Raw genomic sequence first — 72,089 nt, forward strand, 5'->3', positions numbered from 1 at the left:
CTCAAATTTAGTGATTATTTCACAGTGTATATATGCATTAGATGTTGATTGTAATTTTATATGTAAATGATATTGAAAGAAAGATGATTTTAAAAATAAACAAACCAGCTTGATCTGGTGGTACAAGCCTCTAATTCCGGCAGCAGGAGGTAGAGACAGGCAGGTCTCTGTGAATTCAGGGGCAGCTTGGTCGGCATAGTGAGTTCCAGACAAGCCAAAGCTGCAGAGTGAGAAACTGTCCAAAAATCAAACAAATCAACCTGAGGCTAAAGAGCTGGGTCAGTAGTTAAGCTAACTTGCTATACTTGCAGAGGGCTCAAGCTTGGCTCCTAACATGCACATGGCAATCTACAACTCTCTGTAACTCTAGTTCTACAGAACTAACTCCTCCTCCTCCATGGGCTACTGCACATGTGTGGTACACACACACGAACACACATACACGCACATACTAAAATAAACAAATATGCTTTAACTCATTTTGAAAAAGAAACAACAAACAAAGCAAGGGAGCATGTTGTTGGCATGGGTGTTCATATGCTGACAGTACATTCTGCTCTAGTTGAACAGAAAGGCTCTGGCTACAGGCAGCTCCCTGGAAACCCTATTGCAACATCATTCTTTTATTTTAGGAAAAAAATTGATGCACATGAGTAACTTATGGAATGAACTCCAAGTCCACTATACCTTTGCAGTTTTTTATATCCATGGTTATTTCTAAAGTAGCTATTATTACTATTCTATTTCTCACCCTTTGAAATCACTGTACTATCAATTAGAAAAATTGTCATCAAATCTGTTGTGGATTACTTCTGTACTGAAAAAAATTAATCAAGAATTAATATTAAGTGATTATTTCACAATATGTACATATTTCAAAACTTTGCTAGTTTATATGTTAATGATATCTCAAGAAGGATTTGTCTAATGGAAAAGAACAAAAGAGAAGGAAGACACACAGAGAGAAAGACAGACACAGAGAGAGACAGAGAAACAGAAGAAATAAATCAACTTTTGCTATGGGTTCCATCCTCCAGTTATATATAAAAATCTATTGTCTAGTACATCAAAACATAACTGTATTTGGAAACAAGGCCTAGAAAGTGTTCGCTAAGGTGATATGAGGTCATATGGGTAGACTCCAATCCTTCTTTTTCTTAAAAGAGAGACAGAAAGAGAGAGGGGGAGACTTAGCATGTGCCAAGGAAAGAGCACATGGACACATGGATACGGCAGGGAGAAGCTAAGTTCAAGTCCAGAAACCAGCAATGCCAATACCTTGATCTCAATCAGAGCTGCAAGGAAATAGATGCCTACTGTGCTCCCAGACCAGGGGACCATCCTAGTCACAGCTGTCCTGAAAACGGACATAACCATTGGATCCAAATGACAAATTAGGCCTTTGTGTACTTTGGCTCGGTTGCCTTAATGATTTAGTTAAATGATTTTTTTTCTCTCTCTTGGTCTAAATGATCTCTTCTGTAAAATTTGATGAGGTTTGGTCTCTGAGTTGCTTAAACCAAAACAACTTCATTTCTGTTAATATTTTATGTGACATTTTTACATTAAGATTCCACTTGAAAAAGGTAACTTCAGTTGCTAGAGATGATTTTTTAAAACCATTGAACTAAGAATCCTTAAAACTGTAGCCAAATCCTACGATTCTACTTGCCAACCATCTGCTCCAGTTCCCTTGTCAGAGGATATCTGTCCATCATCTGCTTTGAGGCAGGCAATGCAGACTATGTGAATGTAGGACATCCTAGTTTAAAGCTGCCTTGCCTACTTGAGTCTTATACCTGCTTATCACTTAATTTTAGGTCTGTTAAGCGATGTTTTGTATGAGTAAACGAATGGATGCTGGATTTTATAAAAGTTCTTATTCTCATGATTAATTCAAGATGAATCTATACGTGACTCTCTTGGGTGTGCTTTTTACAGTCAAAATATAAAATAGATAAGGCAAACTAAACAGAAAGCTGTATGTTTGTGAATATGTGTTAAGGTTTTGTGTGTTCTGAGAGTCAGTTCCCCCCAACCCAGTAATCTCTCTGAAGTCTTAGGCTGTGAAAAAAAATTAAATAAGGTTGCTGATGCATTTTTGAATCTTCTGAGCCAGTAAGTTGACGTGTGGGTTTTGTAACTGTTAACTGTTTTTAATGCATTTACCAAGTGGCTCTCATGGAATAAGTTGTGGGGATGAGCTCTGATGATTGTAGGGAGAGAGCAGGGAGATAGGGGTGGATTAGCTCTGTGGAGAAGATGGACGAATGAACAGGACAGTACCTATGGGTGGTGGGAACAGTGGGCTGTGGAGAAGATGCAATGGGGAGGAAAATTAAAATGACTTTTGGGCAACTGACTTTGGCATCGCAATACAAGTTTCTCAACTATAAAAGCCCACACTTAAGAACTGGTTGATCTTCTTATCAAAATAAAAAAATAAATTAGATCAAAGAGATGTGTCAACAAGTAAAGATTCTTTCCATAGAGCCTGGTTTCTATCCCTGTGACCCACACAGTGGAAGGAGGGAGCTGGCTCCTGCATGTTGTCTTCCAGCCTCTATGCATGGTCCCAGGACAGGTGCCGTCTGATAGCAGGGAATCTTTTAACCATCCTCCATTCAGGCTCTTTCATTTCAAATAAGTCTGTGTTCTCACAAGGTGAGGGCTGCGATGGGGAGGGTCTCTCACTCAGAGCACATTTGCCGTGTCCCAGCACAGATTAGGATTTTTCTGTTTAGCCTTTACACTTCACATCTCAGTTGCAAATTTTATTTAGCCTGCTTGTGCTCTTTTCCTTGGCCAAACTCTCATTTTAATATTGTTGTCTTCACGTTGTGCGGTTTCTCACCTGGAAGGGAACAAACAGAAGTCGGGCCACAGCCTGGATGCTCCCTTGCCTTGAAATTCCCTCTGCCAAAGAAATTGGACCGTCACTCAAATTCTGAGGACAAGAGCAGAGTATGTCCCAATCTTTGCCAAGACATCGGCAAATGGCCCCAGTCCAGTTCCTGATAGAGTCCTTATTGCCTTGTAAACTCTTGTAAGCTGAGCCTTCACTGTCCACATTTTTTTTGGCATTCTTATCTTCCAAACCTCCAGCAGAATGGTCGCTGAGATCTGCTTTTGACATTCAAGAGATTTTCAAGCCCAGAGTGCCAAACTTTCATGTTGTTCCCATAAACCGGTTTGAAAGGTCTACACTAACATAGTCCAGTCAGGTCTACCACAGAAATGTTACACTCCTCATGACCACTAGCGGTCCTCAGTTGCTTGCCCTGTGGTCATGATAAGATGCCCCAAGAAGACATTCCTGGCCAGCAAGGGGCAGTGATCTTCTAGCAGACATCCATTGGAGGAGGGGTGAGTGTTCCTGGCCTGAGGCACAGGCCGGGCAAGGAGGAATTCAGACTTTCCCCGACCCCCTTGACTTCCTGATCACCCTGCAGTGGTAGCTACACCCTGCTGAGCTCTCCCGACTCCCATTCAAGCTTTCATCCAGGTACACCTTCCTCTCTTCCCCCCTTCCCCCAGGGGTCATAAGATCTCCCCAGCGCAGCTGCCTTGTGCGCTGGGCCTGGGCTGTGGGCGCAACCTGGCAGAGGCAGTTCCTGTGTTTTGATAGCCTGCCTGAGGACAGCCAGGCCTTGTGTCAGCTCAGCCACATTCCTGGCCAGCAAGGAGCAGTAATCTTCTAGCAGACATCCATCAGAAGAGGGGATTTCCCCAGCTCAGTTGCCTTGAGCACTGGACCTGCGCTGTGAGTGCAACCCGGCAAGAGGGAGTGCCTGTGTTTCAATAGCCTGCCTGAGGAAAGGTAGGCCTTCTGTCAGTGAAGTCCCTGCCCAACAAGGGAACCTGACCTGGTATCAGAAGATCCAATAGAGAGCATTTGAAGGAAGAGATGGGCAGACGCCAAGGCAAGAACTCCTCCAACAATCTGAAAAACAACATGAAAACACCAGATCCCAACGACCCTACAATAGAAGGACTTGAACCTCTTAATCCAGAAGAAGTGGAAAAAGTGCCATTATGAAAGCAATAGAGTCCCTTAAACAGGATATGAATAACTCCCTTAAAGAATTGAATGAGAAGTACAACAAAAAGATTGAAGAAATGAGTAAAGAAATGGATGAGAAGTATAACAAAAAGTTTGAAGAAATGAGTAAATCCGTGAATGATACACTGGGAAACCAAGAAAAAACAATCAAATAGGTAATGGAAACAGTTCAAGAATTGAAAACTGAAATGGAGGCAATGAAGAAAACACAAAACGAGGGCCGACTGGATATGGAAAATCTAGATAAACGAACAGAGACTACAGAATCAAGCATAACCAATAGGATACAAGAGATGGAAGAACAAATCTCAGATTCTGAAGGTACCATAGAGAAAATAAATGCTCTGATCAAAGAAAACAGCAAATCCAACAAATTCTCATCACAAAACATTCAAGAAATCTGGGACACAATAAAAAAAACCAAATCTAAGAATAGTAGGGATTGAAGAAGGAGAACTGCAGATCAAAGGCCCAGAAAATATATTCAACAAAATTATAGAAGAAAACTTTCCCAACCTAAAGAATGATATTCCTATGAAGGTTCAAAAAGCATACAGAATACCAAATAGACTTGATCAAAAAAAAACATCCTCCTCGCCATATAATAATCAAAACACAAAACATACAGATTAAAGAAAGAATATTAAGAGCTGCAAAGGAAAAAAGTCAAGTAACTTATAAAGGTAAACCTATCAGACTTACACCGGACTTCTCTATGGAAACCATGAAAGGCAGAAGGTCCTGGATAGAGGTACTGCAGAAACTAAGAGACCATGGTTGCAAATCCAGACTACTATACCCAACCAAGCTATCATTCACTATCAATGGAGAAAACAAAATATTCAAGGATTAAAAACAAATTTAAACAATTTGTAGCCATAAACCCAGCCTTACAGAAAGTAATAGAAGAAAAATCGCAACTCAAGGAATAAAACATTGCCAACACTGCCTACAATAACTCAGACATCTAATGACCCTTCACAAGCTCAACTCAAATAAGGGACACATACAAACTCTATTAAACAAACAAACAAACAAAATAACCGGAGTCAACAACCACTGGTCATTAATATCACTTAATATTAATGGACTCAATTCACCTATAAAAAGGCACAGACTAAGAGATTGGATACGAAAACAGGATCCAACATTCTGCTGTTTACAAGAAACTCACCTCAACCACAAAGACAGACATCTACTCAGAGTAAAGAGTTGGGAAACGGTTTTTCAAGCAAACAGACCTAAGAACCAAGCGGGTGTGGCCATTCTAGTTTCCGACACAACTGACTTCAAACTAAAATCAATCAGAAGAGATGGAGACAGACATTTTATACTCATAACAGGAACAATTCATCAGGAGGAAGTCTCAAATCTGAATATCTATGGCCCTAATATAAAGCCACCCACTTGAGTCCCTTTGTTCTAAAAGCCTGCCTGCAGCAAGGTAAGACTGCAGGCAGGGAGACTTCTGACCAGCGAGTGGCTATGATCCTGTAGCAGAAGATACAATGGAGGGGTAAGTGTGTTCCTGACCATCACACAAGTCTGGAAAGGGAACACACAATCTTCCTGCCATCCTCATCTCCCTGGATACTCCAAAGGGGCAGCTTCCCCCAGCTAAACCCTCTCTCCTCATATGCCATCCCGGCTTTCTGCGTGGAACCCCTAACCTTCCTCTCTCCCATTTTCGGGGCTTAAATTCCTCCAACTCAGCCTGGGTGGGCACCGCGGCCCAAACGGGCAGTGAGTGCAAACGGGAGGGAGTTCCTTTGTTTTAATAGCCTGCCTGCAGCAAGGTAGAACTGCAGACAAAGTGATACCTGGATAGCAAGGGGCACTAATCTGGTATCAGAAGACCCAGCGGAGGGAAGAGCCATTGGAGAGCATCTGAAGGAAGAGATGGGCAGGCACCAAGGCAAGAATTCCTCCAACAATCTGAAAAACAACATAAAAACACCAGATCCCAGCAATCTTATGACAGAAGGACTTGAACACCCTATTCCGGAAGAAGTGGAAAACAGTGTCATTATGAAAGCAATAGAGTCTCTTAAACAGGGTATGAATAACTCACTTAAAGAAATAGACGAGAAATATAACAAAAAAAATGGAAGAAATGAGTAAAGAAATGGAAGAGAAATTTAACAAAAAGTTTGAAGAAATGAGTAAATTCATAAATGATACCCTGGGAAACCAAGAAAAAATAATCAAACAGGTAATGGAATCAGTTCAAGAATTGAAAACTGAAATGGAGGCAGTGAAGAAAACACAAACCGAGGGCCGGCTGGATATGGAAAATCTAGGTAAACAAACAGAGACTTCAGGAACAAGCATAACCAATAGAATACAAGAGATAGAAGAATGAATCTTAGATTATGAAGACACCATAGAGACAATAAACGCTCTGACCAAAGGAAACAGCAAATCCAACAAATTCTCATCACAAAACATTCAGGAAATATGGGACATAATAAAAAAAAAACCAAATCTAAGAATAATAGGAGTAGAAGAAGGAGAAGAATTGCAGATCAAAGGTCCAGAAAATATAGTCAACAAAATTATAGAAGAAAACTTTCCCATCCTAAAAAACGATATTCCTTTGAAGGTTCAAGAAGCATACAGAACACCAAACAGACCGGATCAGAAAAAAACATCCCCTTGCCATATAATAATCAAAACACAAAGCATCCAGATTAAAGAAAGGATATTAAGAGCTGCAAAGGAAAAAGGTCAAGTAACTTATAAAGGTAAACGTATCAGACTTACACCAGGCTTCTCTATGGAAACCATGAAAGCCAGAAGGTCCTGGATAGAGGTACTGCAGAAACTAAGAGACCATGGATGCAAGGCCAGACTACTATATCCAGCCAAGCTATTGTTCACTATCAACGGAGAAAACAAAATATTCCAGGATAAAAACAAATTTAAAAAATACATAGCTACTAATCCAGCCTTACAGAGAATATTAGAAGGAAAATCACAACCCAAGAAATCCAACATTCCCAACACTGCCTACAATAACTCAAACATCTACCGACCCTTCACAACCACAGCTCAAAGAAGGAAAACACATACACTCTACTATCCAAAAAAAATGACCGGAGTCAACAACCACTGCTCATTAATATCACTTAATATCAATGGACTCAATTCACCTATAAAGAGGCACAGACTTAGAGATTGGATACGAAAACAGGATCCAACATTCTGCTGTTCACAAGAAACACACCTCATCCACAAAGACAGACACCTACTCAGAGTAAAGGGTTGGGAAAAGGTTTTCCAAACAAATGGACCTAAGAAACAAGCGGTGTGGCCATTCTAATATCTAACAAAATTGACTTCAAACTAAAATCAATCTGAAGAGATGGAGATGGACATTTCATATTCATAACTAGAACAATTCATCAGGAAGAAGTCTCAATCCTGAATATCTATGCCCCTAATATAAAGGCAGCCACATATGTAAAAGAAACTCTTCTAGAACTCAAGGCAGTCATCAAACCACACACACTAATAGTATGAGACTTCAACACTCCTCTCTCACCAATGGACAGGTCAATCAGACAGAAACCCAACAGAGAAATGAGAAATTTATTGGAGGTAATGAATCAAATGGACTTAACAGACATCTATAGAACACTCCACCCAAATAGGAAAGAATATACCTTCTTTTCTGCAGCTCATGGAACCTTCTGGAAAATTGACCATATACTCGGTAACAAAGCAAACTTCCACAGATACAAAAAAATATTAGTAACCACATGTGTCTTGTCAGACCACCGTGGATTAAAGTTAGAATTCAACAACAATGCTTCCCCCAGGAAGCCAAAAACCTCATGGAAGTAGAACAGTCAACTAGGAAATCACCCCTGGGTCAAGGAAGCAATAAAGAAAGAAATTAAAGTCTTCCTTGAATTTAATGAAAATAAAGACACAACATACTCAAACCTATGGGACACTATGAAAGCAGTGCTAAGAGGAAAGTTCATAGAACTAAGTGCCCAATTAAAGAAAACGGAGGAAGCACACATTGGACACTTAACAGAACACTTGAAAGCTCTTGGGAAAAAAGAAGCTGATTCGCCCAGGAGGTTTAGAAGATTGGAAATAATCAAACTGAGGGCTGAAATCAACAAAATAGAAACACAGAAAACAATCCAAAGAATCAATGAAACCAAAAGCTGGTTCTTGGAGAAAATCAACAAGATTGACAAACCCCTATCCAAATTAATCAAATGGCAGAGAGAGAACATGCAAATTAATAAGATCAGAAATGAAAAGGGGGACATAACCACAGACACAGAGGAAATTCAGAGAATCATTAGATCTTACTATGAAAGTTTATATGCCACACAGTTGGAAAATGTAAAAGAAATGGACATTTTTTTAGATAAGTACCATATACCAAAGTTGAACCAAGAACAGGTGAACAATCTAAATTGACCTGTTAATCACGAAGAATTAGAAGCTGTTATCAAAAATCTCCCTACCAAAAAAAGCCCAGGACCAGATGGTTTCAATGCAGAATTCTACCAGAACTTCCAGGAAGAGCTAATACCTACACTCCTTAATGTATTCCACAATATAGAAACAGAAGAGTCATTGCCAAACTCCTTTTATGAAGCTACAGTTACCCTAATACCAAAACCACACAAAGACACAACCAAGAAAGAGAATTACAGGCCAATCTTACTCATGAACATCGACGCGAAAATTCTCAATAAAATACTGGCAAACCATATCCAAGAACACATTAGAAAAATTATCCATTATGATCAAGTAGGCTTCATCCCAGAGATGCAGGGCTGGTTCAACATACGCAAATCTATCAATGTAATCCATCATATATATAAACTGAAAGAAAAAAACCATATGATCATTTCATTGGATGCTGAAAAAGCATTTGACAAAATTCAACACCCATTTATGATAAAGGTGTTGGAGAGACTGGGGATACAAGGATCATACCTAAATATAATAAAAGCAATATACAGCAAGCCCACAGCTAACATCAAATTGAATGTAGAGAAACTCAAAGCCATTCCACTAAAATCAGGAACACGACAAGGCTGTCCACTCTCTCCATGTCTCTTCAATATAGTGCTTGAAGTTGTAGCAATAGCAATAAGACAACATAAGTGGATCAAAGGGATTCAAATTGGAAAGGATGAAGTTAAACTTTCGTTACTTGCAGACGATAAGATAGTGTCCATAAGCAACCCCAAAACTCTACCAAAGGACTCCTACAGTTGATAAAACCCTTTAGTAATGTGGCAGGATACAAGATCAACTCCAAAAAATCTGTTGCCCTCCTATACACAAAGGATAAAGAAGCAGAGAGGGAAATCAGAGAAACATCACCTTTCATGATAGCCACAAATAGCATAAAATATCTTGGGGTAACTCTAACCAAGGAAGTGAAAGACCTATTTGACAAGAACTTTAAGTCTTGAAGAAAGAAAGTGAGGAGGATACCAGAAAATGGAAAGTCCTCCCCTGCTCTTGGATTGGGAGAATCAACATAGTAAAAATGGCAATTGGTCCAAAAGCAATCTATAGATTCAATGCAATCCCCATCAAAATCCCATCAATCTTCTTCACAGACCTTTGAGAACAATAATCAAGTTTATATGAAAAAAAACAAAAAACCCAAGATGGCCAAAACAATATTAAACAATAAGGGAACGTCTGGAGGTATTACCATCCCTGACTTCAAACTCTATTACAGAGCGACAGTATTGAAAACAGCTTGGTATTGGCATAAGAACAGATAAATCGACCTACGGAATCCAATAGAAGACCCAGGTATTAACCCACAAACTTATGAACACCTGATTTTTGACAAGTGTAACATGTGGGACTGGCTTGTTGGGGTTTCTGTCCTGCCCAGTACCCCACAGCCAGCAATTCCCAAAGAAAATAGCACAGAGTCTACATTAGGTTATAAACTGATTGGCCCATTAGGTCAGGCTACTTATTAGTTCTTATGATTTATCTTAACCCATTTTTCTAATCTATGTTAGCCATACAGCTCAGTACCTTTCTCAGCTGGGCAAGTTACATGCTGCCTCTTTGGTGGTCTGCGCAGGAGTGGCAGAGGGAGCTTCCTAGAATACCCCCAGTCTCTTTTCTCCACCTCTACTTCCTGTCTGGCTTTCCTGCCTATACTGCCTGCCTGGCCAATCAGCGTTTTATTAAAATATTATTGACAGAATACAGATAATTCTTCTGCACCATTTCCCTTTTTTTAAAAAAAAAACAACAAAGGAAAATACCCATAATCCATTTGTTGGGAATGTGGACATAGTATTTCAGGCTACTTCCTGCTGGTTGGGGACGCTGATAATCTTATGGAGACCTAAAGAAAATTTAGAGTTATAATCAAGTCCTGACTGGAGTATCCTATGAGTCTCAATCATTTCAGGCAGCAGTCTTGAACCTGTTCTGGTTGAAGAACTCAGACATCTGGGCCATCTGTTCCTGTTGGAGATTTCTCATGTGGTCTCCCTTGATCAAAGCTGATTTTTTTTAACTCAGAATGAATCCATAGCCTCTCATTTTCTGTGGGAACAAAAGCAAAATCTCTTCTCCAAAGTAACATACATTTTGACTTCAGTTTTGAAGCCAAAGTATTTTCAAAATGCCTATCTTGGGTTAGTTCAGCAGCATTTATAAACAAAAGTCTTTTAGCAGCTGTTGTTCCTTCCTCAGCATTCAAACAATTTAAAGAGAGCATAATAGCATACAGTATCAAGATTCTCTGTGTATTTTCCATCTTTATGTGGCTTTATTTCAACCTCTATTTCTTTTATTTTTACCTTTACTTTTTGAGACAGGTTCTCTGTATATCTTTGTCCTGGAATAACTCTGTAGACCAGGCTGTCCTTAAACTCACAGAGTTCCACTGTCTCTGCCTCCCCAGTGTTGGGATTAAAGGCGTGTGCTACCACACCTTGAACTCACAGAGATCAATATACCTCTGCCCCTTGATGTTACAGAGGTCAATGTACCTCTGCCTCCCAGGCATTCAGATTAAAAGTGTGTACCACCACACCCAACTACTTTCTTTCTTTCTTTTTTTATTTTGACTTTAAGAACTTCTCTAACTTTTAGCCTGCATATATTTTTAACACACTGTAAAATATTTAGAGGTTTTCTTTGTCTTTGAATCTCTCTTTATTGTATCTCTCTCTCTTTTTCTGACCACATGAGTCTAAAACCATGGCTTTGACAGTTAGATCCAGCCCATTCCTTAGCTTTCCAGGCTCATGGCTATGGCGGTTCAAGGTCCATGCTAGCAAGCAAGCCGCAGCATTCTGCTCACAGACCACACTCAGTCGGACTGCCTGCCTGAAAGAGTCAGAGATTGCCCTGGCAAGACAGCCCAGAAAGCCGGCATTTTAAAACAGCGGAGCTTTTTTCCTGCTACGACTGAAAACCGAAAAGCATGCGTTCATCTTTTCATCAACACCGTTTAAGTGTTTCGTGGCAGGGCCTCTTAATGAGCTACAAAGATTTGCAGCTAAAGCTGAGTCAGGAAGCCTCTCTTAGATGAGAGCATTTGCTTGCCTCTAGCAAGCAGAGCAGATGCGAGAAATTGCTGCTACCAACAAAACATGCTTTACTCTATTCTTTCCCAAGCTTTCTCAGGCTTTCTATGGATTCAGTTATCCATGTCTGGGCGCCATATGTAACATGAGGGGCTGGCTTGTTGGGATTTCTGTCCTGCCCAGTACCCCACATCCAGCAATTCCCAAAGAAAATAGCACAGAGTCTACATTAGGTTATAAACTGATTAACCCATTAGGTCAGGCTACTTACTAGTTCTTCTGACTTATCTTAACCCATTTTTCTAATCTTTGTTAGCCATACGGCTCAGTACCTTTCTCAGCTGGGCAAGTTACATGCTGCCTCTTTGGTGGTCTGCACAGGAGTGGCAGAGGGAGCTTCCTAGAATATTCCCAGTCTCTTTTCTCCACCTCTACTTCCTTTCTGGCTTTCCTGCCTATACTGCCTGCCTGGCCAATCAGCGTTTTATTAAAATATGATTGAAGGAATACAGATAATTCTCCTGCACCAGACAAGGGAGCTAAAGATATACAATGGAAGAAGGAAAGCATCTTTAGCAAATGGTGCTGGCATAACTGGATGTCAACCTGTAGAAGAATGAAAGTAGATCCATATCTATCACCATGCACAAAACTCAGGTCCAAATGGATTAAAGACATCAACATTAATCCGACCACTTTGAACCTGATAGAAGAGAAAGTGGGAAGTAGTCTATAAGATATAGGCACAGGAGACCACTTCCTAAACAGAACCCCAGTAGCACAGACATTAAGAGAATCAATGAATAAATGGGACCTACTGAAACTGAGAAGCTCTGTAAAGCAAAGGACACTGTCAGTAAGACAAAAAGGATACCTTCCGACTGGGAGAAGATCTTCTCCAACCCCTCATCAGACAAAGGTCTGATCTCCAAAATATACAAAGAACTCAAGAAACTAGAAACTAAAACTCTAATTAACCCAATTAAAAAATGGGGTACTGAACTGAACAGAGAATTCACAACAGATGAACTTCGAATGGCCAAAAGGCACTTAAGGTCATGCTCAACCTCCTTAGCGATCAGGGAAATGCAAATCAAAACAACTTTGAGATACCATCTTACACCCTTCAGAACAGTCAAACTCAAAAACACCAATGATAGTGTATGCTGGAGAGGATGTGGAGTGAGGGGAACACTCATCCATTGTTGGTGGGAATGCAAACTTTTGCAGCCATTGTGGAAATTAGTGTGGCGGTTTCTCAGGAAACTGGGAGTCAACCTCCCTCAGGACCCAGAAATTCCACTCTTGGGAATATACCCAAGAGATGCCCTATCATACTACAATAGCATTTGTTCAACTATGTTCATAGCAGCACTATTTGTAATAGCCAGAACCTGGAAACAGCCTAGGTGCCCCTCAATAGAAGAATGGTTAAAAGAGGTGTGGAACATACATACATTAGAGTTTTACTCAGCGGTAAAAAACAATGACATCCTGAATTTTGCATGCAAATGGATGGAAATAGAAAACGCTTTACTGAGTGAGGTAAGACAGACCCAAAAAGAGGAATATGGTAGGTACTCACTCATAAGTGGATTCTAGCCATAGTTAAAGGTCTTTGAGCCTATAATTCATGATCCTAGAGAAGCTAAATAAGAAGGTGAACATGAAGAAAATTATATAGTTATCCTCTTGGATATTGGAAGTAGACAAGATTGCCAGGCAAACTTGGGTGCATGGGGGGTGGGATGGTGGGGGTGGAAGTAAGGGGAGATGGTTAGAGAGAAGGGAGATGGGGAGGATTGGGGATGGCTTGGGGGCATGGGATGGGAAGGGAGGGAGGATGGATATGGGACTAGGGAAGAATATATCTCAACTAAGGGAGCCATTTTAGGGTTTGCAAGAGTCTTGATTCTGGAGGGGTTCCCAGGCCCATGGAGAGGTCCCCAGATTGTTCCCTGGGCAGCAGAGAAGAGCGTGCCTGAACTGGCCTTAGCCCATAACCATACTGATGAATATTTTATATATCACCATAGAACCTTCATCTGGCAATGGATGGTGTTAGAGTCAGAGACACACATTGGAACACTGGACTTAACTCCCTAGGTTCAAATGAGAAGCAGATAGAGGGAGAACGTGAGCAAGAAAGGCAGGACTAGAGGGAACCCTCATCTGACGATAGATGGAGATAGAGACGGAGACCCACATTGGAGCACTGGACTGAGCTCCCAAGGTTCAAATGAGGATCCGAAGGAGAGAGAACATGAAAAAGGAAATCAGGACCATGTGGAGGGCGTTCACCCTCTGATACAAGGGGACTGATCTAATAAGAGTTCTCCAAGGCCAGCTGGACTGGGACTGAATGAGCATGTGATCAAACCGGAGTCTCTAAATGTGACTGACATGGGGGTGACTGAGAAGCCATTGACAATGGCAATGGATCTTGTTTTGTCTGCATGTACTGGCTTTCTGGGATCCTAGTCTGTTTGGATGCTCACCTTCCTAGACCTGGAGGGAGAGGGGAGGAACTTGAACTTCCCACAAGGCAAGAAACCCTGACGGCTCTTAGGACTGGAGAGGGAGGAGGTGAGGGAGTGGGGGGAATGGGAGGGTATGGGGAGGAGCGGAGGAAGTGGAAATTTTTATAAAGAAATAAATTAATTAATTTAAAAAAACGAAAAAAAAATGATGCCCCAAGAAAAGACACTGACAGGAGAAAGAAAATGGCACTGCTCACTTTTAAGATGGTGCTTCCTCACAAAGACACTCTCTTCCAGGCATTCCCCAATGTTTGCCTACTAAGTGATTCCAGATCCTATCAAGCTGATAATCAGTATTAACAGCGGCCTATGCCCATATTAAACTTCCCCCAGAACAATTAATACCTAGTTTCAAGTAGAAGTTCACAGACAAAAGCTACTTTGCAAAATCTTCCTTGGTGTACACACCCCCTCACAGAAAAGGATGACTCTGAGCAATTTGAAGAAGCAGGGTGAGCTGTCAAAAACTGCTAAGACCCAGATTTTTCTAATAATGACTCAAGAGATATTTCTGAAGCACAATTAGTAAAAACTCAGAAACTTGGGGTTCAAGCTAAAGGCCAAAAAAAAGCAATACAGCCTGCCCCTGGCTCTTACCTTAACCTCAGTCCGAAAATGGTGATCCTGCCTCCAGGAATCTCAGAATGGCACTGTGTCTGAGAGCTGTCTCCTCCCATTTTAAAATCCCCTCTAGAGCTGGGATAAAGGGCTTGCACCACTACCACCTGGTTTCTATGGCAAACTAGTATGGCTACTGAGATTAAAGATGTATCTCGTTGCTGCCTGGTCTGTAAGGCTGGGGCTGTTTTACTTCCCCATCCCCAGGTAAGTTTATTTATTAAAATACAAATGACATGCCACTACATCTTTCCTTTGTATTTCTATTTCTTTAAAATTTCCCCATATCTTTCCAAATGCTAGAGAACAGGCAACCTCAATATGAATCAAAAATTCTTTCAGAAGGAGGCAGCAGTTACCGATAGTTTGTGTCAAAAAACAAAACAAAACAAAAACGTATCCCCTTTCCAACAAACACTCATATAGACCGTTGCACATGGAACCCTGAGTCTCATGACACTTCCTGTGTAGCACTACAAACATTCCTCTGGTACCTGGGTCAGCTTCGTGACTAAAGTTTATCCCCATCATTATATGGGATACAAAGTACATGAGAAAAGCAAGGCATGAAGATTTTTTTCTCCTCTTTACTTAAAAGTCAAGTCCGATCACCATCAAGTGCAAATATTTCCGTTTCTCTCAGTTGTGTTCTTTTAGATTTTCTCGTCCATAAGCATACTCTTCTACTGCCTTGGCTTGGAAGCTAAGCTGATAAATAAAGCTGCTTCTGTGGGGTCTTGTGGTTTAGAATAAACTTTGGGGTTATCCTAAAAGTTGCACCATTTATCCCATCCAAAGTCCTTCACAACCAACTTTTGTGACAATGAATGTGGGAAGCGGTTCTCACAGCCACCACCATGTCCGTGATCTGCTCTCGAAGCCAGTCTTTGAGTTAATAGAAAATGATAAATCTCTGGAGAGATAGATTAGTTCCCAACAAGTAGTCACAGTGAAAGGGAATTCTAATATTTCTTTCCCATAGTACAAGAGTAATCTTTATGAGAGAAGACTCTTCTGTAACCGGTTTTAAACTCCAGATCAGGGTTCTGATGGTTTGCAAACTAGTGTCTGCGTCATCTATACACCGTGACATCTGTTCTTATGTAAACAATTACTTATGTACCAGTACTTATATGAATGGCCAAGATGTGATATTCCTGCCAGACTCTAAGAGAGCTGTGACTGCCTCACACTAGAACCAGTGGAAGTATGAATGGGCTGCCAATCCTTGTTTTCTCGTCATTGGCTTCTTCTTTCTCTTGGGCCAAGCTTTAAAACTCTGTATGTTCAGTTGCATTTAACTTAGTATTCTTTCTAATCCTTACTATTTCCAGATAGAAGAGTGGGTCATACTGCTCTGTCAGACCATGTTTGGAAGTAAGAGACCGTCAGCGCTGAGAATACGCCTGTAACACTGCGCTTTAGGATAACCTTTTAATTATTCAATTCCCTCTTCAGAACAGTGAGCTCGACTTTGAAGTCTGCTCAATGAACACATTGGCAGTTCAATGAGAATGTGGGTCAGTGGTTGCTTTGTATCCATAGCCTCTGGGTTTTTGAAATTTATTTTTATTTATGTATATGTGTGTATGTGGGGTGTGTGTGTGTGTGTGTGTGTGTGTGTGTGTGTGTGTGTGTGTATGCCCTAGGAGGCCAGAGGAGAGCCTCAGATCATCACAACTTCTAGAATTGGAATTTCAGGTGTTTGGGAGCACTTGATGTGGGTTTTGGAAACTGAGCCCACGTCCTCTGGAAGAGCAGCAAGCACTCTTAACTGCCAGTCTTCCCCTGTACTCCATATTTTAATCTGTAATTCAGACTGACTCCTCTAATATTTAGCTATTTTAAGTATTACAAATAAACTAAACACATGTAGAAGAAGGTATTTTGAGATGAATTACAGGCTCTCTGTAGACTTCATTTTACTTGTATCCAAGCACCCATGATCCCATTTAATGACAAACATATTCAATATAATTATCAATGTCATAGTTTTTTATATATTAGGAAAGTCATCAGTAGCTCAGAATATTGAACATTAAATTGAGCATATGTTATTTCAGTAAATGAAATCTTGAAACATTTTTTGATATTTAATTGTAAAGAGAGTAGATAGTTCAATATTTGCCGTCACATGGTCAACACACTTATTTAACCATTCCCTGAATGTTTTTCCATGATTTTGGCTGTGCCTTGGGAGTGTCAAGTAAATTGTATTTTGAGCTATGCTCAGTAACCCATTCCTGGAACATCAGTATTTTGGAGATAGAGGTAAGAAAATCAGGTATTTGAGGCCAGTCTCAGATCTAAAGAGAACTCAAAGCCATGACAAGATACACTATCAGACCCTGTCTCAAAGAAGAAAATAGCATTTTAAATAGCAGGTATCTGTGAAGCCAAATGTGTCGACAACCTATTAGTATAAACTTTGTTGTTTAAAGTTAAGATGTTAGAAGTAGTGAAATATATTTCATTAAATGTATTCATTAATCTGTGTTTGTCCCTTACAGACTATTGTCAGCATTCTAAATCAGCTTGATTTGATCATAGTTACAAATCAAGAAGAATTCACATAGTAAGTAGGCTTGGAGCCAAAGAATATTGTTCTGAAGTTAACCTTTCAAAAATAGCATATAGATTCTGAGCTGCAAAGTTCTTTTGTACATTTGTTTATTTATACACCTAGCAAATATTTAATATTTCCACTGTGTGTATATTATGCTAATTTCTGGAAGTCTGCACAGAAAAACAATGCATAAATATCCCAATAAATCATATCATAATTTAGTAGGTTAAAAACACTCTTCTTTCATTTAAAAAATTTTTAATTTTACATATTAGTTCCAGTTCCCCTTCTCCCACTCCCTCACCTCCCCAATCCCAACCCCATCCACTTGGACGAGGAAGACCTCTCTTGAGGAGTCAGCAAAGTCTGGCATGCCAAGCTGAAGCAGGACCAAGACGCTCCCCACTGTATCAAGGCTGAACAAGGTATCCCATAACAGGTAATGGGCTCCAAAAAGCCCGTTCATGCCCTTAGGATAAGTCCTGGTTCAACTTCCAGGGCCCTCCGCTCAACAGATTAAGCCACATAACTATCATCCACATTCAGGGGACTTAGTTCAGTCCCATGCAGGATCCCTAGCTGTCAGTCCAGAGTCAGTGAACTCCCACTAGCTTGGGTTAGCTGTCTCTGTGGTTTTCCCAATCATGATCTTGACCCTTTTGGCTCATATGATCCCTTCTTCTTCTCTTCAACTATGCTCCAGGAGCTCAGCCTGTAGATCACTGCATCTTCTTCCATCAGTTACTGGATGTAGGTTCTATGACAACAATTAGGGTAGCCACTAATATAATAATATATTATAATAATATAATAATAGCCACTCCTATAATGCTTATAGGAGAAGGTTAGTTCAGGCCCCCTCTCCGCTATTGCCAGGAGTCTTAGCTGGGGTCATCCTTGTGGATTCCTGGGAATTTCCCTGGCACCTGGTTTCTCTCTAACCCCATAATGGCTTCCTCTCTCAAGATATCTTTCATTGCTCTCCCTCTCTGCCCCTCTCCCAACTGGACCATCTTGAGCCCTCATGTCGCCACCTCCTATCCCCCCCCACCCTGTCTACTCCCCTTCCCAGTTTACTCAGGAGATCTTTACTATTTCCTTTCCTGGGGTCCTCCATGTGTGTCCCTTTTAGGGTCCTTCTTTCTCCTTGCTTCTCTGGGATTGAGGATTGTAGCCTGGTTATCCTTTGCTTTATGTCTAACAGCCACTTATGAATGAGTACATACCATATTTGTCTTTCTGGGTCTGGGTTACCTTACCCAGGGTGGCTTTTTTCTAGTTCCATTCATTTGCCTGCAGATTTCAAGATGCCATTGTTTTAACCACTGAGTAATGCTCCATTGTGTAAATGTACGAGATTTTCTTTATCCATTCTTCGTTGTGGGGAATCTAGATTGCTTCCAGATTTTGACTATTACAAATAATGATGCAATGAACATAACTGAGCAACTGTATTTGTGGTATGTTTGTGCATCCTTTGGGTATATGTACAGGAGTGGTATTGTTGGGTCTTGAGGTAGATCGTTTCCCAGTTTTCTGAGAAGCCATCATATTGATTTCCAAAATGGCTATACAAGTTTGCATTCCTACCAGCAGGGGAGAAGTGCTCCCCTTACTCCACATCTTCTTCAGCATAAGCTGTCATCAGTGTTTTTGATCTTAGCCATTCTGACAGGTGTAAGATGCTACCTCATATTTGTTTTGATTTGCATTTTCCTGATGACTAAGGACTTTGATCAATTCCTTAAATGTCTTTTGGCCATTTGAGATTCTTCTGTTGAGAATTTTCTGTTTAGGATCTGTACCCCATTTTTAAGTTGGATTATTTTGTATTTTGATATCTAGTTTCTTGGGGTCTTTATGTATTTTGGAGATCTACCCTCTGTCAGATGTGGGGTTAGTGAAGATCTTTTCCCATTATGTAGGCTGCCATTTTGTCTTATTAACAGTATCCTTTGCTTTATAAAAACTTTGCCTTACAGAAGTTTTAGGAGATAACATTTATTAATTGCTGCTGTCAATGTCTATGCTACTGGTGTTATATTAGGAAGTGATCTCCTGTGCCCATGAATCCAAGGCTACTTCCCACTTTTTCTTCTATCAGGTCTAGTGGAAACTGAATTTATGTTGAGGTCTTTGATCCATTTGGACTTGAATTTTGTGCATGGGGATAAATATGGATTCATTTGCATTCTTCTGCATGTCGACATCCAGTTATGCCAGCACCATTTGTTGAAAATGCTTTCTTTTTTCCCCCGTTGTACAATTTTTTCCTCTTTTTCAAAAATCAGGTGTTCATAGGTGGAGACAATTTCTTAAGATATTACATTAGTCAGTCAGTCTTTGTATGAACTTGGATGAGCTCTTCGCATAGGGTCTGAGAAGAACATGAAGACAGATTTTGAGGTTTTGCCTGAAGTGGAACCTCCAGTCCACACAAGAAAATGCAGAGACAAAAAAAAAAACAACAAAAAAAACAAAAAAAAAAAAACAAAACTCTAGACAGTCATCAACAAACTGAGAGGAAAACCTCCATGGCAAAAAAAAAAAAAGTAAATGATTCAGCCAATTCACAAGGAGAGGTGCGGGGAATGCATAAAGGAGATTAGGGAAAGGGGGTACAGGGTGTAACATGTCAATGCAAGGTGTTTAGCTATACTGACTTGTAATCAATCAGACACAAACTCCATCCTTGCTTCCAGAAATGTAGCCTTGCACATCAAAAGTGGTTATGCTTCATTAATGACTATAGTTTTGTTCTGGATCATAGTCCTCTGCCACACTCTTTTGTCCCATTTCCTCGTAGCAGCAGACTACTTACTTGGCTCACCTTGTCCATAGCTAACTCTAACTTTGCATTGCTTACACAGAACACCCCTCTTATCTCTTGCTCCCCACTTTAGTTGTTCTCATGTTTGTCTGTTCATTAGCCTGTGATTGTTTGATTGAGAATGACTCCCATAAGTCCTGGCATTTCCGTGCTTGGTTTCCATGAGGGGTGCTGGTTGAGGAGGTTCAGTGGGTATGGCCTTGCTGGAGGATGTACAACACTGAGGGCTGACTTTGAGAGTTTGAGGATTCTAGACATATGTTCTCCTTGCTTCCTATTTGTAGCTCCAGATATAAGTACTTAGCTCTCAACTTCCAGTTCTAGTTGTGGTGCCTGTCTATTGCCATCCTTGTCCCTCCTGACACTGACATGAGACCCACCTCTCTGGACTCCAAAGCCCTAAATAAAATTGCTTCGGTCAGAGTGTTTAATCATAGCAATAGAAAATCATAGCCCTCCATAGTAAACTCCTAGTCTCTCTAGGCATTGCCTCCTTAAAAGTCTATCTGAAATATGCTCCAATATGATACAGTAATTAAAATACTTGTTGCATTTATCAAGGATTACAAACTTCTAAAATACAAAAAGGAAAGAGGTTTATACCACTGTCCTGCCGAATTTTAATACAACTTCACTGCCATGATCAGTGGAACACCCAATGGATGAAAACTATGCAAGTACGGCTGGGTTTAGATAAGCATGACATGGAGGGGCGGCCTGAGACAGAGGGTAAAGGACTCACTAAGCGTTCAGGGACAATTCTCCAGCTTTGTTTAGACGAATGTGAGTCTGCGCCACAGAAACCTTAGCGTCTGGAGAATTATTCCAAACCATTATGTAGTTCCTCCTTCCAGGGACAGCAAAAGTTATCAATAAAAAAATTAAGCAAAATAGTCAGGTCCAAGTAGAGATCTAGACAACTTAGTATCCAACTTTGACTGCCTCAGAGCCCAAGAGCCCTGAGTGAACAGGAACGTGTGTGCTCTGTGAACTCCCCTGACCATGCTATTCTTTATTGCCTGTGCCAGGAACCTGGGAAAGCGATTAACTTACAAGTGATTGATCCAGAAGTGCGGCAGTGGGCCGGCTCTCCAAAAACACCAGGTGAAATAGCAGACTTCCAGACACACACAGCTGGACGTGTTTCACGTCTGGATCAACCAAGTCTACTGCAGGCCTTTCCAGCAGCTGAGGGTGGACTGGAGATAATCCAGTAGGAAGGAGAGCCGAACTGTGCCGGCTGCTGACTGTGGAACGTGCTTCGTTGGCCTCCCAGTCCGTCCCCTTCTCAGATCTTTGTGGTTTGTTTGCCTTTTCAGCTGTGTTAGTGGTTAATATGCTGATGGGAAAATAATGTGTCCAGCATGGGCAAATCTTTCAGACTTGTAAGTCTACTGAGGGCTAATCCGCTGGTGCCCAAATATTAGCGGCTTGAATATCTCTGTCATCACTGCATACACTGGGATTTGCAACTGTGGGAGATATTTGCAAGGTCTTTCTTCTCTCTTTTAATTCTTTTCTACATACTCAGAAAGGCTAAATTTAGAAGTGTTCTACTGTCTACTTCACTTATTTAAATAACTACAGCTACCAGGTGACCCATAAAATAAAGGCTTATAAAAGTGGGATTTTTTTATATCAAACTAACTTAAAGATATATCAGAAATGCAAGCATCTTAAGTGTTCTCATTGAGATGACATCAAGGCTATAACTGAAAGAAATCTGTTCTCTCTGCAACTGGCCAGGACTAGGGTTATGAAAAGGAATCTACTTGCTTTCAGTTCCTCCCTTACAGTATCAATCCATTTTACTAAATATTTTATTTCTTTTTATAGTTTAATTATCTAACCATTTTTGTCCTCGTACTTGCTCGCCCTCCCTAACATCACTAAGACTTTCCGATGCTGTCTCTTTCTGATCTCTGCACCCAGGCTTCCAGCACCCCATGAAAGCTTGGTTCTAATTTTGAAACTGAAGCTCAAGTGGCTGTCCTGCTGCTGGGAAACGAACAGTTATAGAAACCAAGCAGGGATCATTCAGTTTGAACGGTGACCTTGCTGCGCGCTGGGAGCCAACTATAAAGCCTTTCAGGATTGTTTCTTTCATTTGCATAGGGTCAAAATGATCTGAAATCTAACAGTTCTCCATCTCCAGAGATGCGGAGTGCATTTCCATATTGGAAACTTCCTATGTATGTATTTTCTAATTTTGTATACATATAAATATATATTTAACAAAAACTTTATATATAAAATAAACTGTGTGTATGTATATAAAGTTAGAAAATTATATCTAATTGGTACACAAATAAATAAAAAGCAAACATAAAAAATATACAATTTGCAGACTTTAGCAATACCACCACAAGTCTAGAGATGTAGGTGACTTATGAGGGTGAGACCTGAGTCAATGGCTGTTCCCTCATGTCTCGGTTTGGGTTTTGCTTTCCATTGATCCGTTTGTCTTTTTCTGGATCCTTCTGTTCTTTTTTTTAACTTCTATTCTTATATTGGCCCATGCTAAATCCTGATTGACTGTTTATATTCTTAGAAACTATAAAATCTTTAAGGAGAATAACTCTGCTGCTCAGCCTCTCTCACTTTATACTCTTATTGTTTCTGACACCCACATAACGTATATTTAATGAGTCTAGCAAATTTTAAACATTCCAATAATGCATTGCACAACACACCTTTAAGACAAAGTAGCTTAGAACTTCTATAGGGTAGAAAATATAGAATAATTACATGAACATTTGGTTTCTGTTTGTTCCTCAGTCAAACCCCAGATCATCCACAGGTTTTAATTGCTGTGGTTCTCACCTTAAATGCTATGTACAAAATTAAATATCATCTGCATTTCAATGTTTTATTATCATTCTACTTACATCTCTTTTGGGAAAGAATAAATCTTTGTAGTCCAATTTTATGTATTACACACCCCATATAGTTATATATTTTCCTTTCTTATCATTGTAGAGCTGTGTAAGACTCACTCACTCACTCACTCACTCACTCACTCACTCACTCACTCACTGTGTAAGACGAGCAAGCATTAGTCCATTAAACTGCATTTCCTGTGCCCCTCCTCTGGTTTCTGTTTGTATTTGACCCAGAGTCTTATTATGTAGCTCAGGCTGTCCTTGAACTTATCCTCCTGAGTCTCCTGCTCCACTACATATATACTTTTGATTAGCTTTTGTGTCTTCTGTTCCATAATAAAATGTCTTTGATAGATTTATAGTGAACTAAGGAGAACAGCAAATACATTTGAATAACTATTTAGAATTTCACTAGCCAAACTATTTATGTTTTGTCCCATTTAAATGCATATTATTCTTGTTATGAACATTCATGAAAATGATTTGGTGACTAAGAAGGAAATGAATATGAAGTAAATACATTAGGATAAAACAGATGATTGTTTATAAATTAAATTCTCTAATGAAAATAATTTTGTTGACCCTCTGTTTTCCCTAAATCTGACTCAAGGAAAGTAATTTTTAGAATTCCTATATTACAGTAAGGTCATACGCACTGGAAGGAGAATTTTTTCCTGAAAATCAGAAATGCATTCCAGGCGAAAGCAAATGAAAAATGACAGTGTGGATCCTTAGTGCTCCCCAAGGAAATTCATATTTCATGGGCTCAGTGTTTTAAGCTAAACTTAAGAATTAAGGACAAAGGAGGAGAACTTTAAGGGTTAATGCGCCAAAGAGGAAGTGTATGTGTGAATGTGTGTGTGTGTGTCTGTGTGTGTGTCTGTATCTGTGTGTGTCTCTGTGTGTGTGTCTGTATCTGTGTCTGTGTGTGTGTCTGTGTGTGTGTGTCTGTGTGTGTGTGTCTGTGTGTGTGTCTGTGTATGTGTGAGTGTGTGTGTCTGTGTGTGTGTGTCTGGGTGTGTGTCTGTTTATGTGTGAGTGTGTGTGTGTCTGTGTGTGTGTCTGTGTGTCTGTGTATGTGTGAGTGTGTGTGTGTCTGTATCTGTGTGTGTCTGTGTGTGTGTGTGTCTGTATCTGTGTCTGTGTGTGTGTCTGTGTGTGTGTGTCTGTGTGTGTGTGTCTGTGTGTGTCTGTGTATGTGTGAGTGTGTGTGTGTCTGTGTGTGTGTCTGTGTATGTGTGAGTGTGTGTGTGTCTGTGTGTGTGTCTGTGTATGTGTGTGTGTGTCTGTGTGTGTATGTGGGTGGGTGGGTGTAAGGGGTTCTTAGTGCCCTAAACTCATCTGAGTAGTTTCTTGTTGCCCATGAGTAATGATGGATTTGTTAGACTACTCCATCCTGACAAAGGACAATCAAAATTTTGAAAGCCCCTGGAGCAAATCCCACACATCTTTTAAATCCACCAATGTTAACTGGACACATCACAAACCTTCAATTAAGCTATAGGATTACTTAATTATTTCTGCCTGTTGAGACAATGCTAGGGAGAGAAAAGGTTATGTTTTTCTGCCTCAAAAGATTTTCCTCAGAATTTAGAGCTCCATTTTTATTCTTTAACTGAAAGGAAAAAAAAATCAAAGGCTAGAGATGGAGGAGCCAGCCGCAAAAATTCTTAAGGTTTCTTTGAACTGTTTTATCAGTTCAGCAGTAAATTGGAGTAGCCCCCCACTGTGATCTATCCATAACCTCAGCATTGACTCATCTTGGGATCCTCACAGCTCTGCTAACTTGCAGTGTCAGAGAACCCAGATCAAGGACGTTTAAAAGCCTCTCCATCAAATGTGAAGAGGGTAACTACCTTAGAGACTCTGGCTTTGATTTTGACAGTGAAGAAATTATTTTTGGCTTCAGTTTCAAGGAAAACTAAAAAGTTAAAAGTGACAGAGAGGGTGATAGGATATAAACATTTAAAAACATTTAGAAGTTACAAAATTGCCGCTTGGCAGGGCTGTCTTCCCTTTTACAATAGTGGGAGACATTCTGTAGGATGCCAAGTGGGCTCTGAAACAATGTATTCTTACGATTAACGTGTCATCCTGGAATGTCGGCTCTGACGCACCCCACATTGATTCTTCTTGTTGACCCAGGCTTCCATGCCTGCAAAGCAATCTAACATGCACAGCAAGGCAAGCATCGGGAACAAGATTTTCAGATATTCTATCCAAGATGGAAAAAAGAAAAGTCTCCCAAGACAAGAGTGAAAAACAGCAGCAGCCTGGCGCTTCTCTACTCAACTCCCTCAAACAGCAGAAGGGAGGCCATCCGGGAGCAACAGGAGCCAAGAGGGCGCAAAGGACTTGAGAGACTGAGGCAAACGCCAGGAAAAATAGAAGCTCAGGATACTGCTTTGTGTTTTATAGGGTCATAAAAAGCTTTATACTGGAAAGTTCAAAGCCTTTAACAGACATTTCATTAGTCCTCCCTTGGTCCCCTGAGGTAGACAGGTGGCAAGGATAATTCTTGTCATTTTTATGAATGGGGAAAATATGAGACATGGAAGATTAAGCAACACGTTCAAAAGTCTATGTAATCACATGCACCAAAGATGCTGCTCGGCCCCCTCCCTGTGGCTTCCTTAGATGCCTTATGACCTTTTGTTGATCTTCTACCACGCTTTTCTTCAAAGCAACAGCCTGCAAGAATCTTGTTCGTGCTTAGGATATGATGTTTCTGAGACATCACTAAAGAGCAGACAGGAGCTAAGAAACAAAACAAAACAAGGTCCTGGCGTGGGGTCCACACAACCAAATCATTCCTTTAATGCTACCTACATAAACCTCTATCAAATTTGTTCTATTTTTCAAAAATTGCTCAGTTGGCTTTCTTAGTGGCATACTTCCTCTAAAGGTCTTCTTGAGTTCTCATCACGCGGGCACCCATAATCTATAGGTTGAAGCGGAATCCCCACAATACTGCTAAATGTCTTCAGAAAGATGAGTCACATGACTCTGTGCAGCGCCAGAAAAGGTCTGACATCCCCTTCCCCTGACAGCTGCCAGGCCACCACCACGCAGGGATGCTGGAACTGCTTGCTGGCACAGCACCTCTCTGTCCTGAAAAGACATCTCTGCTTGGCATCTCTTCCCGTTGAAACATTTAAAAAAAATTATAAAAACAAAAGGCCAAATGGTAATAGCAAGCAAATGGGGAAAAAAAGCTGAAAAATACTAGAGAAGGGAAAAGTTTTCAACTTCTAAGAAGATATTAGAAAGTGGAAACATTACAAAATCTGGTTTTTGCCAATGGTGTTGTCCAAAGACCCACTGAATTTCTTATAGAAATAATAATCAGCTAATCTGTGCATGAGTCAATGATGACATAAGACTATGAACCAAAGTAAGCATCGCTAAGAGTTCTTGACTATTTTTACTTTATGGTAGGCTTTCCACTACATGGCCTTGTGTAATTCTACGCTCACTTGGTATATTCAGTTGTGAGTCTTATATGACTTGATTTGTTATTGTGAAACTAAAATGAAACATACCACTTTTCCGTGCCTCTTCCTTGTATAAGCATGAAGTTCAATGAATAGCCAATTTGAATATAAGAAGAGTGCTGAGAATTAAAAAAAAAAAACTTTTGAGACGTTTGTGAAGTACATTAGGAGAACAATAGCATGTAGCCAAATGCCTACCTCTATAAGTGCTAAAATTTCAGAGCTAAAACCCAAATGCTTGGTCCCATCATGTGTATAACTTAGTGGAGTTTTCACTATCCAGGAATATGGAGTTCATTTCCTTATCTTGCAATGAAATGCACAGAATGGAAGACATTACACAGAAGGCTTGCTTTCAGTTTCTTCCCATATGTTATTAGTTGCTCTCATATCAACATATAACCATAGTTTTGTGTGTAAAAGCCAGATTCTTCCTTTGTCTTTTGATAGGGCAAAATAAATGCAGATTTCTACACTCAAGCTTTAAAGCTGGTTTTCGTCTATTAGAATGGCTGTAGAATATGATATTGATTTATTAGTAATTTCCACATGCTAAAAAAATCCTTCACATCTTTCAACTGTTACAACTAATTGTTGGATTGAAATATGTTTTGACCATTGATGGCCTAATTTCTCTGAATAAGAACATGCTCACATTTTACGGCTTGAGAATTCACGGTGCTTTCGAGTTCCCGTTTTCTTCAAGAAAATGTATTTCCCCTGTGGGAGAGAAATTCAGTACTTATACACAAAGCAGCAATGAAATAAATGGAAAATTCTACTGTAAAAAGATGTATTAAAATCGAGTTTTCAGGTCTGATAGTGAATAACACCCACTTCTCTGCTTCATAACCTCCCCTAGGACTTTCTTTTTTCTAACCAACTGCCTGTCAGTGTTCTTACGCACTATGGAACAGCATATTATCAGTTTTAACACGCAATTCATAGCATTATGTGTGTGTTAGATTTGTACCACCCCTTCTATTATTTATGATAAACGAGGTTTATTTCATGAATGACTCAACTGAGAAACATCACAGAAGGATGACAGAGACGTTTCATTTTTAAGTCAAGCAAATATTGTGAAGGCGGCATTTTTATTTTCTTTCTGTGCTTTCCTTTCTTTCTGATCTTGCAAACCACGCAGCCTTGGAAGTCATTACTGACTCCCCATGGGATCTCTCTTTATAAGAAAGGCTACTTTTTGTAATGTTATCCACCACGGAACTCGTCGTCAACGCCAGCAGGCTCAGTTGTTTAGTGTGCTTCTCCTGAGTCCTACCCTGCTCCTACCACAGGTTTGCTTTGCTCTTTAATTCCAGTGCTAACTTTGAGCCAAAACTAAAAATGACCCAAACAGAATGGGAAATATGTCATTTTTATTATATGTTATTGGCAAAATAATCCCTATAAAACTTTGTTGGGAAAATCATGAAGAATTTAAATGTCTGTGGAAAATCAGCCAAAAGTTGAAGGAAATGGAAGAGACAGATATTCAATGTCTTCGTCTACATCAGTGCTTCTCAACCTGTGGATTTTATGCCCTTTGGGGATCAAAGGACCCTTTCACAGGGGTCAACTAAGACCATCAGAAAACACAGATATTGATATTACAATTCGTAACAGTAACAAAATTACAGTTATGAGTAGCAACAAAAATAATTTTATGGTTGGGATCACCACAGCCCAAGGAACTACATTAAAGGGTGACAGCCTTAGGAAGGTTGACAACCACTGACCTAAATGTATTTCCACTTCTTGGTTCAGAAGTGACATTCAGAAATATCAGTATCACAAGTGCATTACTAGGTTTCAGAGTCCATGCTGGTGTGGCTTGATTCTATTGTTTCCCATGAACTGGGAAGGTAGCACAAGTACATAAAAGTACTTACTTACTGTCAATCCCAAAGATCTGAGTTCTATCCCTGGAGCCCACTTGGTAGAAAGAGCGAATCAACTCTCAAAAGTTGTGTCTTCACTTCCACAAACGCTCCATAGCATATCAGGGCCACATTCCCATAATCAATAAGTAAATATAATATTGGTAAGGTGATGTCAAAGCTCAGCAGAAGGTGAATGTGCCATCGTATGCAGAACCGCAACAGAATTCAACTTTCCCAGATCAAGCTAGTTCGCAGCAGCATTATCTGCTGAGTCAGAGTCTTTGTCTCTGTTCGGTAACTTTTAGCTCTACATAACTTCTAAGGAAATATATGGATCACTACTCAATATGAACAAATTTTAGGATAAAATTTCAATTCCACTTCTGTACATTTCCAACACATATTTTAGGCTTCACGACAAGCATGACACACCAGCACATGCATGTCATAAGCAGCTCTTCTAGGCCACCGAATGTTTACACTGGTGTGCCCTGTTTTCATTTGTACCTTGTGTGGGGGTGATAAATATTAATTATGTAATGCCATGGGGTCCCAGCACTGAAAGGGGGAAATAAACACTGAGACTCACCCTTAGCCAAGATGCTATTTGCAATTGATTCCTCTTGGCAAAGAAAAATTGTTGTTTTCCAAAAGAGTGGGACTGGGCATATCAGTTCCACTCCAGTGCAGGCCCCAGGCCTGGGAGGAGTCAGTCAACACAAAACAAACTCAGTGGTTTGCTGTGGCTTTGTTAGGCTCCATGCTTGTTTGCTTTGATTTCCATTTTTGTGTTTTGTTTTGTTTTAAGAGAGAAAGATCACTCAGAGTTGGGTGGGCAAGGAGGTAAGGAAGGTTCTGGGAGAAGTTGGAATACAGGAAAACACAGTCAAAATATAGTGCATGAAAAAAATGAATTAAAAAACATTAAAATTATATTTAATAATGTCATTTCTGTCAGGCTCAAAGGAAATTCCATTGCCCCCGAATTCTGGCAATTAGACTAAAGCCAGCTTTCCTCAAGAAGTTATGAAGCAAGTTAATTCTCCTCTATCAAAGGAGCCTTTTCCCCCTTATCACTGAGAGAAGGGATAAATGGCTGCCTGTGGTGTCCATTAGCACACCACAGTCCCTGTTGGCCTCTAGGCTCCCTCAGTGGCACAAGCCTGTTCCTAGGTTTAGGAGTCCATGCTGTGTGGCTCTACTCGATCTGCCTTTACCCTAAACATCTCCAGCTCAAGGGCTTCCCCCTGTCCAGCTAAACATTTCTTCTCAAAACCTTTGTTTCTTAGCTAAGCTCCCTCTCTTTTGTCTTCCTCTTCGTCCTCTCTCTTGCCCTCTCATGGTTTCCTTTGCCTGGATTCTCTTTGTCTTCGTTTCTTGCTCTGCCTCTCTCTCTTCTCTCATGGCCAAGCCCAGTCGCCCAGTCTGCTGGCCATGTTCGGTCTACTATTCTCTCTCTCTCTCTCTGCTCTGGACTCTTTCAGGTGCCGCTGGTAGTTTTTGCCCTCATACCTTCCCCTCAACCATTCCCTGGAGTGCTCGTGCCATCAGTTTAGACAATCTCAACATTTTTTTTTAAGAGAGCAGTAAGTTTCAGAATGACACCCACTGATTTCTATGATGAAACTCTTTGAAAAATAAGTTCCCCGCTACTTTAAAAATTTTAAAGGGTATAGTCTTTTCTATCAAGTGACAGACAGTTTTATATGGTCTGCTTGCAGGGGAGAGGAACTTCATTTTTGATTTGATATTGAGAAGTACATATGTCAGCTGAGTGGGTTTTTTTTTTCCTTTTGACTGTATTACTAAAGGGTGCTGAGAAGGGCTTTCAAGTGGGTCCTGTGTGCCTGATGTAGAACAGATTTGGATATAAAATCAGGATTTGGTATCTGGATATCTTTGATCTAAGATTATCCAAAGGAATAATAATTGTGCTCATAAACAAGTGGCAGCTTAAAGATGGGCAAACCAAAACAAAAAATAATTCCTGCCGTCAAGTATCCAAGTCAGTTCCTAAAACGACATACATTATTTAAGTGTGAAAATATTCCACTTTTTCTCTTGTGCCTGTGTTTTTCTCACATCTGTCAGCACTAGAATCTTTAGCATACTAAAAAATTCTATTGTGTCAGTCTGAAATCCCACAGGAAAGAATGCAGGGGCCCTAATGGGCACTAAACTTATAACAGTAGATGTGTGGATTTTGATACGCATTCAAACATTTTGTTGATTGACCACATCAACTCAGAGCTGTGAGTTTGGCCAATTGCTAATGAGTTCAAACAACTTGCATGAGATCATTGTATGCATATCTCGGGGGGGGGGGGGTTAGGTCTTAACCCTAGAGGTAAAGCCCTTTTTGGCTGGATCTCTGGTGAATTTTCTGTAATCATGGGCAAGGCTCTGGGATTCTGTCCAGCAGCTCTCCAAAAAGAGAATCAGATGCATTTTGCTTTGCGGCCAGCACTGCAGTTACCTTGGATCTGAAGTCAGTGGGTTCATGTTTATATAAAACACCTGTAGACTCTGAACCGCTTCTTCCTCCACCATGAAGTGTTGGTCCTGAGGCTGCACAGTAAAAGGTTGGTGAGGATATGGGCCCTCAGAGGAATGTCTCCTGGGAACTGCATTTATAGGCATGAGAGCTAAGCATGCCTGAAGGATAGAAATGCCTCAATCAGCTGTGAACAATTAGGGGTCTTGGATCTGAAGGTTGTCAACGTTCTATAATTCCAGGCTTCAGGGATCTTGTAAAACTGTACTCCTAAGTGCTGCAAGCTCACACCTTCATCATCAATTAGTTGGCAATCTCCAGAGGAAAACTCATGGAACCCTCAATGCAAAGTTCTAATTTGTTCGTGCAATGTTTCTTGGGTAAAACACAAAGATGCTTGTTCTAGCTTTTAATCCTAATACAAGCCCATAAAGATGAGGTGGTTACAAATATAAGGTGACCTGGCTCTCCTTTTATGCAGAGATCTCTCTGTAAGTTAGGGAGCAGGTTTCTTGTGGCCAGTGTGCTTACTCTGTGTTGGAACTAATGACCAACACACAAGCGCAGTTGTTCATCAGGAACCATTGCAGCAGATTCTCTGATAACTTTGTATAACACTGAATTTTGCCTGCCTAAAATCAAGGAAGAAATTGGTATGGAAGAAGTAATGAATGTAGCAAATTTTAATGATGGTTTGGATTAACCTACAGTGTTCTTGAGGAATTAGTTCTTAATGAAGTGGAGATCAGGAATCTGGGTGATCAGGCCTCTAACTGTGACTCACTCTGAGTTCCAGAAGAAAGGCTAAAGAAAGCACGCTTTAGTGTCACAGATGGTCATTAACCCAGGACTTTTCAAAACGTCAAGATGCTTCTAAAGAAAGCAGGGCTCACTGGCAGTACCCTTCATTTCTCTGGGGTTAAAAGAAATTACATGGTCTCCAGCTAAAGAGTGTCCCGGCCTGAGGAAGCAGTCTGGCTGCAAGAACATGAAAATCCCCCGCCCCACCCAGATATCTGGAAAGGCATAAATGTTTGGGGAACATTTTCATCAGAAATAAATCCCTGACTATCATAAAAATATCATGAGCTCAGTCAAGCCAGGATCAATAGCGGCTGCCTAGGGCCAAATAGATTAATCAAAACCACAGAGCCTTCCTCCTCCACATCAGGAGTGAGCAGCTTCCATTTCGGTAGAATTTAAACAATTAGCCTGAACTGTGAAGACATCGACATGGTAGTTTTGTTTTTTTTTAATACTGAAAAATAGTCTTTCTTTTTAATCCTTTCAAGAGATGACCCACTTGTTTCGGCTTGATTTTGCCCGCCTGCTTACTGTTATTTTAATCCATGTATTACCTCTCTCTGCTGTTCTTCAACTGAATTATTTAGTGGATGCACCGAGCTGAGCCTTTGTTTGCTCTCTAATGCTTTTCTGATGGGCTTTCTCTCCACAGACGACTTTTTAAAAGCCGTATTTTTGTGTGTGTGCACCTCTTTTAGATAGATCCTGATACAAGCAGGTGCGTGTACAGCAGGAGTCAGCTGGAGACATTCCCTGCTCACCTGCAGAAGAACCAACTTCAGTATTAACTCCAAACTCCTCAGTGTACATGCCTGTGCTTCAGTGACAGCGGTATTGACGGCAATGATGTCTGTGATCCTTCTCCCCTGTCCCTTCTCTTTAATTAACTTTATAGAAAGTTGCTCAATGGGAGGCAAAACCCATAGTGGGCCAAGAGATGCAGGAGACATCTTTGTGTGGCTCTTCTGGGTTCCCAGAAGCTCCTCTGCTGAGGGCCACTACACACTTGCAGCCATTGCTTGGGTGCAGATAACAATTCTCAGGCCAGTAACAGTGATTATGAAAGAGGACACCACCACTAGGGGGGGCGCTCCTATTCCAGGAACTTGGTAGTTCCGGGAATCTGATCTTCGCCACACCCATACTCAACAACTGTAAAAACAATTTGATTTTACCACTCCACCCGAAAACTGTATTCTAGGATCCCATCCAATCAAAGATCCACAGATCTGTCACTGAAATCCACAAGTCGTGCTTTCCTTGAACTGTCTACCTGACATCCTGTTCTGTACTATGGAAAGCTGAATGATAGATGACTGTACATCTCAAATGCGTGCTGTCCTTTCGATGGTTCACTCCACTGCTCTCCAATGGAAGAGCTAAACTTCTAGCTGTACCTGCTTAGGATTCTGGGAACTCTAGAGCCCTATTGATGTCTCAGACGTGGCTCCTTTAACCTACGCTATCAGATCGTGGAATTGCTTTTTTTTTTTTTTCAGGTTTACAGTCATAAGTTTTGCTGTGGGTAATCTTGATCTTGTCTTGTCATTGGCTGTGGAATATAAATGCTGAGACTGTCCTCAGGAAACTGTTCACAGAACAGTGAGTGGTGTTCTTGGCAGGGTCGAGTCTCTGGCTTCCTTGTGGTGAGTTGTTGGTGTTTATTACAGAGTCAGGCAATGCGATTTCCTGCTCTTCCGTTTGTTGCTCTCTGGGTTGTAGTTTTAAGATTATCTGTGCTCTGTTACTTTGGGATTTTACAATGTAACTGTAACCATTTTTATTTAAGACACCTGGCATAAATTAAAATCACCTTTTAAAATACTGCCATTGTAGTAGAAAGGGAAAGGATATACAATCTACAGTGGGTTTCATGTGCCTTGTCTCCTCCACGGCCACTTGATGGTTTTCTAATCCTCAGAACTTCACATAACGTATTTTGGAATACTTACTTACAGGAATGCTAAAGAGAGCCTAAGATTTATGGCAAGCACATTCTTCTGGATGTCTTTGTTAGCCTAGTCATGAGTCTTCAAAACAACTGAGAAAATAAGTAGTATGTGATATTCATAGAACCACTATCCATCAGTCAAATAACATACTGATTGAGATCTTTTGATAAGTCAGACCAATACTGGGTGCTGAGGAGACTACAGACCTGGGCTGGTACAGGTAGACTCATCTGCCTGAAGAGTGGAAGGTTCCCTGGAATAAGACAAACCAGTTGAATCAGAGAAATGAAAGGTGTGAGAGGGAGAGAGCTATGGAGAAAGGAAGAAAGTCTAGTCAGAGGAGGAAATGGAGAATCTCAGTGAGATGAATGAGCATAGCCTGCCTCGGAATGAACAAACTGCAATGGAAATTCTATTTATTGATGGCTTATTACGGTCCAGGCCCTTCTATAATCACATTGACATTGATATTCAATCACTTAAAATTCAGAATGCTGGTAATAGATGATACATGTAGAGAGAGATGTTGATAGACTATTCATATACTTCATGAAATGCTATTACAATTATCTCATTTCACAAGTAATAAGGCTTGGAACTAAAGATCCTAAGAATGATGCCTAGACCCACCTCACAGTTTGTGTGCATTTTCTTTTAACCTGAATCATATTCCTAACTCATCTGAAGGGAAAGGAACAGAGTTTCTTCAGAGGCAGTCGCTCTAACTCAAAATTCCTCGCTGTCCTCAGAGTGACTAAGATGAAACACGGTCCATAGCAAAAAAAAAAAAAAAAAAAAAAAGCACATGATCCAACCAGATTCTCTGAATGTGGCTGGCCCAGAGTCTTTTTGAAAAGCCATTGACAATGACACTGGGTCTTGTTTCCTCTGCATATACTGGATTTTTGGGATCCAGTCTGTTTGGATACTCACCTTCCTGGACCTGGAGGGAGGGGGAGGAACTTGAACTTCCCACAGGGCAGGAAACCCTGACTGCTCTTAGGGATGGAGAGGGAGGAGGAGAGGGAGTGGGGGGAGTGGGAGGGTGTTGGGAGGAGGGGCGGAAATGGAAACTCTTATAATTTAATAAATTTCAGACAGTTGAAAAAAAACTCAAAAAATAATAGCTTTTTCATGTATAACTTTTGGGTCTGGCTTGAAGCAAGTTAATCCTTAACTGAAGTAGGACTTTCCAAGTATGTTAAGCTTTGTTCGGCCAAGGGCCTCTTCCACATACAGCCTGTACACATAAACACCAAGGTCCACAGCTTTCATGGCACGCACTGCATGGATGGAAAAGATAAAAATAATTATAGTGACAATAAAGAATAGGGAAACATGGTAAGTGAGTTTCCTAGGCTGACTTAGGAGATCGGGAGCTGACATGATGGAGAATACCTGAAATTCCAGGCTACGGAGGGAGACACTGTATCAAAAACAATCAAAAAGGAACGACAAAACTTTATGTTTCATAGTGGGTGAATTTTGAGATAGCTGGCATCCCTTATAGTCTGTCTCTTTTCTAGTTTACTGGGCCTGTTTTATAAGAACAAAATGTATGGAACTTGTTCTAAAACAAATGAAGAACACCTTTACTGCTGAGTTTCTCATTTCTTATACTTCCGTGAGAGTTTCATTTTAAATATATATTGTACCATTTATGTAGAACAAAAGTTCTGAGGCCATCCTTAACTTCCCCTCTTTGTCCTACATCTGTAACAATTATTCTGTGACTAAGTCTGGATTTCTCCACTCTTCCTTTCCCTCTCTGGGCTGGTACTGCCGTGACTGCCTGATGACTGTTGATGACTGTTGCAAACTCTCGTCTTGCAGACCCGTGTCTGTGGCCTGCCCTCTGCACAGTTCCTCAGCATGTAGGCCCCCTCTGTCCGCTGCTCTCAAACCTTCAGACTAATCAGATAGTGGATATCGTTCCTACATTATGTCCTAAGCTTCCATCCTACCTACCCGGTCTCCTCTGTGACAATGACCTCATTACATTCTTCTTTCTCATTGAGAAGAATATTCCATGTGGACTTGCTCACTTGTTCCTCCTAATCTCCGACATGATCAAACCTCCGGGCTTCTGAGATTCCTCTTCTTGATGCTCAGTGCTTTCTCTAAGAGATCCCATAACTGACTTCATTGCTTTTCCATAAATCTCCCCATGTCAGAGATATCTTCCTGACTTCATTGTCAGAGATATCTTCCTGACTTCATCTTTCATCTAATGGACTCTTATTCGCTGATTTTGTTCTATCACCTTTTCCTATTGGTTTTTTTCTTTAAAATTCTCATCACTACCATCACCTTATTTCATATTTATTTATGCTCTGCCTCCCCTCAAGGGGATGCTCTCCATGAGGAGAGAATTTCAGACCTTTCATTGTTTGATGTTTGCTTTCAACAATGCCCACAATGGACTTTAATGGGATATTTAATGTTATATTAAATACGATATTTAATGTTAGTTGATTGTGTAAATTGTAGGTTTAACTTACAAATGCTTAATCTACAAAAGAGACCAAATGTTTTGTAGTCATTAGAAAACGTGAGCCTAAAGAAAATGTGTATAATATCTTACATGAACTGATATGAATGTGTAAGATAATACTGAAATATAAGATGGAAAAATGAAAATTGTTCTTTCAGAATGGCACAAGTGATGGGGAAGCTTTATTAACCAATTATCTTCAAGAGGTGGTGTATGGCTTTCTGGGACCTGGAGAAAAACCAGCACACAGCCCAGGTGCGCTCTCCCTCTCTCTCTTTCTCGTGTGTGTGTGTGTGTGTGTGTGTGTGTGTGTGTGTGTGTGTGTTTTCCTTGCAGCACGCTGAGCATGGACATCTCGTTCCTGTTGCTTGAGTTTTTTCCCCTTATAATAAATGCATATGTAATTGTTTATCTTTTAGTTAGCTTGGTTGTTTCCCGAATCAAGCTAACTTCTACAGTTGGCACCCAGAATCGTGGGGCTCAGGACTCATGTGGCTCTAGCCAGCTGCTGTCAGGCTCCACGCCATTCATTTGAGTATAGAATTTCTGCACAGCATCCCTGAGTAGCCATTAGCTGCAATCCTTCATGTTTTCTCCTTAAATGTCTCAGAGAGCCTTGGCCACCCGTGACTGTGTGGCTAGTTTCTGGGTCCAGTATGGTACGCTGGCTTCCCAGCATTCTTGCTTTCTTTGTGCTCATGTGACTGTGGACCAATCAGGAACTTCTGCAGAGTCCACAGTCTATAATTTATACTAAATAACTGTTTTTTATCTGAGCATATCTTTCAGCATTTAATGCTAAAATCACATTCAACCAGACCACAAAGCTACAAGTGTACCATAACACCTATTGGCAGGTAACGGTTATTGCAACTACTTCAGCTCAAACTCAACCACAAGTAAGATTTATAATTTAAAATATAGATTATAAATTAGTAATTTTTAAGGGCATGATGATAGACAATTTAAGAATCCAGGAGTTCAGAAGCTTTTTTACATTTACCATGTACAATGTTATGCAAAGTTTATATAATTTTTCTTCCTACAACCCACTATTTGATTCTTGGGATTAGTTTTGTCCTTCATATTTTCTTCTTCAAAACATGGTTTTATAATAGAGCCAAGAATGAGGCAATTGTAGAAATGATACAGTCTTTACAGACTGATAATGATCAACTAAAAGGGAAATTCAGCACTCTGGAGAGGATAAAACCAATCTGACAAACAAAATCCAGTCAGTGACAGAGGGCGCTAAGACATTGTCTGAGAAAATTAGTACTGTTGAATGTATTCATTGGACTCTGTCAAAAGGTTATGATAGATTGACTGGTATATCTCTCCAGGAAGGTAATATGCATGCTATAAAATTATGTCCAAGGATGAGACATTACCTATACTGGACAGACTTTACACCTTAGAATCTTCAATAAGGGCATTAGAACACAACACTGGACAAAAGATGCAGACTTTACAAAAGGCAGTGGTAAAAAGATTTGCAAAGATTGAGGAATTTATTGATTTTGATGACCAGGGACAAAAAGTACAAAGACAAATTGTAACCTTATCAGTATGCATCAAACTCCAAAATAACTTATCCAGAGTTCTACCTGCCTTTCCGGTGATATCATGAGAAAGAGCAACTGGCACCAAATATCCTAAGGTAGTCAAAAAATATACATGGGAGCCCATGCATATTGCTGATGTAAAGGAAATTAAACAAATAATTGTATCTTATGGAATACATTCGTCCTTCTAGGGAAATGGTCAAAACATGGGCTTTAAGCAACAAAGCAATTCCACAAGATTAGACTCAGTTAATCTCAGTGGTCCTAGAAAATGGACCCCAGTTGCTTTGGAACTGTTACTAGAGAGAAGTGAAAATTTTAGAGCAACAGAGAAAAGCAAAATGACTTGAGATTTCCCAAGATCAAATTCTGGGTGAGAGACTTTACTCTGATTCTCAGGATCAGGCTCTTTACAATGAGTACATCTTGTCCTTATGTAGCACACAGCAGCTTTAAATGCTTGGGACGGGGTTCAGGAATTAGGAAATAGAATTGAATCATATATTATGGTTAAACAGGGTCAGAGAGAACCATTTAGTGACTTTTTACAAAGATTTACTGAGGCTGTACAGATAGGAGTAACAGACCCAGAAGCTAGATGTGTAGAAATTGAATCTTTGGGTTTTGAGAATGCTAACTTAGAATGCAAAAGTATTCTTGGACTTTTAAAGGTCAGATCAGCTCTAAATGGATGAATGGCTCTTGCATACAATGAATGTTGAGACAATAGACTATAGTACTGAAGCTTGAATAGGAGAAATAATTTCCAATGGTATGAGGAAACATCAAAATACCAAATGTTTAATTGTGGTAGAATAGGACATCTGAGAAGCGATTGTAAACAAGGAATTCCTAGAAATAATGTCTCCTCTGGGAATGGCAAGAATAGGAGGACTCAGACTTCAGGTATATAGAGGAGGTGTGGCAAAGGCTGACATTGGACCAATAAATGTAGGTCAACAAAAGATAGGCAAGGCAACCCAGTACCATTGGCAAAATCCTTGGGGAGGCCTCTCGCAGGCCCCCATGATGAACATGATCCAATCATTCCCAGTTACTGTAGAGAATATCGCTCACCAAAAAAATTACAAAATGCAGTGCTTACTGTAAAAAACCATACTGGTCTGGATGATGGAATAGATGTGGAGGATGGATCAAACACTCCAGTAGGACATAGGAAACATATATTCTGGCAGACTTCTATGAATGATCAAAGACTAAAGCTAAGAGTGTGTATTAATGGCATATTTATTGAAGGCAAACCAGACATAGGTGCGGATGTAGGTATCATTACCCCCATATCTTGGCAACTGAATTGGCCTCTTCAAGAGGTAGATGGTCAGTTCCTAGGAATCATAGCCCTATCTCAAGTGAAACAGAGCATGAGATGGGTCAAATATATAGGGCCTGACGGACAGAGAGGGAGGCTGAGACCATATATAGCTAATATTGCACTAAATTTGTAGGGTCATGACCTATTGCAGCAATAGAATACCCAGATTAACATTCCTGCAGCTGCCAAAGCTTACATTTCTGGGGAAGATATTAGAAGATATTATAGACAAAGGTCACCAGTCATTCAAGCTGTACAAGAACACAAAGCAACTGACAAACCTTCAGAGGTACTAAGAGCCCTGCCTTTAAAATGGTTAACTGAAAAACAAATATGGGTTAAATAGTAGCCTCTAACAGAAGAAAAGCTGCAGGCTTTTGAACAGCTGCTACAAGAGCACCTAGATGCTCACCATATTGAAGAATCTACCAGCCCTTGGAATTCTCCTGTATTTGTTGTTAAAATGAAATCTGGAAAATGAAAAATGGCGGCAGATTTTAGAGCTATCAACAAGGTTATTCAACCTATGGTATCTCTACAGTCTTGAATTTCTCTGAGTTTTTTGTTACCAAAGGGATGGCCTCTCATAATTATTGATTTAAAGGATTGTTTCTTCACTATACCTTTACAATAAAAGGATAGAGAAAAATTTGCCTTCACAGTGCCTACTTATAATAATTATCAGCCTACTAGGAAGTATCAATGGACCATCCCTGAACCAATACTTTATCAGTTAGCCATTGGAAATCATATGTAAACAATTTTCTAAGTCTATAATCTACCTTTACATGGATACCATTTTGTTATTTTATTTAAATGCAGATACTTTAGAAAAAATGTTTGAAGAAGTAAAGAACGTTTTGCCTAAATGGGGATTACAAATTGCTGCTGAAAAGATTTAAAGGGGAGATTCTGTTAATTACCTAGGTTACAGAATAGGTTTACAGAAAATTAGAACATAAAAGGCACAAAATAGGAGACACCAATTGTGGACTCTTAATGAGTTTCAAATATTGTTAGGAGCTATTTCCAGTCTACAACCAGCTGTTAGGCTTACATCTGGTCTCACAATTCATTTAAACAAAACCTTAGATGGTGATAAAGACTTGAATAGTTCCAGAGAAATAAAAGCTGAAGTGGGAAAGGAATTGACAATTGTTGAGGTGAAATTACAAGAGGTACATGTGAATACAGTAAATTCAAATCTTAATTATATTCTTGTCATATTGCCTTCCAGAATTTCTCTAACAGGAATTTTAATGTAGATGGATGATGTTATCTTAGAATGGTTTGTTTTTAACCACATAAACCAAGTAAAACATTAAAAACTTATGTGAGAAAAGTCTCTGAATTAATTATAAAGGATAAACTGAGCTTTGTCAATTAGCAGGTTTAAACCCAGCAGACATTATAGTACCTTTTACTACTGATGAAATAAAAAAAGTTATAGGAAGACAATAAACCATGGCAAAGAGCTTGTGCTAATTTTTTGGTAAAAATTAATAGTAATTATCCCAAAAACAATAGACTTAACCTTATAAAGAGAACTTCTTGGATTCTTCCCTGAATTGTGCATGATGCACCAATAGCTGGAGCCAATACATTTTATACTGATGCAAATAAATTAGGGGAGGCAGGTTACAAATCAGAAGAATTAAGTAAGGTGGAAGAAAGTTCTTATAATTCTGTTCACAAGACAGAATTATATGCTATTCTTATAGTACTACGAGATTTTACAGAACTTCTTAATATAGTTACTGATTCACAATATGCAGAAAGAGTTGTCTTTCATATTGAAACCACTGAATTTATGCCAGGTGGTACAAAATTTACTTCATTATTCATTCATGTGCAAGACATAATCAGGAAAAGGCTTTGTCCTATTTACACAACACACATTCAATCCCATATGGGTCTGCCAGGTCCTCTAGCACAAGGTAATTAAGAAATTGATCGAATAATGATTGAGAGTGTGTTGGAAGGTCTCAGAATTTCATAATAAACATCATATCAATAGCAAAGGCTTAAAGAAAGAATTTTCTACTACATGGCAAGAAGCTAAGGAGATTATAAAGAGATGCCCTACTTGTTTTTTCTATAACTAAACACTGTTGCCTGTAGAGAGTAACCCTAAGGGTACTCAAAGGAATGAGATCTGGCAAATGGATGTGTTCCACTTTATGGAATTTGGAAAAATAAAACATGTGCACCACACTACAGCTACTTATTCATGTTTTCAATGGGCAACTGCCTTGAGCTCAGAAAAGACTGACTCAGTAAACATGCATTTATTAGAAGTTATGGCCATCATGAGTATTGCTGCACAAATAAAGGTAGACAATGGTCCAGCATATGTATCTAAGAAAATAAAATGTTTTTTCTAGTTATAATATAAAGCATATTATAGGTATACCAAGTAATCCTACAGGTCAGGCAGTTATAGAAAGGTCAAATCGAACTATAAAGGTTATGTTAAACAAACAGAAAGGGATGGAAAATATACCCAGAAATAGATTGCATAATCCTTTATTAACCTTGAATTTTCTTAACACTAATGAGAAAGGAACAAAGGCAGTAGAGAGACATTGGATAATAGAAAGAACATCTGAAGTAAATCAGCCAGTGTATTTCAAAGATGTGTTGACCTCACAATGGAAATCAAGAGATGTGCTATCTTGGGGAAGAGGTTTTGCTCTTGTTTCCACAGGAGAAAAAAAAAACTTTGGAGTTGCACAATGGCTCTATATACAAGCATGTTTTTAAAAGAAACATTCAGAGTTTCTGTCTCATGGAGGAGCCATCTGGTATGGGACAGAAGAAAGACTTTAGGAATTTAGTTTCTCCATGTCTATTTTGTTTATATTGTATCCTTTATTGAATGTATGTCTATATGAATAATATTTAAGCTTTCCACAATGAACAACAGAGTTTCCTACAGATTCTTTCCCTGCAGTAATCTCTGAAGTTTCCAGAAAGAAGATGGGGCCCCACAGCAACAACTCCACCTGGTTGAGATGACATTGCGATGCTGATAGTGCTGCCATAAGACAGGTTTTTGGATACCAACTGCTGACATGGTGCACCTTCATATGATGTTCTGGCCAGAACTTTGGAAAAAAAAAACCTTATTGACTGCACAGAAATCATTTGCAACTATACTAGACAGTAATCTTGAAACTTAACCATCACTTTACATTTGCAGGATCCCATAAAGAGAACATCGCACCCATGACAGCAGGAAGCAATTCTAGAGGACAACATTCCCTCTCCCAAAAAAGTTTGTCCTCAGGGTTTGGAACACTGTTTTTGGATTGTTGATTATTACTTGTATCAGGTAGAAGGTTGGGGTGGAAACTATGAAGGTTCAGAGATAAAAAAGAAAAAGTATAGTAATAGTGGGTAATAGAGTGAATACTTGAGAGTTATTATTTTTGGGTAATTTACATTGGTATAATTTTTTGTGTATTGATACAAGTTCAAATTATATTTGTTATTTCTGTTTACAATATTTGTACACCTAAGCAAAGTTATTCTGTCAGATTGTATAAATGCATGTTTCTTCCTCTGTTTAGGACGTTTTGTGTATTGATGCAACTTTTAGGATATATTTTCATATTGCATTGTATATTATTCTTACCTCTGATCAAGATACTTATACATTGTTTATATTTTTAGGTCATTGTCCTCATTTGATGCACTTTTGTTTACAGATTATTAAATATTCTGACATGAAGTTTTAGTCCTTAAGCTATACATGTATTGAATATTATAGGTAAATAGTTGTTCATGTTTGTTATACATATAGTCAGATTAACTAGGTTCTTTAGATACATAGAGATTATATTCTGTCCAAATCTTCAACCACTTCAAGGATCTGTAGACCACAGCATTTAAATAACTTAGGGTTCTATTGACATAAGACATGATTGCTCCTGACAGCACCAATCTATTCCCAAGAGAATACTGAGCACCAACGATAATCCACTCGGAGTTTGTTTTCTTCTTGGCACAATTGTCCTTTGGGTAAAGAACTGCCCATGCCTCACCACTGGCAAAATACATGGTATCTGGACTGGATAAGCAGGACATAAGGAAAAGGATGGTCAAACCCTGTCAAGACAGGGGAAGGCAGTTCTAAAAAATTTCCTACCTCTGAATATGGTCTGTCAGTTACACTAGGCCTTAGCCAAAGTAGGTTGCTTCAATGTTGCATATGAGACTTTGGGTGATTGCTCAGGTAGTCAGTTGTCTCTGTCACATATTGCTCAAGTCAAGTAATATCTCCCTTCTCATGCCTTCGATGGGGTTGAAGATTAGATCGTCACAGTTACCTTCCTCTTATGATTCAGCCAAGACTATTTTCAGTGCAAGATGTAGACTCTTTGGAATAGAAATGTTTGTTAAAACATTCATTACATGTTCCTTGCTTAATATTGTTTATGATGCAACCATATTTTTATACTTGATATCTGTTCCTATTGTTTATAATTTTGCATTGGGTTTGGATTGCTCTTGTTTAGACACAAGGAGGAGGTGATGGAGAAGCTTTGTTAGCCAATTATCTTCAAGAGGCGGGACCAAGTTAGGGTGTGTCTTTTGGGACCCAGAGAAAAACAGACACTCAGCCCAGGTGCTTTCTCTCTGTGGTTCCCTTGTGGCACACCTGAGCTTGGACATCTCGTTCCTGTTTTGTGAGTTTTCCCCCTTATAATAAATACAAATATAATTGTTTATCTTTTAGTTAGCCTGGTTATTCCTGAATCAAGCTAACTTCTACACACAAGTATGCTGAGTCCTATGTTTTGATCCCCTGATTACCTTCTGCTGTTACAGGGAGTTTCCTTGGTGTCAACCCTGTCAGACGATCACTATACAATGGTTGTTATAAAAGGAAATATCCAGATCATGATTTCACATCTTTAAGCTCTTCAGCCTGGCTCTCCCCTCCTATATCTTTGGTGTCAGATGTATAAGGCTATGGGAATGTCTAGAAAATGCTGAGTTAGTATAGCTTTAATTGCCTTTTTTCTGTCTGTCTCTGTCTCATCGACCCTTCCTAGGTCACATGTACTTCTGATCCCCCTGGAACAGCATTGCGATAATATTGAACACACATTTTGCCCTATTCCCCACTGACAGCTTTACTTAAAGGATCCAAACACAAAGCAAAGGACCAACTTTTAAAAGGGCTTTGAGGTGTTTTACTTACTCTATGATGGGGGCGCTGGTGGGGTTATACTTCAAGGCTGTCTGCACTATTACATGGGGTCACTTCTGTTTCACCTATAGTTAATCCACCGGCTATGATTGGAATATAAATATGGGATTCAAATCACTTTTGTCTCAAGCCTAATTGGGAAAGAGCAAGCTGAGCACATTTGGTAGCCGCAGCGAGGCTCCCAATTTGTGGTCCGCGTGGAACTCACACTTGAAGCATGTGAGCACGTCAGGGTATTTTATCTTTGACAAGCAATGCTTTCCAGAGAGATGCCTAGCTGTAGCAAGTCAGTGTGGTCATGAACTGTGGTGTCATTTCTGGCAATAACTTTCAAGCCTGCTTAATGTTACCATCAATTGCCATAATGCACTTTGACACTGTTTGGGATGTTACACGAGGTAACCCAACCTCTCTCGTGTCAAAATTGAATCATGGAGTACTACTTTAGGAACTGAAAAATTTCAGCTATAATTCTGTTCTGTTTGACCCATGCTTTGGTCCGGTGCTTTGGTCCTGTATGACAACACAGTCAGTGTTATGAGGAATGTAGCTTAGATGTTTCCAGACCCATCATATATTTTACTCGGATTTTGAGAGTGATATGAGCCATTGCTTTGCAATGAATTTTCTTACATTTCTTGTAAGAGTGAAGTGCTTTATGTGTCAATGACTCCTGTGGACACAGGTATCATTAGTGAAGCTGAATATATTAAAGGTTTACTTTTATTATTTTAAAATTATGTGTATATGTGTATCTGTATGTAGGCATGTGCACATGAGTACATGTGTCTGGGGGATCCAGAAGAGGGTGCCAGATCTCTTGGAGCTGGAGTTACAGGCAGATATGAGCTGCCCAACGTTTATCCCAGGAACTGAATTTTGACACCCTGCAAGAGCAGGATATGCCCTTAACTAATGAGCCTTCTCTTTAGCTCCAATTATTCATTGTGTGTGTTTATGCGTGTGTCTATGCATATGCCCTAGGACTCAGATGAGGAGCTCAGGAGATAACTTTCAAGTATCACTTCCCTCCTCCCACCATGGGGATTCCGAGTTATCAAACTCAGATTTTCTAGCTTGGTGGCAAATCTCATTAGCCAAGCAGGAAAAAAAAAGTTTAATTAAGCCTTGTCTTAGTGTCTTTTCCATTGCTGTGATAAAAATACGATGACAAAGTCAAATGTAAGAGAAACATTTAATTTGGGGCTTATAGTTTTAGAGGGGTAGAGTCTACAATGATGGAGCAAAGACATGGCAGCAGGAACAACTGAGAGCTTACATCCTGATCTACAAATTTGAAGCAGAGCAGAAACCCTAAGACTAACACTTGTCTTTAGAAATCTCAAATCACCTCCCTCCTAGCCAGTGACACACTTCCTCCGACAAGTCCACACCTACTCTTTCCCAAACAGTTCCAACTGGGGACATATAATCATATATGAGCCTATAGGGACCATATTCATTCAACCAATTATAAGCCTTTTATGCAGAGGACAAGATAGCAAACAAGTAGATGAGATCATTTAGAATGAACTGTACACAGAAGTTTCTCTTTCTAGCAAGACAATATTCAGGGAGGCTAGGATGTAAGTAAAATCAGTCTGATTTTATGGACTCTTCCTTTTTTTTTTTTGGTTTTTCAAGACAGGGTTTCTCTGTGACTTTGGAGCCTGTCCTGGAACTAGCTCTTGTAGACCAGGCTGGCCTCGAACTCACAGAGATCCACCTGCCTCTGCCTCCCAAGTGCTGGGATTAAAGGCGTGCGCCACCACCGTCTGGCTTGGACTCTTCATTTTTATGAAAAATTTCACTTGGGGTTGGGTATTTGCCTTGGTACTAGAGGACTCAGCTAGCAAGTGCAAGATCTTGAGTTCAATTCCAAACTCTGATGGGAAAAAAGCCCATTTGATTCTGTGAAGCCAGGGCTTGAATGTAATTTACACAAGTCAGTTCTTTACTGTGCTATAAGCCATCTCCAGTGGGATTCAGGAAGATAATCTTACAGCCTACAGACCCCTCATCTCTGGGAATAAACAATTGTCACACACAATGAGCATAGTTAGTGTCATTAAACTCAACAAGATGAAAGTGGACTTAACTGAGAGAGACTTGCTTCTGATTTCTGTATTTATCAACTGAGTGAGTAAAAAGTGGTCCTACACAGCCTCCCCTCCTCTCCCTGCAGTGCAGCAAGCAGTGAGTGCTCCTACACAGCTTCCCCTCCTTGCCTTGCAGTGCAGCAAGTAGTGAGTACTCCTGCAGAACCCCTCCCTCATCTCCCTGCAGTAGAAGAAGTAGTGCTCATGTGCCTTTCTTCCCCTCCACCGAGGATGGTCAGTTTCTGAGCACACATTCACGGTTAGCAGGAGGTGGGTGAACAAGTGCTGAGAGGCTGCAGATCAGTTACATTGTAGATCCCGGTCCCTGATTGGTATTCCATTTTATTCTGAAGCGTAAGGAAATACATGTTGAGATTTAGAGGCTAGTTTTACATCCCCATCTGGCCCTAATTCTGCACATACAGTTGTACATCATGAATCTACAGCTTTGCTTTATGCCTCCGTGTTCCTGTTTGATTTGAAACTGAAATTTTCCTCAGCACTAAATGAAGAAGTTGGCTGTGAATGGTTTTTATATTATTTTAAAATGAAACAGGTAAGATGTTAAATCTTTAAGATGATGTCTGAAATCAAGTAAGGTTGCCTTTGGAAACAATGAATCATATCTTTGCGTGTGCATCCCCCACAGGGTTTGCACAGGGTTTTTCCTTTTCATTTATTATTAAACTTAACAATATTAATATTTATTAAATACCTATGGGGTGCCAGTAACAACTCAGAGCACATTAAAGAGGTAGCTCCTAGTGTCAAAAATCTTAAAAAGCTGTTATGTGCCATTGCACCGCCACTCTGGTCAGGGAGAAAATGATTCTACTCTCAGGTATATGACTCGTGTTTTCTTTGTTTAGAATGGATCCATCTGATGAATGGAGTTCTAGGTCAGCTTTGGCTGCAAAACCTGAAGCAAATACGGTGGAGGGTACATTTCTACGTCCTAACATTTTCCCAAAGTTTAATTCAATTAGAAAAGAAAATGAAGATGGATAGGAGAGAAAAGGCATTGAAAAGAAACAGATATAGGACCTGAGTGGGAGAGTCCTCTCCTGCTTCAGAAATGAACCGCAGAACCTAGTGAGAGTGTGCACAGCCACAGTCGGATAATTCAGATGGCTTTTCTTCATTCCAATGACACAGGATAAAGAGCCCTTAATGAAAATCAAAGGGAAATAAAGTCAGCACAGCCATCAGGAAGCACTTTTTCACTCGGCAGGCAGCAGGTTTGGAACAGTCTTTCAGGCACAGCCTTTAATGTGAGGGACATAGGAGCCATTCAGCAAAGGATGCTTTCCTGTAATAAATTCTTATCGCCTCAGTGATCTATTTTCCTTAGTTCTCATTTTAAGACTGTTCAAACAATAATTTTTGGGCCCTAATTATAATCATAACAAAAACTGTATAAGTAATGTCCTCAAGAAGTCTCCATATGCAAATGGCAGGAGCTAAAGGGAATTCTAAGTGTATGCATGGAGTCAAACCTGTGTCCTTCCAATCCCGTCGGTAAGAAAGAAAATGTGTGAGCTCATGAAGACTACTTGAGAGGAACCTTGTCAAATGCATTTACTTTTCAATACTCAGCCTGTGACTTTAATATGCTTTCTAAATACTTAAAATTTAGTGGTCAGTTTGATATCAAATAAATACCTTTAGTTTCTGAGAAAATAAGCTTTATAAATATAAAAATTCTTTTAGTTTCTGAGAAAAAAATATACTTAAAAGACATTAGATATATGTTAAAAGTACACGAGAAATCCAAAATGTATAGCAAAAGCAATTTAAATATCTGAGCAAAAAGAGGTAATGAAGCAAAAAACTTGGGAAAAGCCATACGAAGCCATGTGCAATATTATTTATGATATTATTTATTATGAAAGTCTCCTACCCTTCTAAACATACACACACAACAACAACACCATAGACATGGACTAAACTGCACAACTTTAAGAGATCTTATAAAGTCATTGACTGAACAAAAGAAACAAGAATATTGGCATTTTTCATGCCTCTGCTTTTAGTTTACAGTGTACATGGTAGCATGATATGCTCAGCTAAATTGCTCTGATGGTGCCTCTTAGTTTCATCCTTTTCTCAAATGTTCTTCTAGATCCAGGTAGCTAATATTTCATTTATTCTCCCCTCCTGCTTTTCATGGACACACAATTACTATTTCCTGGCTAAGCAATTGGAAAAGGAAGATCAAAGCACCACCCCTGCCCTTTAGAAGGGTAGCTGGCACAGTTACTAACATGATAGCAAGATAAATAAAAGGCACGAGGAAAATTAAAAGATTTCTATACATTCTGTCCTGGTGGCATACAGATAGGTACAGCAATCATGGTGGGAAATCAGAGAAGGATTTCCAGGAAAGAAGTAGCTTATCTCGGAACTCCAAGGACAAGCAGAGGTTAACTGAACAGAGACAGTCACAATGGGCATCTGAATTAGAGGGAAGAGCGCGTGAGGGGATATTGTGGTATGTTAGACAAACTGATGTCATTCAGAGCAGAAAGGAGGGTGCATCTGTATAAGACCCTGACAGAAGAAGTCTGCAGGACACAGGACTAACACTGAAGGGCATCAGATGATAGTGTATTGTTGGCCTTCAGTCTGGACCGAAGTGAGTCATGGAAAGACTCTATGTAGCCAAAGTAAGAAAACTAATTAGGAGCTATTCAGAAGTCCATATGATAAATTAAATATCCTGAAATTACATAGAAATGGGTATAGTTAGCAAGAAAAAGTTGGGTTCAAGATGTATCTTAAACTTGTAAATTACTAGTTAACTACCCAAACCCACCGAGTGTGAAGAAAAACTTAAAGAAGACATGAATGTGGTTTTTAATAAATTTTTAATTATGTAACTCTAACGTATGGTAGAGGAGGTGAACTTTGGTACACAAGAAATCATTCCTAGAATCACGAACATAAATAATAATTAGAAATTAATAGTAATGTATAAAGGTGAGTAAAATGTATAATAGAATGTAAAAATAATGTGCTGAAGAAAAAACTAGAACAAAATATAATTCTTGTGAGAAGGAGGAAGTAGAAAGTCTGGAGACATAAGAATCAAATTTGTAATTTTTTCTTTATCAATCTTTAAGTACTAGCTGATTTTAAGATGCCATATGTATGCATTCATTTAATAAAAGAAGTGATTTTCTTATCATTTGTAATATGACATATTTCTGTGTATAAAATGAACACAAAATCAATGGAGACAGCAGACACAGACCCACCAAAATAGTCTAATAAAACATTTGAATACTTATGTTGAATGTACAGAAGAATGGTATCTTCATACATACCACCTACACTTAGATTGTAAAAGCCCACGTCATTACCCTTCTCTCCTTCTTCTCCCTTGTTCATTTGTGTCCTCGTCACAAATAATCTGCTTCCTACATTCATGTCTTCTTAAAAATTCTACATTAAATATGAGAATAAAATGTAATTTTGTTATCTGAACTGGTTCTGTTTTCTTTGCTTAACAAAATGACCTCCAATGTTCTGTCCATTTTCAACATGTGATTCTATTCTTCTTATAGCTAGATCCAAATATAAATATACTCAGGAATAGTAAGTAGTATATATAGTATAGTACACACACTGTGTGTGTGTGCGCGCGCGCGTGTGTGTGTATTGCTCTACAACATTCTGGGCCTGTTACCATTATACACAAACACATAAACACTCACATTCACATACACACACACACATATAAACACTCACATTCACATATACACACAAATTTGTACACATGCATTACATTTTCTTTTTCCTTACACCTACATATAGCAAACTAGGATGTGGGATGCCCCTCTGTATGCTTTGAATATATTTTTATTACTATTGACTAATAAAGTAACTGTTTTGGCCTAAGGCAGGACAGAATATAGCTAGACTGGAAAGCCAAAGGGAGAAAGAAGATGGAGTCAGAGAGATGCAAGCAGTCACCAGAGAAGCAAGATGTGAGATAATACCACAGCCATGTGACAATATATATAATAATAGATATTTGTTTACTTAAGATGTAAAAACTAGTTAGTAATAAGCCTGAGCCATTAGTCAAGTAGTTTGTAATTAATATTAAATCTTAGAATGGATAATCAGTAACTGGCAGGTGGAAGAGAATCCCCTAGTTACAAATGGTGCCCATCATCTGGCATGGTTACACATAAGCCCTAAAAAAACTTTTAGGGTTTGTAAGAGACTTGATTCTAGAGGGGGTCCCAGGTCCCCAGATCGTTCCCTGGGAAGCAGAGGAGAGGGTGCATGAACTGGCCTCGTCCCATAACCATACTGATGAATATTTTGCATATCACCATAGAACCTTCATCTGGCGATGGATGGAGATAAAGACAGAGTCCCACATTGGAGCACTGGACTTAGCTCCTTAGGTCCAAATGAGGAGCAGAAGAAGGGAGAACGTTACCAAGGAAGTCAGGATCACAAGGGGTGCGTCCACCCACTGAGACGGTGGGACTGATCTAATGGGAGCTTACCAAGGCCAGCAGGACTGTTAGCGATGGAGCATGTGATCAAAATGGACATTCTGAACGTGGCGGGCAATAAAGGCTGACTGAGAAGCCAAGGACAATGACATTGGGATTTAATTCTGCTGCATGGACTGACTTTGTGGGAGCCTGGTTTGTTTGGCTGTTCACCTTTAAAGATCTGTATGGATGGGGGAGGACCTTGGACTTCCCACAGGGCAGGGAACCCTGACTGCTCTTAAGACTAGAGAGGAAGGGGGAGGTAGGGAGGGGAAGATGGGGAGGGGGAGATGAGGAGGGGGAGGGAAAAGGGAGGCGGGGAAGAGGTGGAAATTTTTAATAAATAAATAAAAAAAGCTTTTAAAACAGAATAGAAGGCTTCTAGGCCCACAAAAATGGGAGTCAAGCACAGTTTCTTGGTAGCCACATTTTTTTCAGATAAGCTGTTTGCTGGTGGCAAGCAGATGCCCGGTTCCTTTAAGAGATGGCTTCCTGGTACTTACTGGCAGCATAGAAGTCTTTTAAAAGTTCCTGCTGTGGCGCATGGGGTTTGTAGGCAGCAGGTTACAAGCTACTTGATGGCAGCATGGACCTGCTTCATCCCTAGAGTTTGGAGCAGTGAATGTGGCTCTCAGAGCTGTTGGTGAACATACCTCAGCCAGGTTAAAACCTGAATGGGACAAAGCCAACAGCCAACACTTTGGTTTTGGTCTTAGCCATGTCCCTTATCATTTTAAAAACTCTCCTGGTCAGAAAATAACTACAGATACATAAATAAAGACAGATTCAGGCAAAAAGGTCTCTAAACGGGTCACAATGTGTTTGATAAATTTGTATGGGATTGTGAAAGAGAGGGAAAAGGATAGACAGAGTCATATATAAAAGAATAATTTAAAGATAATAAACAGATTCTCAAAAAGGAAATAGAATAATAAAATTACAATGAGCCTTGTAAAAATGGAAAATACACAAAAGGTTGGATTATATATACTATCGTGATTTCTTTGAATTTTGACTATTAATGCAGAGAGACATTTGACTGTGGTAATTGCTAAGATAAACCAACATAAAGATATTGTGACTTCAAAATTTGGGGCCAATGATATGCTGCTTTGGAAAAGAGATTCTGCTTTTGTTTCCACAGAAGTTGAAAAGTTGTGGATTACTTTCAGACTAATATGGTTTGGTCAAGACCCCTGGGAGGTCTCCAATGGAAATAATGACCCAGATGCTCTAACACCCAGAAAAGTTTCAAGGCAACTGGCTGAGATGATATGGCCTCACAGACTACTATAGCCAAGATTTAATCAGAATTCTAAATTTTCCCAGGAACCCCATAAGATTATCAGTGACCCCAATCAGTAGGAAATAGTATAAAAACCTATACTAAAATTCTCAAAACATTGTTTATAAATGTTTGCTTTCACTTAAAGGGAGTTGGCTATAAGTGATTAATGGTCATAGTCAATCTCTTTTTAAAGAAAAAATGGGATATAATAGAGAAATGATGACAAAAGATAGATTATTGAATCTACTTTAATCCAAAAAACAACTGTTACTCTCAGAATACTTTACACTGGTATGAATTTTTGTTTATTGATACAAATATGTGGTTAATTTTGTTATAATAAATGTAAATGTATATTTCTACTTTTGTTTAAGGTATTATGTTTATGCAGCTCATTCAAAAATGTAATGTGATGTGGAATTCCCTTCTGTATGCTATGAATATGTTTTATTGCCATTGGTTAATACATAATCTGCTTCCAGCCAATGACATAACAGAATATACCAAGGCTGGAAAAGATATATAGAAAGAGTAGGTGGAGTCAGTGAGATGCCATGTAGCTTCCACAGGAAACAGACACACTGGAACCTTGCCAGTAAATCATGAGCCTCATGGTAAAATATAATATGATAGAATTTAATTTACATTAATTTAATAAATTAATTATTATTAAATGTAATTAATAAATTACATTAATTTAAGATGTAAGAGCTATCTAGAACTATGCTTAAGCTATTGGCCAAACAGTATTGCAAATAATACAGTTTCTGTGTGATTGTTATGGGTATGGGTAGGCAGGAACAAACAAGCAGTCTCCACCAACAGTAATGTATAGTTAAGAAATACAATAGCCATTTATAATAATCAAACTTATAGTCATGTTAGTTAGGTTTTCTAGATCTGCAGAGATATATTTCAAATAAATAAATGATCTTCAAACACTACAAAGACCCACAGAATATGGCATTTAAAATATTTTGAGAACTTAGACTTTTCTTGACAGTGAGACACATTTGCTCCTGGAAGTACAAATTATTTCAAGATTATGATGGATATAAAGAAGTTCCTTAAGGATTTGATTAGCAGTTTGGGGAAGAAACTGCTCTTGCCTGGACTGCTTGACAATAGTCTGTATAAACTAGACATGTGGAATTCATAGACAAATGACTGTGGAATTTTTCCAAACAAGGTGGGACAGTCCTTCCGGGTTTATGCTTAATAAAACAGTCTGCCAGACAATATACAGAACAGACAAGAAAACAACTGAAGAATTTTGTCAAAATAGGTGGGACAGTCATTCAAATTTCCTGATTCACTGAGAAATCTTCCAGATACTCTAGGCTTGTAGGCTAAAGATGAATGCCCCAATATTGCAGAAGAATGTTGAGTGACTGTCCAGGCAATAAGATATCTCTTTTATTTCTAGAGCTTTGGAAGTTGCTTGCAATACATTTCCTGTTTACTCAGGTAATATTATAGGCTTCTAAAGTCTTTAATAAAGTTGAATACTAGATAGTTATATTTTATAGTTTTCCTTAGTTATGATAAAAGACAAATTACATATGACACTTTAGATTCAGAAAGATAGGATAGATGATAGGATACTTTCTTTAACATTGTCAAATACAAATAGACTAAATATTGTAACTGTAATTCTTGCTAATAACCATTTTGTTACATATAATTTTATTATGTTAAAATTAAAACCTTCATTTTAATTAGACAAAAAGGGGAAATGATGTGGGATGCCCTTCTGTATGCTGTGAATATGTCTTATTACTATTGGTTAATAAAAAAAAACTGATTTGGCCAATAGCCAAGCAGAATATTTCCAGGTGGGAAATTCAAGCAAATAGACAGATAGAAAGAAACTAGAGTCAGAGAAACACAAGTAGCTGCCAGAGAAGCAAGATGTGAGGTAAGGACACAAGTCTTGTAGTAAAATATAAGCTTTGGGTTAGTTTAAGTTGTAATAACTAATTAATAATAACTCTGTAATAGTCTGGACAATATGTAGTTAATATTAATCCTCTAAATGGTTATTTTAAAAGTGGCTGTGGAACCAGGCAAGAACAGACACCTCCAGTTCCACAACTAAGATGATGACACAATTTTTAACTATTGTGGATCATATGGTGATGAGCATGGTGTGTATTTTTCTCTATTTTATGCTGATATGGATACCTTATGCCTATCCCCAAAACTATATAGCTTGATGATATGGTAGCTCTAGTCCTAGTTTTGAGGAACTTCCTTACCAGTACCTAGAATGACTGCATTCATTTTCATTCCCACCAAAGTATATAAGGATTCCTCCTACCCCATTTGCCACCAACATCCTCCCATTTATTATTTTTGGTGTCTTGGTGGTAGCTATTCTGACTGGAGTGAGATAGAATCCCAATGTAGTTTTCATTTTCTTTTCTCTGTGGTTAAACTGTTGAGCATTTTTGATACATTTGCTGGTTATTTGCACTTCTTTGAGAACTACATTGTCAGTTTATTTGCATACTTTTAATTGAACGTTTGGTTTTGGGTTTTTTTTTTGCCTAGGCTAGATAGCAACCCCCATGAAAATAATAGCTGATAAGTATTTCCTTCCATTCTCTATGTTGTCTCTTCACTCTGTTAATTATTTCTGTTGCTATGCAGAATTGAAAATACTATGCAATCCTGTTCATTAAATTTTGCCATTGCTTTATTAGTTATTAGAGGATTACTCAAAAAGTTGTTGCCTGTGCCTAAACCTTGAAGATTTTCCCCTATGTTTTCCTATATCAATGCCAAAGTTTACAGCCTTACCCTAAGACCTTTTATTCATTTGAATTGGTCTTTGTGCCAAGTGCAGTTTCTGTTCTGTTGGCTATGATAAAACATTCTGTCACAAACCGCTTAAGGGAGAGAGGATGCATTTTGTCTTAGGGAAGTGAAATCCTTCATGGCAGAGAAGACATGACAAAAAGCAAGGAAGCCATAAAGGCAGGATTAAGAAAGCTGCCAGATCACATTGCATCCACACTGTGGGAATGGAGAGCAAGAAGTGGGACCAGGCTATGAGCCCTCAATGCACACCCCTAGTGACAGACCTTCTGTATCAAGGCTCCACCTCCTAAAGGCTTCATAACATTCTCAAACACAGTCAACAGCTAAAAACTGAGTGTTCATACACACGAGTCATTGAAAGACATTGAAAATACAGTAGTGAAATAAAGTTTCAGTCTTTGACATATGGAAGTACCCAATTTTCCCGGGACCATTTGTTTAAAAAGTTGTCTTCTCCAACATGTACTTTAGAAAACTTTGTCAAAACTTAAGTGACTGTGGTTATATGAGTTCTTTTCTTGGTCTTTTATTCTATTCCATTGCTTTGTGTCTGGTCTTCTGACTCTAAATTTGTTACTATGGATGGAGTGTGACTTAAAAAACTGGGTATCATGACATGTCCAGTATTGCTCTTATTCCAAATAACCTTAGGCTATTTGGGGTCCTCCATGTTTCCATATTATTGTTTCTTTTGGTTCTGTTGGTCAGACACTTAAGAAATTTGTTATGGATGAAAAAGAGAAATACAGGGAGGGGAGAAGAGAAAGAAGGGGTTCATGAAGTAAGTTTCTTCAACTAATGTAAAGCATTGGAGCTTAAAGAGGATTCCAAACTCATGTGTCATCACCTTTTGAGTTTAGAATGAAGTTATGAGGTGATTGGGGGCACATGATGTGATTCAAAATGTCCACTTTACTACTGGTCACAGTCAGGTTAGATCAGATACATCAGCAGGCAGGTCCCTGTTGGCCAACCACTCATGTCTACCCCTTGGAAAATCCAAGCCCTAAGTCTGCTAAACTCCAATGACAGAGATGGAGACGGGCTCAGAGTCTCTTTCACAGGACAAGCTGGCCCTGAATCTGGCCTGACACATTCTGGAAGCTGGAGCAAATCAAACAAACCTATGCTATAAACAGACAAATGAGACAATTAAAACACACACACACACATGCGCACACAATACAACATAATACAAATGAGAGCAAGCATTACCAGTTTTATTTTCTCAGTTTTCACAAAGTGAATGAGTTACAAATATCAGTTGGAAGGTGGAGTCTACTTGCAGGAATTGAAAAAACAGCAATACTTCTCTCCATAAGAGAATATTAGGAACATCTGAAAATATTAGATTCCAAAGAGCTTAAGATGAAGAGAAGATTTGAAAATTTGATCCCCAAGGTTATTAGGTCACATGATTCAGGAGGTCACTGAATACGTCACTCAGGTGCAGGTGACACTTTTCCTCCTTGAGTCTCAAGAAGCAACTGATGAGGCAGTAAGAAGCTGAGGTAAAGCCTTGTCACGTGTTCCTGAGCTGTTCCCAGCAGTGAGGCACAACCCAATGACTGCTCAGTCAGTGGGAAAGTGTGCTGTGGCTTGAAGAGATAGTTTCCAGGGAGAAGCAGAGGGGAAGAGGGAGAGAGATTCATTAAACATTGTAAACAAGATGTAAATCAATTCTTTATCTCATTGAATAAATTGGTGGTGACATTTTCAAAAAAATATGTGAATTATAAGACAATGAAAACAAAATACACAACCAAGAAACCATCCAGCATTCCTAAGATTAGTGTGCCTCTGTTCACATCTTCTGTGGCTAAGAAGTGAGATATCTGTTTATCTCACTGATAAACAAGGCAAAAATCTGTTCATACAGAAAATCAATTCTCAAAATACTTGCATGATTATGAACAGCTTGCTTTTGTAAAGCACGGCCTTGGCCTTGTAGCCCCAATGAGTGAACTCATGGTTTCCGCTACACTGAGGACTTGATGGTGCTTTGTACTCCACAATGCATTGCTTAGTAAGTTTCATGGCTTGAAGGACCTGAAGGATGCTCTGATAAGTGACTTCAGTCCTCTCAAATGATCTGTATTCAGCATCTGAAGAGATGTATCATGTGAGTATCATTTTAGAAAAAAAAAACATAAAAAGCTTACTTTGCATCCAATTGATTTCACAATCAAGTGTTCATTGAAGCTTGCCAAGGAATTATAAGTCCTAACTAACCTCAGATGGGACCTCTGAACTATCTTCTCAAAATTCTACTGTATTTATAATTACGTCCTGTCTGGCTTTAGCTTATTATATAAGATAGTACATGATATTCTGATGTATTAACCAAGTACGAGTTTAGTTGATTAAGTAGGTAATAGAAGCCAGCTTCAGTGATATATATCTGTAGTCCCAGCTACATTAGAGGCTTAGATGGGAAGACCATTTGCGCTCAAGAGTTCAAACCCAATCTGAACAACTTTGAATTCATCTGCAAAACAATGGCCAAAACAAGAAAACTGGTAAAGGAAAGCATGTTTGTTAATATTCACAAGGCCACCTGATCTAAGCAAGCCAATGAGATGGGGGTTGGAGCAGCAGTAGAAGTGAGGTCCCAGGAGAGACCCCCTGGGAAAGCTTTGTTGTGAGAGAGAATGAGAGCTGCGGAGTTGGGTCAGAAAGTGAAAGGGGAAAGAAAGCAGCTGGCAGCATGTATGGGAGCTACAGAATAATATGTGGTTTAAAACTCTCTTGGAAAATCATCTATACATAAGAATCTGTGTACAGACTCGTGGCTATGAGCTAAGAATGGTGTATTTATTTCAGAAAGTGTATATTTAAAGAAAAAAATGTGAGCCCAGGTGTGTGGAAAAATTCGGTTTTAAAGGCTATACTCAAGGATGTGAAGATGCATGTATAAAAGAGGGGATATAGTCTCACGGCCTCGATGGAAGATGAACCTGAATGTGATGCTTTCAGACAAGTGGCTACAGGCTAAAATGATTTCCCACATTTTTAAAAAATTGAGCAAGTTATTTGAAAAAGCTCTGCCAAATCCAATCCATTTTCTTCACTTTCTCTCTCACTGTACAGGGGTTCCCTGAAGTGGTAAGAGCACTCTGGAAAAGAAAGTGTAACAGGAAGAAACCAGCTTGAGCATTTTGGTATTCCTCCTGGTCACTGAGCAGAGCATTGCCATTGAAAGGTCTTTAGTCTCCCAATGATGTTAGAGAATCCTCACTATCAGCCCACAGTGACTGGTTTTGAAGTTCTTGAACAAAAATGATCATTTTTACAAGGAAAGGCTGTAAATATGAGAGGATTTACGGTCCTCCTTTCAGGAATTACTGATGCCTCTCTAGAATCTGACAGCTACCATATGCAAATTGGAAAACCACTCCTTAGTAAATTTATGTGCATCTTATAAGAATATCGTACTTTGACTTTTGCAGAGAGCTGTAGAACACGGAGGCAGAGGCAGTCTGTTCAGAAGCTGGTTGTCAAGGCAACTGTACCTTCATCCAATAAGAAAACCAAAGGAGTTTTCTAACAGCATATTGGGAGGAAATATTTAAGCATTTATTGCCCTCGTGTATGTTTTCCATTGATCTAAAGACAATATCACCAGGAGCTTATTAGTTGCCTCAGCAAAAGCTTCTATTGAATCCTCAGCAAGACATGAAATCGATGTGGTTACAGGTGTAAGTACTTACTTTGGATCTAATGGCATTTCGGCATATGTTAGAAAATGTTTGCGAATTAACAGGAGAAAAAGAACTAAATCCTTCTCATCTTGCGTGGCAAGTGTTAGGACTATTCGATTTTCTATCAACTATGAAACCCAACACACTGTCGCAATGTGTGCTGCTTGTCTTCATTCACAGTTCTGAGACACAGAGACCAAGGAATGAAGGCAATGCAGAATGAAACAAGTAAAGGATGGTTGAGAACAGGGATCTGGGTGACATCTGCTTCTGTCCCTTCAAGGGGGGTAGATCCCTTTTGCTGCCATCTGTATAAGTGGGACATGGTGAATACTTCTTCAAGGAAATACTGAAAATAAAGAAAGAAAGTTTTTGTTTGAACTCATGGGACACAAAGGTAGTTAAGGAGGGAGGTACATGGAAGGCTGTGCTATGCTGTGATTGAGATTGTTTTGTAATAAGCCAAATGGAGTTGTGTTAAAAATGTACATTCACAGGACTGGAGCAACAGATTGGTAGTTAAAAGTACTTACCACTCAGGCCGGGACCTCAGGGAGGCTCACAGCCAACCTGAACTCTTGTTCCAGGTGATCCATTGCCATGTCTTCTTCTGGATGCCTCAAACACCAGACACACATGTGGTGCATATATATAGGCAAAAAGTCATTCGCATAAGAATAAATTAATCTTTAAAAAATAAAGAAGGATAGATTAGTTTTTTGGAGGCCATTCTCATAATAAAAACATCAAATGAGGAAAGGCTTAGTCCAGTGGTTCTCAGTTTCCCTCATGTAACCCTTTAATACAGTGCCTCCCGTTGTAGTGGCCACCAACCTTCAAATTATTTCGTTACTCTTTCATAACTGTAATTTTCCTACTGTTACAAATAGTAACACAAATATCTGATATACAGGATATCTTTTATGCGACCCCAAGAGGACCATGACCCACAGGTTGAGAACCACAGGTTTAGTCTAACCCATCTTATCTACAAATGAGTGCAAAGACATGTACTGGTACTCCACTGAAAGGTCAGGAGGTCCTGGTGAGGTCCCATACATGAAGCCCTACCTAGGGAACACAAAGGACCTCTTACTATTAGATGGTTACCATCCCTATATCTGTGTGAGCTGTTGTGTGACCTGTGGCACACATTCTTAACAACTTCCTCAGCATCCTTATCATCTGACACCCTCTAATCCCACAGCACTCACCTTCCCTTCCTCTGCCATGTGGGCCGGTGCTGTTTCTTAGGTTTTTCATGTCTCTGCCTAATCTCCTCAGCTAGAGACTATGGTGTACTAACTGGTACATGAATTCTTTAATAATTATTAGATAGAATACTCTTGTTGCAAATGGAACATCTGCCACTCAGCTCGCATCTGGAGTGTGTTCACAGGTGTACATGAATCCCCAAACCACAGCATCAGCATTATTTACTTTCTAATTGTATTATAGTTTCAAATAAGCACCATTCTCTCTATGCCTACATTAAGATAAACTGATGCACTCTAAACTAACGTCAACATAACAAGCTCTAGGCTTCTAGAGTCGGCTGCTGATTCTTATTTTTAAGTAGCTAAGTAAGAGAATCTGGCATTTATAAAATTTGGATACATAGCTTATTTTCTCCAGCAGAAGGAAAGGTCTGTTAACCTATAATTCCTAGCTGTGAAACCCTCCTCTTTTTCAGCCAAATGTTCTTTGAATGAGATGTTATCTTCCATACACATGAACTAAGAATAAAGCAGTAACGCAGAAGCAGGGCAAGAGCAGTCTTTTGATTGATGTGGTCAAAAGTCAAACTTAAGATCTGTTGTAGATCTTAAGTTGGCTTACAATAAAATCTTAGAGTTGAAAGTCCCAATTCCCATAATGGGACTTGTTTCATCTGTATCTCTTTTTTTGAACGTAAAATGGTTGTGATCATGATATTCAGTACTTCATTTGCCATTTTTCTCCTTTGCTACTAGATGAACTCTGGAGGGAATCATTATAAACCTGCTTTCCTGTACTCTCTAGAAAATTAGATGTAAAATCAACATTTATTTAGTTTCTGTTCTCTGAAATTTCTGATACATATGGACCTCAAAGAGCTACCAACCAGAAAGGGGCACAGCTTAAGTGAGACTAAGGAATATACTGGGTCAAAGAGAAGAGTAGGTAAACTTCTGTAGATCAAAACTACGTTAATTCCATGCTCTAGGTGCATACAATGCATGATCCACAGAGCAATTCATTCTTCAGGATCCTCATAAAAATTCACACTGGGGGCCTTGACTGATTGCTAATTCTGCTCCTCCAGCTTTATTCTCCTCAAGCATCTGAATAAATGTGTGGTACAAAGGGGAAATTATTTTTTCAGTTTTGTTGATAATAGGAGCCAAGGCAGAACCTATTTCTAGATATGACCATTGCCTTTGCAGAGCCTGGGGGCTGGTCAAAATTCTGCTACTGAATTCATAACCAAAGCCTTTAATGCCTGCTCTCCAAGACAGAGGTGGCCTGCACTTTTTTCCCTCCATGAAGAATTTACTGTTGATTAACGCATGGGGCAAAAGTATTTCAGTAAGACCTGTCACCTTGAAATTCCCTGGAAGAGGAGGGAAAATAGCCTTTAAACCATGGCCATTTATCCAAGGAAATGATCTGCTGTGGCAAAACATTTGCAGTTTTTGGAGTCAGGTTGTGCTTCCAGAACAGAAGCACAACAATAAGATGTTGGATGGAACTTTCATGGTGGTGAGATGCGAAGACTCTTCATAGATGAGTCCTAGACCTGAAGACCTTCCATCACACCCTCCTCCTTTTTCATTTTCCTTCTACTGATAGTGCAGCAGTAACAGCAGAGGATGCTGGGGGCTAACATGGCTTGGACTTTTAAATAGATTAACTAGATTTTGCCCTTTGTTTATGGTTGGAATTGATATTTACCCCTGGTAAAGTTTAGAAGTTCAAGATAGGTATATATATGATAGATAGAATTGATAGATAGAAAGATAGATAATAGATAGATAGATAGATAGATAGATAGATAGAGATGATATATACATAGATACATAGAAATATATAGATAGGTATAGACATATAGATGTGTATTTCTCTCTTTTTCTCTCTTTTGTTGTGGCCCACAACACTGTGGAGTCAGAAGCAGTTGAAGCTCTGTGAGTTCAAAGCCAACCTGTTTTATTTTATTTTGGGGGACCATTTTATCTGAAAACAGATTATTCTTTCATAGAATACATCCCAACCACAGTTTCCCCTCCCTCCAAGCACTCTACCTATGTTTCTTCCCCAGAAAACAGAAGGTCTCCAAATAATGATAGCCAGAAAGAATACATATATTTCTTGAGAAGTTCCTCTGAAACAGAAAATGAGATTGGTCAGAGGAAGGATGGGAAGTGCTATTTGATGAGCAGATACCAGGTCCATGTCCACAGCACAGCTGTGACACACATACCTCTGAGGTGTTGTTAGGCCATTCATCTCTTCCAGGTAGCAAGGACAGAATTACCAGGTGGTCAGGGCAAAGGCTGCATTCCTTATAGAAAGGCTGCAACTGGAGTCTACAGCAAGTATGTTTTGCAAAGTTGTTTTGTAACACAAGTACATCAGAGTCATTAATTCACATTTCACTATGCTACGAACCTGAAAATTCTCATTAAAAATAGCATCCCCTCAAGCGCCACCAGGATATATTGACTGTCAAAGAGGCACTTCCTGATTGTCTACCGAATCCCAAGAAAATTATTTATTACACTGTTGTCTTCAAGTCTTCCTTCTTCGTGATGTAATGAAAATGCATTTGTTTTCAGTAGCAATCTGGGCTTTCCCATTATACTTGTTCAGATAATCACTAATCTGACAAATGTAATAGTTTTCTAGTCACTACGAAAATGTATCCTGAATTTAAGTTGGAATATGGATAAATCAACTCTCTGTGCTTCAGGAAAATCAATAGAAAAATGCATAACTTTCCAAGTGTTTGTGGCAGTTGCATGCTTTTGCAATTTGATTTTAAAATTTGCTACTTCTAGTATAACTTGATTTACATGAGTGTCAAACCTACTGAGTACTCTCCTTGCACTGATGAAGTAGTTTATAAACATTGCTTTTTGAGTCTCACACATTCTCTGTATAACTGGTATTATTGTCAGTACCCTCTTGTAGACACAAACTGAAAGCTACCCAAGAAGTGTATTGTCTGATATTCAAACTCAGACAGTCTAAATGCAAGATGGCACTTATCAGTCATGGCACTACCGCCAATTTAGACCAGAGCATTCTTTTTTAAATCAAACAATTATTTGTTTCCATTGTTGCAATTCATTGTGCAAGCACTGTGTTGCATAAAAATATTTTCACATAGCTATATAATGTTCTTTGACCTTAGTATCTAACGTGCTCCCTACCTCCCCTTTTGTCATGTCTTATTATTCTTTCGTTCCCCTAGACAGTTTGTTTCTCCCACTGTGTCACATGTGCATACATGATTGCACATATCTACAAAAAGCTTAGGAGGAACGAATGAGAGAAACCATGCAATCTGTGTCAGTGTGAATCTGCCTGACTATGCATATTTCCAGCTGCACTCATTTCCTTAAAAACAACATTGCTTTCTTCTCGCCTCTGGCCAGAAGGCTACCTCAACTTGGGGCTGTCTAGCACAATGTGGGATGCTTAGAAGATTCCCTCTAGCTACCACTTCAATCAGCTTTCCCTGAGACTTTGCCGGACAGATTACCTCTGGCGCATCAAGTGCCCGTATGGAGAGCCATAGCTCTAGGGCAAGCATTCGCAGAAGGCGACATCATCCTCAAGAGGACAACATTTGATTCTGAGCGATGAACACAAAAGCTGCTTCTTAATCAGCAGAACAGTATCTGTAAATAGATACACCATCTATTTGTGGTAATAATATTTCATGGAGAGGGAGTGGAAAAGCAAAACCACTTACAATGGCTACTTAGGAGAAAAATAATGAAAACAGGGTTCAAACCCCCTGGGCCTCCATCTTGTACATATCACAGCTGAGCTTTGATGCAAGAAACAGGCCAGATGGGAAAGTTTGAACTTTAGGATAAACCCTTATTTTAGTGACTCCCCCCTTCAACACAGTCAAGGAAACTCCCTGAAACCGCCTATATTACCTTCACCTTCTAGAAAGTTCCCTGTCCTTACCTAGGCCTCAGGGATTAAAAACTTCTCTGGGGCTTTGGTTCAACAAAACATTTCAGACTATTTTTCAAACATTTCCATCCCAGCAAAAACTACAAAATTATATTTGCCAAGAGCAGTGTTTCTTAAACTTTTTAATCCTGGGTGTATTTCAAAGGAAATTTATCCATATGGTTCTCATTCATTTACTCTTAATTCATCAAGATGTCGTTTTGTAAATGCCAGTTGACAACCAAGGAGCTGCATGCATGTTTTTCTAACTTGAACCAGGAAGTCGGGTTTTACTTGGGCTAAACAGAATGTAAAAACCTTTACTTGGTGTAATTTTCTCTTTGTACCTATCATTAATTTGGAGCCTACCTTTTTGATAGGAAATGTTTTGTGGTAGAAACAAAAGAGTGAAAAAATACTATGAATGCATCGTCTTTAGACATGATAACACGATAACACTAGGACAAAGAGATGTGTCTGTAGGGCATTTGGCTTCTGAAATCTGCCTGGTCCTCGGCAATGCTTCACAGTATCAGAACTGTGAACCTCTTTGTGAAGGTGGAGTGGTAATTGTCAAGTCTTTCCTGTTTGGTATAACACAGAATATTTATAGAACGCTTGCTAGAATCTTCTCCCACTTTCTCCTTTATCCTTACTTCACCCCAATAATCCTTCACCATTCCAGCCCTCCTCTCAGAACACCGCCGCCTGACATCACTGAAAAATATCCCTGGGCCGCATTAAGGGCACACATGCACAAAAGAGAATAAAGGGCAAACATGCATCGTGGAAAGGCTCTCTTATGGGTCACAGTGAATAAAGTGTTCAGTATTCTGGCTCAAAAGGTAAATTTTAAACTTTTGGTTATATTACTAAATCAAAATAAAAGCTTTTAAAATCACTAAATAATCGTGCTTTCAGTGACCCTTTTGTGGAGCAGGATATTTACACATGACAGGAAACAGTTGTCTCCCTCTCTGTCTCAGCATCTCTATCGCTAATCTAGACTCTCTGGACTAATCAAATAGAGCAGCAATAAGATAAACAACAAACTCTCAAAATCAGTCATGGTGCCCTGATATTTAAAATGTAATAGAAAATGTAGGGCTATACCAATATAATACTCATTTTCATAGTCTAAATGATTTTGTCACAGACTCATATCTAAGAAATAGATCTCCCATCCCACTCCAAATCTGCCGCATCTAAGTATCTTTGAGAGAGGCCCACAAATGGGCTTTTTATGGACTTTCCATTCAATGTTTATGCATAGCAGTGTTTGACAGCCACTAACTTAGATCATAGCAATTTCTGATTAACATGAGGCAGAAATCTTACCCAGTATTAAACTGCCCAACCACAGAGAAGTCCACCAGGCTGCCACTGATTTCCAGTTCCTTCCTTTGCATGTTAGGCATGCCTTTTGGTTCAGAAAATATAAGTTATGTGAGAGGACTCCTCCCATAATGACAGCATGACAAATATAAGGATGTACCTACCCTCAGAGAGCTGCAGAGAGATACAGCATTGTCCAGGAGCTTCCATATCACATGATTCTTGGGAATCTTTAGCCACAGCAGTTTGTAAGGCCAATTGAACAAGGTCTTATTCTAATAGAAAACACTATGGAACTGTTTGCCCAGAATCCATTCAAAAAGGCCCAGAGGCACCCCTCTAAAAGCAGAGAGTAAGTAAGAGGCTGTAACCCAGGATAGGAGTGTGTGATCAAGCTTTATAAATGCAGGGCATGGGAAGAAGCTCATAGAATGGATGAATTGGATCATCCTATAGAAGTGTGTCCTCAGGTCTTAGAAGCAAACCTTCTACATTTTCAAACTCACCCAAAGTATGGAAGAACTAAAATTTAGGAGTGAGTTCTTTCTTCTGATGGCATTTCTAATTGTTCTTGGGTAAGGTTTCTCTCCTGAAGTCATCAATTCTAGTTGATCAGTCTCATTTATTAATACAGCATTCGAGTTGATAGTAGAAGTACATATGAATTAGATTAAGCTTCACTTTATGATTTGCTGATAAAAGATAAATATTATAGCACTTTTTAGGAATTTAAATTAACTCTAGACATGATAAAAGCTTTGGCACATTTGTAAGCTGCTAAAATGCAAATAAAATTTAAATTAATGTATTTACCCTTTCTGTTTGAACTGAAAGAACTTCTCTTTCTTTTCGCTGAGTACATAAAACCAGGCTAATATAATTTTAATTTGTTCATTGTAAAATGTTTTATCTTGAGTTGTGAACGGTTATGCTTCAAAATTTATTATGTTCTTAAAAGTTCAAAGTGGTGGAGCTTCCTACTTTTCCAGTTGATAAAATGTGTCTGTGGCTCAAGAGCCTGCAGAAGGTTGGTGGGAACCTGTGCCTTTGCTGTCCAGGAAAACATCTGTGCATCCTGTCGATACAGGAAAACATCTGTGCATCCTGTCGATACAGGTAGCAGCCGCTTTGTGTCAGTGTTTGCAGTAACATTAGCAGCCACTGACCACTTAGAAAACTATTCTAGCTGTAACTTAGAGTCGTTCTCCAATGTGTGCTTCCTTAGAGCAGTTGGGTGTGAACTCTTGAATTATCTAGCAATTAATGTCACATATGAAGCTCACAGCTATTCTTTCTTGAGTTTAACATGACTCAGTACCTTAGATGAACATTCAAGTATCATTGACAAAAGATTAAAGCAATTAATGGGGGATGTTTGCAATCAAAGCTGGGTTTGGTTCTTAGTTATTCTTTTATTGACACAACAAAACACAATAACCAGGCGACTTGTAAAAGAAAGCATTTAGTTGGGGGCCTGCTTACAGTCTCAGAGGGTGAATCCATGACCATCATGGTAAGGAGGATGGCAACAGGCAGACAGGCAGACATGGTGCTGCAACAGTAGTTGAAAGTTTACAAACGATCTACAGGCATGAAGAAGAGAGATAACTGGAAATGGCTTGGACTTTGGGAACCTCAAATCCCACCCCCAGTAACACATCTCTTCAATAAAACTGTATCTCCTAATCATTCCCAAACAGTTCCACCAACTGGAGATCAAGTGTTATAATATGTGAGCCCATGGGGACCATGCTTGTTCAAACCACCATAGTGGGAAATGAGTAGATTCAGGAGACATGGAGAAGAAAAATTAGAGCAGTTGGGCTTTACCAGGTGATGCTAGCATGTTATCTCATCTCTCTAGGAGGGGAGGCAGAAGGATCACATTCAATATGGACAATTTGGCGAGGCACTTCCTTAAATTAAAAGCAAAATAAAAATAGGGGGAACGGGTCTTGGAATATGGCTCACTGGTGGAGGACTTGACAAGGCTCACTGGTGGAGGATTTGACAAGGCTCACTGGTGGAGCACTTGACAAGGCTCACTGGTGGATCATTTGACAAGGCTCACTGGTGGAGGACTTGACAAGGCTCACTGGTGGAGCACTTGACAAGGCTCACTGGTGGAGCACTTGACAAGGCTCACTGGTGGATCATTTGACAAGGCTCACTGGTGGAGCACTTGACAAGGCTCACTGGTGGAGCACTTGACAAGGCTCACTGGTGGATCATTTGACAAGGCTCACTGGTGGAGCACTTGACAAGGCTCACTGGTGGAGGGCTTGACAAGGCTCACGGGTGGAGCACTTGACAAGGCTCACGGGTGGAGCACTTGACAAGGCTCTCTGGTGGAGGACTAGCAAGCACATACAGGTCCTAGGTTCAACTTCCAGGTTTAGAGACAAGAAAGGTAAGATCATGTTGGATGTATCCCTTTCCTTTTAGACTCTGCCACAGATAAAGAAATGGTGAAGTGTTTAGCTTCATGTAGATATTTTGACGAAAGAACATGTTAACAAATAAACATGAACATTAAGAATAAGCTAATTGTGATGACCCAAATCATCCAGACTAAGAAAATTTGTGTTTTATCTTTGCAGGAAGATTATTATGTGATAAAAACCAAAGCTGCTAAGAGGGACACCAACACCAAAGCAATGCATTCAAAGATGGGCCGACTCAGGCAAAGGAAGTCTCTTAGTGTCTTGGTCTTGCCACATCTCTCCGAACTCATTCTCTGTTTGGTGCCCTGGTAACCAGAGATAAGCACTCTGTCCTTACAGACTCAAGTGGCTCTCCACTCAGGTCTGAACTTCCTTCACAAAATTGCAAGAGTGAACACTTTTTGGATCAGTCTAATTAATGCACTGACCCATACTAGCATCCTCAGCCCTCCTTCATATCTTATTTCTAATATACTCTAGGTGCTTGCTATTTCATTCATATACATTTGTAATTAGTAAGGCTTTGGTTTAAAAGAGTCTTCTCTCGTCCTTGCAGAATACATTTCAGAAACTCAGTGCATCCTTAAAACCTTAGATGTCACCAAACCCTACGTAAGCATTGCAGTCTAATGACAGTCTATGTGATACCAGAAACAATTACTATATGATTAGTGGATTTGTAGCAAACATAGTATAGATGCCCTTCACGGAAGGATCATTCACATTCTAGAGTACATGAAGTGATATGTCATGAGAGATTGAAAAGATGGCTCAGCAGATAAGAATACTTTCTGCTTCCCCCAGAGGACCTGAGTATAGTTCTCAGCATCCACACTGAGTGGCTGCCAATTCTACCTGTAACTCCAGATTCAGGAAACCTGATGCCATCTTCTCTTCTGGCCTCCTTGGGCATCTGTGCATATATCGTGTGCATACAAACACACACACACACAGAGAGAGAGAGAGAGAAAGAGAGAGAGAGAGAGAGAGAGAGAGAGAGAGAGAGAGAGAGAGAGGAGTAACTTATTGAAGCAGATATAGAGATCCACAGCCAAGCATTGGGTTGAGATTGCAGAGCACTGCATAAAAGCAGGAGGGGGGTTTACGAGAGCGGGGGCGGGGGTTGAGGACATCACAAGAACATGACCCACAGAGTCAACTAAGCATGTCTCATAGGGCCTCACAGAGATTAAAGTGACAATCAGAGATCCTGTATGAATCTGAGTTAGGTGCTTTGTGTACATGTTATGGTTGTCAAGCTTGGTGCTCCTAACTGTAGCATGAGGGGCTGCGGGCAGGCCTGCTTTTCGCCTCACCCAGCTCCCACACGGCTAGCTTAGTCCCAGAAATAACAACACACAAATTGTATTCATTTAAGCACTGCCTGGCCCATTATCTCTAGAGAGTTAGTACTGACTAACTCTCATATCTTGATATTAACCCATTTCTAATAATCTGTAGCACCACGAGGTGGTGGCTTACCGGAAAAGATTCAGCATGTCTGACCTGGTGGCTGGCTCCATGGCTTCTGCCTCACAGCCCTCTTCCCAGCATTCTCTTCTGTTTACTCCGCCTACCTAATTTTCTGTCCTATCAAAGGGCCAAGGCAGTCTCTTTATTGACCAATGAAAATAACACAATAGACAGATAACCCTCCTCCATCACCTAACAGTGGAAATGGAAGTTGTTTCTAACTCTTTTGCCTGCACTTGGGACACTTTCCCTATTACTGGGTTGCTTCATCTAGCATTGGTATGTGCCTAGTCTTATTGTAGTTTGGTATGCTGTGTTTGATTGCTATCTTGGGGAGATCTGTTGTTTTCTGAAGGGAAATGAAGAAAGAACGCATTTGAGGAAGTAGAGACATGGTGGAAGGACCTGGGAGGAGTGGAGGAAGGGGAAACTATGGTTGAGATGTAATATATGAGAGGAGAATAAAAAGGAAGATAGTAAAACAATATAACAATAGGATAAATATCAATGGCATAAAGCAAACCCCTAATATTCATATTTAAGAGGTGTGGTATTTATAGTAAGTATTATGGCACTTTTTCTGTGGTATATTTTATCAGCTATTAAAGATTTTTGGTAACACTAAAAAATAAACAGAATAAAACTCATTGTTTATTTCTCTTTCTCAAATGTTTTGTTTAACTTTTTTATACCATGGTTTGCCAATGGAACAGTAACTTCAGGAAACACAGATTCCATTAAGGGGACGCTTGATACATTTTATTCTTAGGTTGCTAATAATAGGTTCTAAGTGGTAGTGTGTGTGTGTGTGTGTGTGTGTGTGTGTGTGTGTGTGTGTGTGTTGATCAATATTACTAGCAGAAGGATTATATTTCTATACTTTATTGAGCTTGGGATATATCTCAGTTATGGACTGCTGGCCAAGTATGCATGAAACATTGGGTTCAATCCTAAGCACCGCATACACCAGTGATGTTTATGCATGCCTGAAATCCTAGCACTCAGAAGGCAGAGGCAGGAGCATCATGAGGTATGGTATCCACTGTAGAGTGACTTCAGAGTAAGCCAGGGAGAGAAAAGAAATAAAGTTTCTATGTGTAGGCAGAAAATATCATTTATCAATACACTTCATTCTGAATGTCCTTAGTAACCACTACATGTCAAATGCTTTGATGAAAAAAATAGCAAAAATAAAGAAATAAGGAAAGAAAAAGAAGAAAAAACATAAAACAAGAACCAGTTTTATTTTGAAATAAATGTTTGCCTTACTGCTTCTGGTTGATGCTTCTGTGCACCAGGGTCGTCCTCCCCTCTGTGGATTCCAACAGAGAACCCACAGATGAAAACTTCTTGTCACTTTAGCTCTAATGACGACAGAATCTTCATCCTTTGATTTTTCAATGACTGAATTGGATTCTTTTATGAGATCCCCACCTTCAAATATCTAATTTATAAACAAATTTAAGCTGTATTTTACAAATTTGGGAAAGTACCGTTTTAATTATTGCTGAGTGATTAGCAATGTTGGTATTGTTATTTAATATCATTTTAAATTTTCAGGCATGCTGCAGCTCCTTTAAGAAAAGTTTTCCTGATTCAGCTCTAGCAGGAAAAAAAGTCACTCTTTTTAGAAATGCTGGCTCTTTGGGCCTTACTTACAACCTCTGGATCTTTCAGGAGACAGAGCATTTGGATGGGTTTTGTGAGAAGCATGCTGCGGCTTGCATGATGACAATGTGGACTGGTCGGCAGTGTGTCTGGAAGTGGGGCAGTATGTGTGGCTCTAGGAAGTGGCAAGCAGCTCCGCCATGTTGGAATTGGCACGGCAAGTAGAGAGTACCATATGTACCCTAGTAATGTCGCAGCTTAGATTCTTAAGCACCTAGCTATTTAAGAAGCGCTTCTAGTCAGAAAATAATTACAGATATGTAATAACGACAAATCCAGATTTTAAAAAAGACCTATAAATGTGTCACAGTGTTGAATAAATGTATGTAGGCTTGGGAGAAAGAAAAAAAGAATATAGACAGTTTTAAAAAGAAGTAAATGGTTTAAAAAATAGTCTTTAAAGAGACAGAGTACAGAAAGAAAAATAAGCCACATAAAGATGGAAAATTTAAAGAGAGACTAGATTATGTATATTATTGTGTCTTCTTTAAATTTTCTGACTGTGAAGGACCTAAGTTCAGAGAGACATTTTATTGTATGGACTGCTAAGTTAAGCCAACATGAAGGTATCTTTATTTCAAAATTTGAGTCTAAGGATATGTTGCTTTGGAAAAGGCGTTCTTCTTTTGTTTCTCAGAAGATGAAAACCTCTATGGATTGCTTCCAGACCAATATAGTTTGAAAAAACAAGACCCCCAAGAAAGGTTGATGTGAACACCCCCCAAAAGAAAATACTTCACCAAATAAACAACAGGAAGCAATTTGGAGAAACTATGCCCATATTCCCAAATATTGTTTATAAATGTTTGCTTCCAATCAAATGGGGATATGCTCTAGAGATTTTTGGATCTTGGTTTATTGATACAAATTTAAGATCAGTTTTGCTATATGTATATTTCTCCCCTTGATTAAGGTATTGTTTTTAGGCAGTTCATTTAGAAATGTAATGTATAATTAAGAAATATAGATTAATAGATAGTCGTCTATAATAGTCAAGCTTGTAGTCATGTTAATTAGATTTTCTAGATATATAGAGAGATATTTCAGTTAGGTATTCTTCAAATCTTCCAAAGACCTTCAGAATATGGCATTGAAAATGTTTACTAACTTAGGAATTTTCATGACAGTTAGACATATCTGCTCCTAGCAGCAACAATTACTTTAAGAGGAAGATGGGCATTGAAGAGGCTCCTTAACCATTTGGGCAAGAAACTACTCTTGCCTGAATTGCTTAACTGGACATACAGGACCCACAGAGAAATGAGTACTGAATTTGCTTAAAGGTGAGA

This window comes from Myodes glareolus, chromosome 5 (assembly GCF_982192425.1).
Source record: "Myodes glareolus chromosome 5, mMyoGla1.1, whole genome shotgun sequence".
Lineage (NCBI taxonomy): Eukaryota > Metazoa > Chordata > Mammalia > Rodentia > Cricetidae > Myodes > Myodes glareolus.